Genomic DNA, 72089 nt, shown 5'->3' with positions numbered 1-72089 from the left:
ATTATTGTGCATATTATGCTTACGGTAATATATAATAAATTGAATTGGATTTTGTAGTATTTGAATTATATAAATTGCAATACTACAAAATCTAACTCCTTTTATTACATATTACCGTAAGCATAATATGCACAATAATTTTAAATTTGATTCCATATTATGTTTTTCTTTTGAGGAAAAATATTTACAATATTTTGAATTCAGGAAAATCAAATTTAGTTCTATATTAAATATGTCAAGTGATAAGTGTTCGTTTTGCACGATTTTTGCTTATCAAATCTTCGAGTTTTGGTCTTCGTTCGTCCGAGTTTCGGCTTTATTTGTGTATATTATTGCGTTTCTTGTTTTATTTCCTTTTTTAGGTTTTGTTAGCTTTTGTTGCCAAGTCGAAGGCATTTGGAAGCGAAACCGATTTTTCAAGCCGAGAAAGTGGTCATTAAGACCCAGATCGCGATCCAGGAAAGCCGGATCGCGATCTGGGGGCAAATTCCAGTAGTGTGCAAAGTTCAGACCCAGATCGCGATCCAGGAAAGTCGGATCGCGATCTGGTGACAAATTCCAGTGGCAGACTAGATTCAGACCCAGATCGCGATCCGCACTTCCTGGATCGCGATCTGGGAGGCGGTTCGCGTTTTTTTTAAAGAAGCCAGATCGCGATCTGGCTTTATTGGATCGCGATCTGGCGCGTTTTTCAAGGCTAGATATTTTAAATTGCAAAGCTTCTTGAGGAAGCTTTGCAATTTACTATAAATAGAAGCAAGCCCTCACTCTTCATTCTTCTTCGACTTTTTACGGTTTTCGACGGTTCTTCGCGGGAATCATCAACGGGGGTTCCGACTTGGGTTTTTCTTACGCAATTTCTTTACGTTTTGTTCTTCATTTCCTTTGTACATTCTTTTGATACTATGTTTGTTATGAACTAAGAACATTTTCTTCTAGGGTAATGAAGCCTTGTATATATTGATTTCGATCGTCATTTCTACTTTCTAATTGTCGTGTTTTGATTTCGTTTATGTTTTCCTGTATTAAATGCTTCTGATTGTGTTGATCAGCTCTCAGACTGATATTAAATAGGAATGAACTCGAGAGAGGATTTCTTGTTTGAAGTTAGGAAAACATAGCCCGGGGTGTGGAAACGGAGACGTGATGCACTTCGGGTAGCCCTTAAGGACTTGACCTAAATGCTCTCTTAATAGCAGGTTCTGAACGGAGACGTCGGACCTGTGGGTAGACTCTAGCTACACTGGAGACGGGGGTTAGAGTATATTAGCGTCTGGGTTAACGAATAGGAACGTGATTTTAGATGGTGGATTTGTCGATCGTTGTTGATTATACCTAGGTGGATTTGGCCCTAGAAGTCCCTTTTAAATCGAAGTCCCCCGCGTTGAGTTGTCGTTACTTTATTTTACGTACATTTTATATTTGCATGTTTACGTTCTTGCATGCTTTTAAATTAGGGTTTCTCACCAATCCACTTATTTACGATCGGCTAGATAATATAACGATAATATAATTACACTACTCAGCATTTGAATCTACAAGGTCCCTGTGGATCGATATCCGGAACCACTGTTCTGCAAAATGCGATACCGTATACTTGCGGTAATTTATACGTGAGGAAAACGCGTATCAAGTTTTTGGCGCCGTTGCCGGGGACCAATTTGATTTTATCTATGTTGATAGTGTTACCAATTATCTGAGTATTACTTTAGCCATTTACTTGTTTTATTTTCGATTTTTACCTTGATCTTAACCACTCACTTTGTTTATGCCCAGGCGTCGAAATTTGGAAATCATACCTTACGATCCCGAGATTGAAAGAACATTACGTAGACTAAGGGCCACGCGCAACCAACAAAGTGAACCAATGGCCGAAGATCAAGGAAATCCAGAGCACCTGGCCTTTGAGTACGATCAAGAGCCAGGACGAGATCACGAGCAGCCAAGACCGAACCTGCCACCCGAGCGAACAATGCGAGAATACCGAACTCCAGCTATGAATGAGAACTATTCGGGAATCAGGAAACCGACGATAGCCGCAAATAACTTCGAGCTGAAAACGGGGCTAATCAACATGGTCATGGCGAACCAATTCTCCGGAGCAGCCACTGCGGATCCGAATCTCCATCTTGCCAATTTCTTGGAAATTTGTGACACGATCAAAGTTAACGGCGTTTCTGATGATGCCATTCGGTTGAAGCTATTCTCATTTTCTGTCAGAGACAAAGCGAAGAGTTGGCTTCTGAGTCTCAATCCAGGATCACTCACCTGTTGGGAAGAATTATCACAAGCCTTTCTGGCACGATTCTTTCCACCTTCGAAGACCGCACAACTACGAAGAGATGTAGGCAACTTCAGACAGATGAGCCAAGAGCCGATGCACGAGTCTTGGGAGAGATTCAAGGACTTATTACGACAATGCCCTCAACACGGATTCAACCCGTGGGATCAAATGGAGTTATTCTACAATGGGCTCGATCAACCAGCCCGATCTCTAGTCGATGCTGCTTCAGGTGGATCATTACAAAACAAGACTCCCACAGACGCTCGAGACATTGTCGAGCGAATGTGTGAGAATGCGTACCATTGGCCGTCCGAACGGAGTGGTGTACAAAAGGTGGCCGGAGTCCATCAACTCGAACCTTTAGCCGCAGTTTCAGCACAATTAGCGATCCTATCAAATCAGGTCGCCCAAATTTCAGTTCGAGGGCCACAGACCGAACGAGTAGCAGCAGCAAGTACCTCACAAGCCACAAACGACGATTGGGAGCAGGCACACTTTATGAACCACCGATTCAACAATTTCCGAGGAACCAACAATCAGAACCAAAACCCTACTCATTACCACCCGGGAATTCGGAATCACGAGAACTTCTCCTATGCCAATCCGAAGAATGCTCTACAACCACCTCCCGATTTCAACCATCAAAGAGAGCAACGAGGGCCAACGTATGACGAGCGTCTTCACCGACAAGAACAGGAAATGGAGGGGCTGAAATCAACAATGAAGAACATGGAAAAGCAAATAGGGCAAATCGCCCAATCCATGTCCACAATGGCAAAAGGTGGATTCCCAAGCAATACCGAAGTCAATCCAAAAGAAAGCTGTCAAGCCATAACCACCCGAAGTGGTCTGCAAATGACCGATCCTCCTTATCCGACAGACGAATCACCAAGGCCAGCTGTACAACCGACCCCGGTCGAGCCGGAAATCACCGTTTCAGGGAGTAATACAAAAGAGGCTAGTAAGCCCAATAACATTTCTTTTCCTGATAATCCCCCTCTTTTGGTAACTCCTATTCCTTTTCCAGAAAGACAGAAGAAGAAGAAGTTCAAGGATCAATTGAAGAAGTTCATTGAAAAGATCAAGCAGATTCGAATCAACATCCCTTTTGCAGAAGCCTTGGAGGTAATGCCAAACTACACCAAGTTCATGAGGGAAGTCCTATCCAAGAAAATTCGAATCGAAGAAGACACACCAGTGACACTCACGGCAACTTGCAGTGCCATTCTTCAGTCGAATCTACCACCAAAAATGAAAGATCCAGGGAGTTACACTATTCCTTGTATTATTGGCAATTCCACTTTCGATAAAGCTTTATGTGATTTGGGGGCAAGTATTAATTTGATGCCTATGTCTGTGTTTCTAAAACTGGGCTTAGGAAATTTGAACCGCACTCGCATGACTTTACAGCTAGCTGATCGTTCATTGAAATATCCCGATGGGATTGTAGAAGATGTGCTAGTTAAAGTAGATAAATTCATTTTGCCTGTTGATTTTGTGGTACTTGAAATGCCTGAAGATGATGAAGCACCAATCATTTTAGGTCGTCCATTCTTAGCCACTGGTAAGGCGATGATTGATATGGAATTAGGATCTTTAATGCTTAGGGTAAATGGGGAAGAAGTTGTTTTTAATTTGACAGATGCATTTAAACACTCTGAGCATGTTGAGCATTGCAGTAGAATAGACGTGATCGAGGACTGTGTTTCCTCCTTTCTTGATTTGTATGAATTGTGTGATTCTATTGAGCACTGCATTGTTAATTCTATTGATTTGCATTCTGCCTCCCCCGAAACCCCTATTGAAAATGATGTGCTTGACTGCGTGTTGTTTCTTGAGTGTGCCGAGATTTTAGGCATAGACGAGGTAGGGATCGTCCCCGAGATACCAGTTAGTGTGAAAACGGCCCCCGTACTGGAATTGAAGCAATTACCGGATTATCTTTGTTATGCTTTTCTTGGAGCAGACAAGACTTATCCGGTGATTATTTCTTCTAGTTTGAGCGAGTCCGAAACAAACACACTGCTGGAGGTCCTTAGAGAATATAGGTCAGCTATAGGTTGGTCTATTGAGGATATTAAGGGAATTAGCCCGTCTATTGTTCAACACAAAATTCTAATGGAAGACGTCTATAAACCGAGAGTCCAACCTCAGAGGCGGTTAAACCCGTCAATGAAAGAGGTAGTCAAAAAAGAAGTCTTGAAATTGTTAGGCGCTGGTATGATTTATGCAATTTCTGACAGTCCGTGGGTCAGTCCGGTGCAGGTTGTGCCAAAAAGGGGTGGGATGACGGTTATTGTGAATGACAAAAATGAACTTATTCCGTCTAGAACAGTCACTGGGTGGCGTGTATGCTTCGATTACCGATTATTGAATGCAGCCACTAGAAAAGACCATTTCCCCCTTCCCTTTATCGATCAAATGCTAGACAGGCTAGGAGGTTTCGAGTATTACTGTTTTCTTGATGGTTATTCGGGGTACAATCAAATTTCAATCGCCCCGGAAGACCAAGAGAAAACTACTTTTACTTGCCCCTACGGTACTTTTGCATTTCGTAGGATGCCTTTCGGTTTGTGTAATGCGCCTGCTACCTTTCAACGTTGTATGATGTCTATATTTCACGATATGGTAGAAGAGTTTCTTGAGGTGTTTATGGATGATTTTTCTGTGTTTGGATCGTCTTTCGATCATTGTGTGCACAATCTAGAACTTGTTTTGAAAAGATGTACAGAAACGAACCTTGTTTTAAATTGGGAAAAATGTCATTTTATGGTTCGTGAAGGTATTGTTCTAGGCCACAAGGTCTCGAAAAAGGGTCTTGAGGTGGATAGGGCAAAAATCGAAACGATTGAAAAATTGCCTCCACCGAAGGATGTGAAGGGAGTTAGAAGTTTTTTAGGGCATGCTGGGTTTTACCGTAGATTCATTAAAGATTTTTCGAAAATAGTAAAACCATTATGTCATTTGCTTGAGAAGGAAGCTGTCTTTGATTTTGATTCTGCTTGTTTGCAGGCTTTCACGTTTCTCAAGGAGAAGCTAACCCAATCACCGATTATGATTACTCCCAATTGGGAGGAACCATTCGAGATCATGTGCGATGCGAGCGACTATGCTGTAGGTGCAGTATTGGGACAAAGGAGGGACAAAATCTTCAAAGCCATCTACTATTCGAGTCGTACACTTGACCAGGCACAGAAGAACTATTCAACGACCGAAAAGGAAATGCTTGCTGTCGTTTATGCTGTTGACAAGTTCAGACCGTATATTTTGGGGTCTCAGGTGATCATTTACACCGACCACGCAGCTATTCGTTACTTGTTCGCAAAGAAGGACGCCAAGCCCAGACTCATCAGATGGGTACTCCTACTCCAGGAGTTCGACTTGGAAATCAGAGACAAGAAGGGGAGCGAGAATGTGGTAGCAGATCATCTTTCCAGACTCATACTAGAAGAAGTTCCAGCTGAAGGAAATATTCAGGAATCCTTCCCAGACGAGCAACTGCTCGCCATTAGTACTCACACTCCGTGGTATGCTGATGTGGCCAACTTCTTGGCCAGTGGAATCATTCCTGACGATCTTTCGTATCACCAAAAGAAAAAATTCCTTCACGACAGTCGTTTCTATCTTTGGGACGAGCCATTGCTTTTCAGAACCGGCCCCGATCGTGTCATCCGAAGATGTGTTCCGGAAACAGAAGTACGTGAGATTCTCACACATTGCCACTCTTCACCTTGTGGCGGGCATCACGGGGAATCTCGCACTGCCGCCAAGGTTCTGCAGTCAGGCTTCTTTTGGCCAACCCTTTTCCGAGATAGTTACGAGTTCGTGAAACGGTGTGATCGATGCCAACGAACAGGGAACCTTTCCAACAAAAGCCAAATGCCTTTGAACAACATGCAAGAGGTGGAGCTTTTCGATGTTTGGGGCATAGACTTCATGGGACCATTCCCATCTTCGAACGGGAAGTTATACATTTTGCTTGCCGTGGACTACGTGTCCAAATGGGTCGAAGCGATTGCCACCACCACCAACGATGCTCGTACGGTCCTCAAATTCTTCCACAAGAACATCTTCTCGAGGTTTGGGACACCCAGGGCAATCATTAGCGATGAAGGATCTCACTTCTGCAACAAACTGCTCACTAATCTCACGAACAAGTTGGGAATCCGACACAAAATTGCGCTTGCCTATCATCCGCAGACAAATGGCCTTGCTGAGTTGTCAAACCGAGAAATCAAACAGATTCTGGAGAAGACCGTGAGCACGAACCGAAAAGATTGGGCATTGAAGCTCGATGATGCACTTTGGGCCTATCGAACCGCATTCAAAACACCGATTGGGATGTCTCCGTACAAACTCGTGTATGGGAAAGCGTGCCACCTGCCAGTGGAATTGGAGCACCGAGCTTATTGGGCAGTCAAAAAGCTCAATTTCGATCAAACAGCTACCGGCGATCGTCGATTGCTTCAACTCAACGAAATGGAGGAGTTCAGAAATGATGCTTACGAAAATGCCAAGATTTACAAAGAAAAGACGAAAAAGTGGCATGACAAAAGAATTACGAAGCGAGAGTTCCGGGCAGGTGACCAAGTCCTGCTATTCAATTCTCGGCTACGACTATTTCCGGGAAAGCTCAAGTCCCGTTGGTCGGGACCATTCGTAGTCCTGAGCGCCACCCCACAAGGAGTAATCGAAATACGAGGACGAGACGGTCCGTCGTTCAAAGTGAATGGGCAACGAGTTAAGCATTACTACCCGAATGGTGCTCCCGAGGAAGTGGAGCGTGTCGCACTAATTTTCTCCCAATAAATCCAAAAGAAGTCGAGCCGTCGACTGTAAAACAGGCGCTAAATGGGAGGCAACCCATTGTTGCTCATGTTCTGTCATTTTTCTTTTTTTTCTTGTTTTCGTTTTTATCTTTTTTAGCTTTTTCGTGCATTTTTATATTTTAGGGTTCAGCATCTCTATCTCACCCTCATTTAAAATTTTCGTTTTGGCAGGTTTTAGGCGTCCCAGATCGCGATCCAGGTAAGCCGGATCGCGATCTGGGGTGTTTTTCCAGTGGCAGCGAATTTTGGGCCCGGATCGCGATCCAGGTAAGTCGGATCGCGATCTGGGACGTTTTTCCAGAAGCTGAAATTTTAAGGGCCAGATCGCGATCCAGGTAAGCCGGATCGCGATCTGGGGCCTTTTTCCAGAAGCAGCAAGGTGAGCCTCCAGATCGCGATCCGGGTATTGTGGATCGCGATCTGGGGCCGAAAAACAGCTCAAAAGGCTGAACCCCCCCCCTTTCATTTTCTTATTTCCCCTTTTTCTAATTCCAAACCCTAACCCCTCCCCAATTTCAAAATCTTCAAATTTCTTTCATAAAAGTACATCAATCACACACTTGAACATCACAAATTCACGATTTGCACATTTACTCCAAGAATTTGTGGGTGAATCTTCAAGAAAAGGTAAATTTTCAATCTAATCTTCATTCCTTTCATTTTCTTCAATTCTTTCGAATTTCCCCAAAATTTCATGTTTTTTTCCCCTTGTTTGTTAATTGTGTATGCTAGTACGTGATTTTGTACTTGGTGTTGGGATTCAAAACATGAATTTGCGGGTGAACCAATGTTTAGATATAGGAATTGCCCTATTGTTCTTAATTTCGAACTAAAGGATAAAATAAAGATTTGAATGACTTGGGTTGATTATTTAGCTACCTATTGTTAATTGTGGTGGTAGATTCTCACTTGGGTGTTGTGATTGATGTAGGAGGGATAGGTACCGAACAACCGGTGGAAATCAAAAGGCTTACCAAGTTGGGCACGCCAAGTGTTCGACAAAATTCCCGAACCAACTTCCAAAGGTTTTCGACCCTCCATCTCGCACAAATTCGATCGAAATGACGTCGCCGGCCAAGAAACTCTTAAAGACGGGCGAAACCACCAAAAAAGCCCAACCCAAGGAGAAGGCACCGGCAAAGGGAAAAGCCGCACCGAAGAAAAAGGCGGCTTCTCGAGGTACGGGAAGCCAAGAAGGCACTTCGAGCGCACCACCACCATCTCAAGTGCCGGAGGAGCAACAAACCCCACGCACGGGAAACGTGCAACTTGAGATGGGATCCCGGGCTAATCAACACACCATCCTTGACCGCGTAGTCCTCGAACCGGGAGATGAGCTTTTGTACGTGAACGTCGAGGCAAAAAGGGAATTCATACGTCGCCACAGCCGACCGTTTGTTCCAGAAAGGGAATTAGATCTCGATGGCATGCCAAGAGAGTCGATCTTCGAAAACTTTGATCGCCGACAATGGAAGTACTTGGCCAAACGACCGGAGGACTACAACGAGAATCTAGTGAGGCTCTTCTATGCCAATGCCGGTTTTCACCCGGGGTCGGTGGTCGTTCTTCGAAACCAAGAGGTGCGCTATGACGCTGCTACAATCAACAAGTTTTTCCACCTACCCGAAGTCCCGACCGAGCCGTTTCAACAACTGAAGATGGCAACGACCTATGAGGAGCTGATTCAGACTCTTTGCCCGAGGGGTTCGAAGTGGGAAAAAGGAGAGCACTGGTTTCGTCGGGGAGAACTTTCAAGAGAAGCGAAGGTTTGGATGTACTTCGTCAGTAGCAGGCTAATGCCCACAAAATCGACGGCCAAGACCTATGCCCCACGTCTTACACTGATGTATGCCATAATGAAGAGGACACCTGTGAACGTGGGCGCGATCATACACTCTGAGATCCGACGATGCTTAGGTGATACCTCTCTAGGTCTGATGTTCCCTTCCCTCATCACTACACTGTGTGATCGTGCAGGGGTCCCCACATACGCTGATGACCGGCTCATCAGGTCACCACAGCCGATCTTCCCTTACCACAAGCTCCAGCCAGCGAGTGGACCCCTAGGCGAGGGCGACTCGGACTTACCAGATGCGGGTCCCTCAGGTGTTCATGCGGCTGGACCACAACCAAGGGCCAGAAGAGGCAGACAAGAAGCAGCACCACAGCTCCCGGAGTATGTCGGCCAATGGATGGATGTTATGGAGGAAAACGTGGGATGGTTCAAGAAAATGATAAAGGCCATGGCTGCAGCGCTTCAGTGCAGGACCGATGACATTGTCGAGCCACGGCCGTTCCCACCACGGCCTCGATATGATGGAGCATCAACCTCCGCCGCCGACGAACAAGCACAAGCGGCTGCCACTACACTGGTGACACAGGCCTGGGAGGAGTACGAGCGGGGACGACCGGAAGAGGAGGGAGGAGCCCACGAGGACGATCACGACAACTAGGGGACGTTGTGTTTTCTTTCCCTTTTATTTTTTATTCTGCTTTTGAGCATAGGGACTATGCTAGAATTTAAGTTTGAGGGTGGTGTGTGTTGAACCTGTTTGTTTTTAGTTCGTTTGTTTTGGGATGAGTCGTTGGATTGATATTTCGTTTACGATGTATCTTTGCTAGACTTTGTTTATTTTCTTTTTATTTTATTTATCTTATTTTGATTTGGTCTTTTGCATGCATATCATATAATTTAGTCTCGTTTATGTATTTCGATTTCCGTAATTGTGTTATGTTTGTCACATGCATCTCATTTAGGATCGAGTGTAATTTGCATTTCCGGGTTCTTTTGAAGCAAAGCAATTAATGAATTAGTAGATGGGCTAGTTGATTTTAAAATTGAAATTTTGGATCACCGGCTAATTATAGATGAACCTTCCGACTGCGTTTTTGCAACTTGTGTGGATAGCCTTTCGAATCCTTTCCGATTAAGCTTGAGCGCATTTTTCTGAGGGGTATAATAGCCTGAGGTTTGGGGGGCAGGTTAGAATTGAATTATGTGTTCACGATTTCGAGTTGTTGGCTAGAAGTTCTATCAATGGTCTTTACGTTTTTATTCGATATGCTAAAAAAAAAAAAAAAAAAAAAAAAAAAAAAAAAAAAAAAAAAAAAAAAAAAAAAAAAAAAAAAAAAAAAAAAAAAAAAAAAAAGAAAGTTGTGAGAAAAATCACAATTTATTGTTGTTGTCGTATCATATTGAATAAAAGGACCTACTTATGCCCAACTCGAGTTTTTGAATTTCAGAATCAAAACTTACTTTTCACCCACATTTCTACTCAAAACCCTCGATGATTGTGTTTATTGTTTAATTACGGATTCTTGAGTCTATCTTTCATTTTGGTGTAGAAACAACTAATTGCGTCGGTAGGAAAGTCGAATACCTTAAAGCCGGGGGCCACTCTGAGATTTTAGGTTATCTAGCTCGTTTTATCTTTCGAATTAATTGCAATGCTTTGACCAATCCGGCAACTTTGTGGGTGTGTTGTCTGAAAACCCTCACGAGACACAACTCGTCCTTTGGTGGTACCCAGGGGTTCAACGGCTTGTTGCATACGCTAAATGCAATCGTGTTTCCCTACGTTAGTGGCCTAGTTTAGTTTGTCGTTTTTATTTCATTTTTCGTTTTGATTTACTCGGGACGAGTAAAGATCTAAGTTTGAGGGTGTGATAAGTGTTCGTTTTGCACGATTTTTGCTTATCAAATCTTCGAGTTTTGGTCTTCGTTCGTCCGAGTTTCGGCTTTATTTGTGTATATTATTGCGTTTCTTGTTTTATTTCCTTTTTTAGGTTTTGTTAGCTTTTGTTGCCAAGTCGAAGGCATTTGGAAGCGAAACCGATTTTTCAAGCCGAGAAAGTGGTCATTAAGACCCAGATCGCGATCCAGGAAAGCCGGATCGCGATCTGGGGGCAAATTCCAGTAGTGTGCAAAGTTCAGACCCAGATCGCGATCCAGGAAAGTCGGATCGCGATCTGGTGACAAATTCCAGTGGCAGACTAGATTCAGACCCAGATCGCGATCCGCACTTCCTGGATCGCGATCTGGGAGGCGGTTCGCGTTTTTTTTAAAGAAGCCAGATCGCGATCTGGCTTTATTGGATCGCGATCTGGCGCGTTTTTCAAGGCTAGATATTTTAAATTGCAAAGCTTCTTGAGGAAGCTTTGCAATTTACTATAAATAGAAGCAAGCCCTCACTCTTCATTCTTCTTCGACTTTTTACGGTTTTCGACGGTTCTTCGCGGGAATCATCAACGGGGGTTCCGACTTGGGTTTTTCTTACGCAATTTCTTTACGTTTTGTTCTTCATTTCCTTTGTACATTCTTTTGATACTATGTTTGTTATGAACTAAGAACATTTTCTTCTAGGGTAATGAAGCCTTGTATATATTGATTTCGATCGTCATTTCTACTTTCTAATTGTCGTGTTTTGATTTCGTTTATGTTTTCCTGTATTAAATGCTTCTGATTGTGTTGATCAGCTCTCAGACTGATATTAAATAGGAATGAACTCGAGAGAGGATTTCTTGTTTGAAGTTAGGAAAACATAGCCCGGGGTGTGGAAACGGAGACGTGATGCACTTCGGGTAGCCCTTAAGGACTTGACCTAAATGCTCTCTTAATAGCAGGTTCTGAACGGAGACGTCGGACCTGTGGGTAGACTCTAGCTACACTGGAGACGGGGGTTAGAGTATATTAGCGTCTGGGTTAACGAATAGGAACGTGATTTTAGATGGTGGATTTGTCGATCGTTGTTGATTATACCTAGGTGGATTTGGCCCTAGAAGTCCCTTTTAAATCGAAGTCCCCCGCGTTGAGTTGTCGTTACTTTATTTTACGTACATTTTATATTTGCATGTTTACGTTCTTGCATGCTTTTAAATTAGGGTTTCTCACCAATCCACTTATTTACGATCGGCTAGATAATATAACGATAATATAATTACACTACTCAGCATTTGAATCTACAAGGTCCCTGTGGATCGATATCCGGAACCACTGTTCTGCAAAATGCGATACCGTATACTTGCGGTAATTTATACGTGAGGAAAACGCGTATCATCAAGCTGTCTTTTTTTTTTTGGTAGTGAAGGAACCCGGAGTCAACCATATAGGTGCACTTTCGTAAAATAACTTGCAAACCACAATAGGCTAACCATGTGTGACAAGCTCGACTTTGTAACCGTTGGCGAAAAAAAATGAACTTTGGGCCAATTAACACGAACTCACTTACTACAACCGCTATTTCATCCCTTGTAGGACCGTAAAGCTGTCGAGTTGACTGAGTGAATTGTATTAGACAGGATCCGTATTTATTGTGTAATAATTACAACATTTTGAATTCAAATATATTGAAAACACATAGATTTACTTACCATCTTCAAAAAATACCAGTACATATATATTATAAAGAGATAATCCGATGCCATTAATTAAAAAATCTACATACTCTGTACAATATTAATTTTCTTTTCATAATTAACAAAAAATTAACTATAAATAGATACAAACGTTGGCACTTGATATACACAAGAGTTATAAACATACAATTCAACAAATATATACCCTCTCTTTATCCTTTCATTTTCACTTATATATCCCTTAATTTTATTTTCTTCAAATTCAAAAATGAAATGGCGAATCTTGAATTGGTTCATGTTTTTGCCAACAAGCAAGAACACATAATAAAAATCGACACAAAACAAATTCTCAGTGCTTCGCTTCTAAAGAAAATCGATCAGGTGAGATATATATTTAAAAAACAATACAAGTCATTTTTGTTTAATTCGTCGAAAATGTTAAAGCTTTTAGCTTGTCAAGAGATCAATCCTTTAACAATTAATACATTTATTATTACTATTTTAAATGATATCCTATTCTTTAATATAAATTACTAGATTATTATTTCAATTTTCAACAGGGATATACACCATTGCATAAATTCATTCAACAACCTACTCCAATGCTCAGGTTTTTCGATACCGTGGATTCAACAAAAATGCTTGTAAGTAATTAGTAGGAAATTAAAAAAATATGAGAATTAGTATGCATGACTAGTACATCAATATTAAATAATGTATAAGTAATTAAATGTAACATTAAGAATATATATACACAGAAAAAAATCTTAGAAAAATATATACTAATAAGATTTTTTTTTCTTTCCTAGATTCCGAGAATCTCGGATCAACAAGATGGTAATAAGAGAACACCTATAACAGCAGTCCCTTTATCTTGGAGCCCACCTCAACAATCACAACCTATGAACAAAGAGGTAAATGATATATATATATATATATATATATATATATATATATATATATATATATATATATATATATATATATAACTAAAACTTTTTACTGTGGGTTCAGATTGTGGTACGACAAGGGGGGGTGGAAGCCGAGAAGGCGAGAATAACATCCCAACTTTCTTATCGAAAGAAAAAAAAAAATTGGATTATTCGTTGTTTGCCACGCTCAAAACCCAATCGATGGGATAAGGTAACAAATTTATAATTTTATTAATTTTGACTATTATATCAATTTATTAGATTACATAACTCCATTTTCTTGAATTTTTTAACACCATCCCCTAATTTTTTTGATAGTTAAAAGAGTTTATGCTAATAAAAATAACATATGATTTTTTTTTTATAATTATATAATTAATTAATGTTCAAATTTTATGATTTCAGTATTACGTCCATCTGAAGACGGACGTACAATTTTGATCTCTAATAGATGCACATACCTTCATAATTCATGGGATTATGCCTGAACGTCGAAAAGGCAAATTAATAAAGGAAGACGATGCGGATAACAACGATATGGTCATTAATCGAAGATTTCAATATTTTTTTTATCATTATTAATTAATTACTTCTTATTGTTATATTCACCACAGGTTAAAAATCCTCAACCTCATAAAGTCCGAGGAGACAAATTACTGAATCGAGTACCAGTCGGGTACTTCAATTTGACGAGACACGAGATTTTTCGTAATGAAATATCTCATAGCAATATTGGTAATTAAGAAAAAAAACTAAAATATATTTAATTCTTCGATTCTTTTAGGTAAATACATAAATTCTTATTTCGACCTATTTATTTTTTTTAGGCAATAAGAGAAAGAGAGAAGACGAAGCATCAAGTCAAGTCAACCAACAAGATCTTCTTTATACTCTCTACGATTTTGAGCCTATTGTTAATTAGTAAAATATGTATTTTATTTTTTGATTTAATGTATTTTTCTTCATTTTCGGTATTTTCGAAATTCAAAAACTTTGGAATTATATTTTTTTTAATTGAGAAAAACGCTCTTTTGTCCGAGTCAAATTGCTAAAAAGAGAAGTTTAAATAATTAAATATATATATATATATATATATATATATATATATATATATATATATATATATATATATATATATATATATATATATATATAGACACACACACACACACATGTAATTAACCTTCTCTATATATGAAAACCAGAAACCCTAATATAGTTGAATTGTTCGTATAATTGAATTATACATAACAATTTAAGAAATTACCCTCGAAAACTTAAATATAACTAAGTCTAATAATTAGGTCTTATATTTTGGGAATTTACATATAATTAGGTCTTACATTTATATATATATATATATATATAGGGCAAATGGCAAATAGGCCCATCACATGGGACTTAAATGCATTTTAGTCCACAAAAAAAACAGTCTCTCAATTAAGCCCATCCCCATGTCTTTAGTCTAAAATACCCTCAATAATATAATTCTTAACAATTCCACCCATTATGCTCTAACTTCCTTAATATTACACATTGACCCCGGATTTAAATAAATATATCACATTAACCCCCAAAACTTTTTTTTTTCAGAAAATAATTTTTTTTCTGAACTGTTTTTTTTCCGGCCAGATTCCGGCGTTGACCGCCGGTCTCCGGCGTTGACTTTTTTTTTTTTTTTTTTTTTTTTTTTTTTGAATTTTTTTTTCCTGCTTTTTTTTTCCGGCCGGTCAACCACCGTTGACCGCCGGTCTCCGGCGTTGACTTTTTTTTTTTTTTTTTTTTTTTTTTTTTTTGAATTGTTTTTTCTTAGAAAAAAAATATTTTAATTAATATTACTGTCTTGACTACTAAATTACTGTCTCAGACAGTAATATTACTGTTTGAGACAGTAATATTATGAATATTATTTTTCCGAACAGTAATATTATTAATATTATTATCTAAGACAGTTAAATTACTGTTGGAGACAGTAATTTAACATCTAAGACAGTAATATTAATTTAAATAAATTTTTTTTAAGGAAAAAAAAAAAAAAAAGTCAATTAACAGTTAAGTTACTGTCTCCGACAGTTAAATAACTGCTGGAGACAGTAATTTAGCAACGAATACAGTAATATTAATTAAAAATATTTTTTTTAAGAATAAAAAAGTCAATTAACAGTTAAATTACTGTCTCCGACAGTTAAATAACTGCTGGAGACAGTAATTTAGCAACGAATACAGTAATATTAATTAAAAATATTTTTTTTAAGAATAAAAAAGTCAATTAACAGTTAAATTACTGTCTCCGACAGTTAAATAACTGCTGGAGACAGTAATTTAGCAACGAATACAGTAATATTAATTAAAAATATTTTTTTAAGAATAAAAAAGTCAATTAACAGTTAAATTACTGTCTCCGACAGTTAAATAACTGCTGGAGACAGTAATTTAGCAACGAATACAGTAATATTAATTAAAATATTTTTGAAGAAACAAAAAAAAAAAAACAGTCGATTAACAGTTAAATTACTGTCTCCGACAGTTAAATAGCTGCCGGAGACAGTTTTTTAACAGCCAAGACAGTAAAATTAATTAAAATATTTTTTTTAAGAAAAAAAAAAAAAAAAAAAGTCAACGCCGGAAACCCGGCGGTCAACGGCCGTTGACCGACCGAAAAAAAATTTCAGGAAAACAAAATTCCAAAAAACAAAAAAAAAAAAAAAAAAAAAAAAGTCAACGCCGGAGACCGGCGGTCTCCGGCGGTCAACGCCGGAATTTGGCCGGAAAAAAAATATTTCAGAAAAAAAATTATTTTCTGAAAAAAAAAAGTTTTGGGGGTTAATGTGATATATTTGTTAAAATCCGGGGTCAATGTGTAATATTAAAGAAGTTAGAGCATAATCGGTGGAATTGATACGAATTAGGGTTAAAATTGGGGTCAAAATTGAAATTTGGGTTAAAATTGGTTAATTGATGAAATTGTGCTAAATTGGGGTGTAAATCATGAAATTGGAGTTAAATTGGGTTTCAAATGAATTGGGGGTAATTTTGGTATATATAAAGGGATTTTCCTTATTTGCAAATAAGTTTGAATGGGGTGGATTTAGGGTAAAATTCATTTTGCACCCCTGTACTATGATAAATGTATCGTTTACCCCCCTGAAGTATTGAAAACATCAAACACCCCCCTGCCGTTAGTTTTTTCTTCTAATTCCGTTAGTCAAACACTTTGACCGACTATTGCAAAGAAATGTTGGCTTTTTTTTAATGAAAATACCCCAAAAAATTTCTATATATAGGAAAACTAACGGCACAAAACCCACAAAAAATGAAAACTAAAAGCCCTGAAATCTATATATAGAAATTTTTTGGGGTATTTTCGTTAAAAAAAAGCCAACATTTCTTTGCAATAGTCGGTCAAAGGGTTTGACTAACGAAATTAGAAGAAAAAAACTAACGGCAGGGGGGTATTTGATGTTTTCAATACTTCAGGGGGGTAAACGATATATTTATCATAGTACAGGGGTGCAAAATGAATTTTACCCGTGGATTTATTTGAAAGACAAAAAAGTTGGATGTCCCTATTTTAATTAAGTGCCCTTGTCATGGGCCTATTTGCCATTACCCCATATATATATATATATATATATATATATATATATATATATATATATATATATATATATATATATATATATATATATCTTAAAGTCAAATTAAATATCAGATAAAATTAATACCCATGAACAATGAAGGTACATAAAGAAGAGATCTAAATTGCACACCCGCCTTCATATGGACCTAGTCCTTAACATCATATTTTTTTTAATATTAATTTTTAAAAAATAATATATATATATATATATATATATATATATATATATATATATATATATATATATATATATATATATATATATATATATATCAATTGCCTAATCCAGACACATTATTTGTAGGAAAATGAATATTAATTTACTATTTTTTTTTTTCAATTGATTTTAAGAATACCTAGAATGTAATCATGAATAAAAACGAAATTAAAGCTAATTAGGAGAAGAAAAAATTACTTACAGCTATGTTTTTCGGTCAGTCGGAAGCCATTAATGGATACAAATGCTTGAGCATCACACCTCGCCATTAATCAAATAGCTTAGGTCTTTTAACAAAACGAGAGAGTCGATCGGATCGGAAATGTGGAAAACTCACTTAGAGGTGGCGGCGGGTTGGTGTTTTGCGGTGAGTTTCACGACTAATTACGATTAGTTTTTTGGTAATGGTGAAAGAAAAAAGAGACAAGAGTACGATGAGAGAAGGAAAGAAAGAGGCAAAGAAGAGTATTTATAAAATTGGTATATATTGATAAATAATATTGGGTTGGCGGCGGAGAGTGATGTCGTCTAGGGTTTTTTTTTCTTCGCGGAGATGTGGTCTAGGGTTAGGTAAATAAATAAAGTTATAAAATTGATACCGAGAAAATAATGTATTTTGTAATAATAGGCTATTGGCGGCGGATCGGAAATGTCGTCTAGGGTTAGCGCAAATAGTAAAGTTGAAAAATATAATAATACTATCTAAAAAGAATATATTTTGTAGTAATTTGCTATAATTGTTTACGGGAAATAGTTATTGCTGGCGGATCGGAGATGTCGTCTAGGGTAAGCTAATAGAGTTATAAAATACTAACAAAAAAATATATTTTGTTATGACAAATAGGCTATAAAATTAGGCTACAAAGGGAGCAAATGTGGGTGAATTACAATTGTTTAAGGGATATATATATATATATATATATATATATATATATATATATATATATATATATATATATATATATATGTTCGGCCGAAATCACGGCCGTTGGATCGAGAAGGATCAGACGGTCCTTAAACGCTTGATTTGAACTGACGCGTTCAACCATCTGACAGGTCAAAGCGCGTCGTTAAAAACGACACGTTTTAAGGGCCGTCAGATCTTCTGATCAATCCCTAAACGTCCGATTAAGAGGACAAAATTGGAGAGCTGATCGTTGATCGTAGCTCAATCCGACGGTCCTTAAAGAGCGTCATTGCAATTGACGCTTTATTGCATTTATGAAATCCACCCGTAAAACCCCCCAATTTTCAAAAAAAAAAAAAAAGAACCTGAAAAATTGTTAAAAAAAAATGCCCCATTATATAGGTGACTCGAAGTTTGGAAATCTCGAATTCTGCCGATTTCGAACCAAAAATTCCAGATTTTGGAACAAGTTTTGTCATTCCAATTTCAAAAATTTGATTTATACGATTTTTTTGGATATAAAATTGGATTTTTTTTTTCCCGAAAGTCCAATTTCTAATTCGATCAGTCCGTCCGGTTTACTCCTCTAGTTCCATACTTCCATTGGTCCGTTTGTATGGATGTCCATTTCGCAATTGCCCAAACCCGGACCCAAGCCCAATTGAAATTGGGCCATAAATTTTCCTCTAGCTGAAGAAATTGGGGAGCCCAAACAGGTTAAACAAAATATTAACTTTTGCTCATGAATTAAGCAATCACAGCCGTCTACTATTGCTGAAAATGTAGTTGTGCGATCAGGATCTCTATCCACCCCTTTTTTTAGTGCCAACGAGATTTTCTAGCCGTCAGATTTCGCAAAGTGGGTGCACTCGCATGCACATGATCCGCGCCAAGAGATCGTCGTGGGCCGTAGGATTAGATACATCTCCAACCACGTGGACCGTTGAATTCGGCGGATTATGGCTTCTCTTGCTGATGGCTGATGTCGGCGTCCAACTCAGCGAGGACTGCATAAATCCAACTACATTTATTATAAGACAAAATGGACTTCACTCCCTTAAATTTCCATTTTGCACTTTCTCCTCCAAAAATTTAGAAAAGTAATGACTCCTCGAAATATTGTTTTGGTTGCACTTTGCCCCATAAACTAATTTTCAGTGGGCATCGTGCAACAAAAATAACATTTTAAAGGGGCAATGTATAGAAAAATAATATTTTTAAGGGGAAACGTGCAACACAAATAATATTTCAAGGGGCAACATGCAAAAAGAAACCCTCAATTCCGGTTAATAATCCATCGTTATTTTGCTATCAAATGTAACATTTCGAAGGAAGACATTCGCTTTTTAAAAATTCGAGGGGGTAAAGTGTGAAAATTGAAAAAATATAGGGGTTGACATGAAATTTGCCATTTATTATATATTACCGTAAACATAATATGCACAATAGACATAAATTTGATTCCATATTATGTTGTTTTTAAGGAAAAAAAATAATTAAAATGTTTTGACTCACGAAAATCAGCATCCTCAAAATTTTATTATGATACTAATAATGTATTGCATGTACTAGATAAGAACCTTATTTATTATGTAACAATAATTTGAAATTAAATTGAAAGCACATAGATTTACTTACCATCTTAAAAAAAAATCATTACAGATATGTTGTAAATTAATAATCTGACGTCATTAATTAAAAAATATGCATTACTCTATACAAAAACTACATTATAAATAGATACATACTGTGTATAGAACATACAATTCAACAAATACATTTTCTTTTATTCTCTGAGTATAGTTTCAAAATAAATAAATAACATGAAAAGATTAATTGTTGGTGGATCGATGAAATAATACATTTTGATGAATTTTATCAAAAAAAAAAAACATTTGAACTAATTAACTCCGTGATTCATAAAAACAATTTCATAAATATATCTCACCTGATCGATTTTCTTCATATACGAAGCACTGAAAATGTGTTTCTTATCGACGCTCACGACAAATTCTTGATCGTCACCGAAAACCGGAACCATTTCAAGATTCTGACTTTGTTGAGCTGCCATTTTTTATAAATGTATAAATTAATAAACTTAATTTAACTTCAATTTGACCCCAAATTTCACAAATTATTCAATTTTGACCCAAAACTTTTTTTTTCCGCCGATTTCCAAACAAAATAATAATATTGATGTGGTTGACAACAGTATTACTATAACAACAGTAATATTACCGTCAACCACAGTAATATTATTGTGTTTACAGTAATATTACAATAGACAATAATATTATTACGTTACTCGATGAATAACTCAAACAAAACAAAAAAAACCAAAAAAATAATAATATTGATGTTGTTGACAGTAATATTATTGTGTTTACAGTTATTTTACTGTCAACGACAGTAATATAATTACGTTGACTTGTCAACAATTAAAAAAAATAAAAAAAAAACAAAAAAAAATAAATAATAATATTACGTTAATTTACTGTCAACGGCAGAACAATTACATAAATGCATTGTCAACGGCAGTACAATTACGTTAATTAACTGTCATTGACAGTATAATTACCTTAATTTACTATCAGTGACAGCACAATTACGGTCAACGTTTAGCGGCGGACGTAAAAAAAAAAAAAAAAAAAAAAAACCTTAAAAAAAATACTAAAAAAAGTCAACGTCGGAAACCGGCGAAAAAATCCGAAAGAAAAAAAAAGAAAAAAAAAATCGACGCCGGAAACCGGCGAAAAAATCCGAAAGTAAGAAAAAGAAAAAAGAAAAAAATAATAATTGAAAAGTCAACGCCGGCGAAGTTGGAAAGACCGGCGAGGCCTTGGACGCAGCTCGGACCGCAGATGGTGAAGAGGAAATTGGGGCGGCCGGTGAGGTAGCTGTAGGCTGAGGCGGCGTAGATGTTTGTGGGTTCTTCTTATTGTCGGCATCCAGCATTGATATCGAAACAACTGTAGAATATTTGATTTTTTTTATAATTGCATTTTATTCGTTCAAATTGAAATTTTCTAATGTATTAATATCTAATATATATACATTTTTGCATTTGTTTGTTAAAATTACAATACTTTTCAATTTTATTTTTTATTGTATATATATTGATATGTCTAATTGAGCCAACCCAATGGACTTACAATTTATTTACCTTTTGGGCCACGAGCCCAATATTGAAAACCAATATCACCGAGGCCCAATCACCTTCAGATAAGGTTTGGGTCCAACGATCTCATCTAAGGTATAAATAACGATATAATTCATTTATTAAAGGGACGCCCTATTATTTGAGTAATACGATAATTTGTATTCTCTCAATTATTTTCTACTATCCCCACGTCTAACTTGAGCGTCGGAGGGGTTTCCGCCGGATCAACCCCCGGCCTAGTTCACGTGTTCTCTCTTCGCAGGTATCTCAGGGCCATCTAGCACGTGAGCAGTGATCCACTCTGCTCTCCCAGCTCAACTATCTAAGGTGATATATTTTTAGCATCATCATTTTGGCGTCGTCTGTGGGAAGACAGACATAATCACGTAGCGCGCATGATGGTCTTGAGACATTTGCTTAGGGGGAGTGTGACTGCTAACGACCTCCTACCTTGTGGAGGCTCTGGCTTACAACTTCCTCCTCCTCGTGCTCGGGATCCGCCACGAGACCTGCCTCGGAGGTCCCACTAGATCCTCAACAGGATTCACTTTTTCCCGCCCCTCAATCGGTTCAGACAACCGAGGAGGCCCTTCAACGCTCGCCAAGGGTTATCGACTCCCTGGGGCTTACCTCTACCCCCAAAATATTTCGTTTGCCAAGGGTACGTGATCGCCTCATCCTAAGTTGGGGGTTATTCCACCCCAAGGTTGGGCATCTCATCCCAAGGGTACGTGATCGCCTCATCCTAAGTTGGGGGTTATCCCACCCCAAGGTTGGGCATCTCATCCCAAGGGTTCGTGATCGCCTCATCCTAAGTTGGGGTTATCCCACTCCAAGGTTGGGCATCTCATCTCAAGGGTACGTGATCGCCTCATCCTAAGTTGGGGGTTATCCCACCCCAAGGTTGGGCATCTCATCCCAAGGGTACGTGATCGTCTCATCCTAAGTTGGGGGTTATCCTACCACAGATTGGGCATCTCATCCCAATGGTTGAACATCACCCTTACTTTTCAACCCCTAGCGGGTTCACATCCCATATCTCCATTCGGATTTACATCACTCTCGGATCCCTCTGATTCTTCACTATCACTCCTAAAATCTAAAATTGGGATCTAACACGTCTCCTACTAGTACCAACATCATCAATAATATTGGTAATTCCATTATTCGATGCCAAATTATGATCCGGAGAAGAAACAAGTTGACGCTCCGCGAAAACGGGCGAAAACGGGCGAAAAAGGGTCAATAACGCGCCCCGACGCGCGAATCAGCCCACCCTACCCACCCCCACCCACCCACCCACCCGCGCGTCGCGCGGGGTACCCACCCCACCCACCCCGTTCGCGCGGGGTACCCCCGCCCACCTGCCTACCCTAGCCCCTACCCCTTTCCCCCTCTCTCTCTCCTCTCACCCGTCACATCATTTAAACAAAAAAAAAAAGACTTAAAATAAAGAGAGCAGCACGTGATGGCTGCTCACCATCACATCACTCTCTCTCCGCCCATTACATGTCAACGCGCGGTCCCATGTGCGCGCGTTCTCCAATGCGCGCTACTCTCCTATCTTGGAGCGCGCGCGCCGCAACTATCTATACTTTCCACCAAATTGCGCGTAGATTTTGACTTGCTTCACCAAATCGCGCGAGAATTTCAACGCGCTCCACCAAATTGCGCACGCTATCCAACGCGCCTCACCTAATCGTGTGCACTCTCCAAGGGGTAAATAAAAATTATTTTTACACACCACGCCGCCAACGATAACGGAACACTACAACACAAGCATACCATCGACACGATCCGGTATCATTTTCGACTAGGCTCCCACATCGAATCGAGAGTGGGGGGCTTGCGAGACAAACCCACCGCGAGACAACTCCTACGAGGAGCAAACTCGCACGGTCATATAACCCGTTGCGAGGCAACTCCCACGAGTCCCACGAGGAGCCAACTCCCTCGGGTCTACAAAGCCACAGCGAGATAACTCCCACGAGGAGACCACTCGCTCCGTCCTACAACCCGCAGCGAGACAACTCCCACGAGGATCCAACTCCCTCGGGTCTACGAAACCATAGCGAGATAACTCCCACGAGGAGACCACTCGCTCCGTCCTAAAACCCATTGCGAGGTAACTCCCACGAGTAGCCAACTCCCTCGGGTCTCATAACCACAGCGAGATAACTCCCACGAGGAGACCACTCGCTCCGTCCCACAATTTGCAGCGAGACAACTCCCACGAGGAGACAACTCGCTTTGTCCTACTACACGCAGCGAGACAACTCCCACGAGGAGACAACTCACTCCGTCCTACAACCCACAGCGAGATTACTCCCACGAGGAGCCAACTCGCTCGGTAATACCAACCCGCAGCGAGACAACTCCCATGAGGAGCAAACTCGCTCGGTCCTACAAACCCGTTGCGAGACAACTCCCATGAGGAGCCAACTCCATCGGTATTAAGAACCCGCAGCGAGACAACTCCCACGAGGAGCCAATTCGCTCGAAACTACAACCCGTAGCGAGACAACTCCCACGAGGAGATAACTCGCTCAGTCATATAACCCGTTGCGAGGCAACTCCCACGAGGAGTCAACTCCCTCGGGTCTACGAACCCACAGCGAGATAACTCCTACGAGGAGACCACTCGCTCCATCCTACGACCCGCAGCGAGGCAACTCCCACGAGGAGCCAACTCGCTCGGTACTATGAACCTGCAGCGAGACAACTCCCTCGAGGAGCCAACTCGCTCGGTACCACAACCCGCATCGAGACAACTCCCACGAGGAGCCAACTCGCTCGATACTACAAATTCGTTGCAAGGCAACTCCCACGTGCAACCACCTCGCTCGATAATATTACTCACCGCGAGACAACTCCCATGAGGAGACAACTCGCCCGAAATTCACTATATAATCGCAAGCTCAAGTTAGCACAATTACAACCCTAGAAGCACTTAGAGATATTATGAGAATCTATATAGCCTGGCCAGCTTGATTACTCAAATTTATCTACTTGTTCTCGATGGGTCATTCATTAAAACGTGGCCACGGTCCAAACATACTTAAGACCCACGAGGTCTAACAAGGGGCACGACCCCCATAAAAAAATCTTGAGAGTCTGATCCACTCATCAAGTACATCACGCACAAGGCTATATGTAAACACATATAAGCAACGCGTCAAACCATTGACAACGTCAATAAATAAACAACTCCCACTCCCACGAGGAGATAACAACACCGACGACTCAAGTACTTACATGGCGACATTTTGGTCGCGCTACGCGCCAACGCACCTTTACTCCCCTCCGACACACGCTCTAACGCGTTTTCCCACACCATCATGTCATACGCCAACGAGCGACTACTACAATTTTTACTCTCGACACGATCTGTCACCCATTTCGACATGGCCCCCACATCGACTCGAGAGTGGGGGGCTTAATGATATGCCTAATTGAGCCAACCCAATGGACTTACAATTTATTTACCTACTGGGCCACGAGCCCAATATTGAAAACCAATATCACCGAGGCCCAATCACCTTCAGATAAGGTTTGGGTCCAACGATCTCATCTAAGGTATAAATAACGATATAATTCATTTATTAAAGGGACGCCCTATTATTTGAGTAATACGATAATTTGTATTCTCTCAATTATTTTCTACTATCCCCACGTCTAACTTGAGCGTCGGAGGGGTTTCCGCCGGATCAACCCCCGGCCTAGTTCACGTGTTCTCTCTTCGCAGGTATCTCAGGGCCATCTAGCACGTGAGCAGTGATCCACTCTGCTCTCCCAGCTCAACTATCTAAGGTGATATATTTTTAGCATCATATATATATATATATATATATATATATATATATATATATATATATATATATATATATATATATATATATATATATATATATATAATGCATTCTGTTTGTGAAAATTAAATATTATTCAATTTTTTTAAAACTTAATATTATAAAAAAATAATTACAAATAGTACTTTAAATTTATAATTGTTTTGTAGCCCCAAAACAATATTAAATTTCACTTTTACCCCTGAAATAGTGTTTTCTTTTAGTTTCTAACGCCCTTGTGACGGAGTGGACGAAAAATGTATAAAATGGAAACATGGAGGTGAACTTTGTTGACTTTGAAACAAGGGGGACCGAAAGTGGAATCGAGCCAAACATGAGAGACCAAAAGTGTAATTATCCCAATCAATTCATTTAAATATGGTAGCACTTTATAACTTTATTTGTTAATCCTAGACAACGTACACCTCCGATCCGCCGCCAATCACTATTTCTTTGTAAACGACCATAGTCAATTATTACGAAATGTAATTAATTGTCGGGTCTTCACGCGTATTTGCTAACCCTAGACGACATTTCCTAGACAACATACTGGGCCACGAGCCCAATATTGAAAACCAATATCACCGAGGCCCAATCCCATTTCCGATCAACTTGCTTGCATCGTTTAATTAGTTTTCATTTTGTTTGTGTGCATAATTTTTTCGTTATTTTTCAAGATCTATGCTATTCAATTAATTGCGAGGTGTGACGCTCAAGCACGTAATTTCTATCCAACGGTGGCCTCTGACGGACGCAAGCATTGTAATTGAATTTTCTTTTCCTTAGCTTTGAATTTTTTTATTCATGATTACATCTTCTATTGAAAAACACTAAATAATAATCTCATTTACATTTTTATTTATTTTTTACAAAATTTAGTAACTAAGATTTCCGAAAATATTTTACCTTAAGATAATATGCACAATATATTTGAATTTTATTTCATTTATGTTTTTATTTTTTAAGGTGAAAAAAATTATACGATGATGAGAAATGATAAATTATAAATAGATACAACGGCACATGGGCGCTTGATATATACAAGAGTTTAGAAAACATACAATTCAACGAGTACCCTCTCTTCGTCTTTTCATTTTCAACCATATATCCCGTTTTTCTTTTCTGCGATTTCATACACTTAAAAGAAACGGCAGTTGAGCAAAATCAATATCTTTAAATAGTTCATGTTTTTGTTGATGAGCAATAACTCATAACGAACATCGGCACTGAATATGTGTTTTGTGTCGATGCTCGTTCTAATTGTTCTTGCTCATCGGCAAAAACAGGAACCTATTCAAGATTTCGATTTTGTTCACGTGCCATTTTTTTTTAAGTGTATGAATTTGCAGAAAAGAAAGAAAGTTTACATAGTTATAAATGGAAGGATAATAAAGAGAGGGTATTTGTTGAATTATATATATATATATATATATATATATATATATATATATATATATATATATATATATATATATATATCAAGTGACATTGTATCTATTTATATATCTATATATTATAAATATGAAATATAATTGATATAACTCAAACTTTTTATATGGGGCGATTAGATTATTGTATGGCAAGAAGCACCGGAATCGGAGAAGGCAAGAACAACCCAACTTTCTTATATTGAGAGAAAAAATATTGGTTAATTCGTCGTTTGCCTCGCTCAAAAAATATATATAGAATTAAAGAAGTACAAAAACACCCTCACATTTCAGAGTTTATAATAACAATAGAAAATCAAAATACATATTTTCCTAAACTATATAAAAACGATACAAAAACACCCTAAACAATGGGCTCAAAATCATAAAGACTATAAACTAGATGGTTGACTTGGTTGACTTGACTTGGTGCTTCCTCCTCTCTCTTTCTATTCCCTATGAAACAACCCAATTTTTTTTTTCCAAATTAGTCGAAAAAAATCGTATTTAAAGCATTTATAAGATAAATGAATTAAAAATTAAATGATTATGTAAAATTTAAATTTTTTTCTTACCGTTGCCAATCGGAGTACTAGTATCACCTTCCACACAAGAGATTTCGTTTCAAAATATCTGGAATGTACTAAGATTGTAGTAACCGACTAGTACGCGCTTCAACAATTTGTCTCCTCTTACTTTGCGAGACGGAGAAGTCGTAGTCTGCGGTAATAATAATATATATAGGTTATTAATATTATTTATCACAAAGTACATAAACTATAAAAGATTTAGGTGAATTAATTAATTAAGTAGTTACCGTAGTGTTGTTGCGTTCGTCGTCTCCCTTTGTTTTGGCTTTATGGCCCCGGGTAAAATCGCATGAATAATGAAGATATGTGCGTCTATTAAGGATCGGAATTGTATGTCCGTCTTCAGATGGACGTAATACCAAAATCATAAAAAAATATATATTACAAATATTTCCTATGTGGTTTTTATTAGCATAAAACCCTATTAACTATTTTAAAAAAAAATTGGGGGGGGGGGGGGGGGGGGGGGGGGGGGGGGGGGGTTGTGAAAAAATCAAGAGAATGAGAAAATAGTCACGATTTTTTTCGATCTAATTAAATCGGTGATCATATAGTCAAATTAATTAAAATATTAAATTTGTTATTACCTTATACCATCGATTGGGTTTCGAGCGAGGCAAGCGACAAATAATCCAATTTTCCTTTCTGTCAATATAAGGAAGTTTGGTTCTTCTTACCCTATCCGATCCCGGTACTTCTTGCCATATAACCTAATCGCCCCATATAAATAGTTTGAATTATATCAATTATATTTCATATATATATATATATATATATATATATATATATATATATATATATATATATATATATATATATATATATATATATATATATATATATATATATATATATATATATATATATATATATATAAATAAACAAATAATTTTTTTTTACCTCATTGGGTGTGATATTCCAAGATAAGGGCACCGCATGTATGGGTGTTCCCTCTATACCATCTTGTTGGTCTTGTTTCACACTATCTGACATTCTTGGAATCTAGGACAAAAAGAAAAGAAATTATATATATATATATATATATATATATATATATATATATATATATATATATGCTAAGATTTTTTTTTTTTTGTGTAAATATATTCCAAATATAATGCTCTATATATATAATACTTGTAAATTATTTAATTGTAATGAAATATGTATTACTTACAAGCATTTTTCCTTTCGTGTTGGGATCCATCGTACCGAATGACTCGAGTGTCGGGCTGGGTCGTTGAACGAATTTATGCAACATTACATATTCCTGTTGGAAATTAAACAAACCCGAAGTTAAGAATTATAATTAAGTATAGTTTGAAAAATAAAATAATATAGAAAGATTAATTGTTGATGGATCGATGAAATAATACATTTTGATGAATTTTATCAAAAAAAAAAAAAACATTTGAACTAATTAACTCCGTCATTCATAAAAACAATTTCATAAATATATCGCTCACTTGGTCGATTTTCTTCATATACAAAGCACTGAAAATGTGCTTCTTATCGATGCTCACGACAAATTCTTGATCGTCACCAAAAACCGGAACCATTTCAAGATTCTGACTTTGTTGAGCTGCCATTTTTTATAAATGTATAAATTAATAAATTTGCAGAGAATAAAAGAAAATGTATTTGTTGAATTGTATGTTCTATACACAGTATGTATCTATTTATAATGTAGTTTTTGTATAGAGTAATGCAGATTTTTTAATTAATGACGTCAGATTATTAATTTACAACGTATCTGTACTGGTATCTTTTTAAGATGGCAAGTAAATCTATGTGCTTTCAATTTAATTTCAAATTATTGTTACATAATAAATAAGGTTCTTATCTAGTACAATACATTATTAGTATCATAATAAAATTTTGAGGATGCTGATTTTCGTGAGTCAAAACATTTTAATTGTTTTTTTCGTTAAAAAAAACATAATATGGAATCAAATTTATGTCTATTGTGCATATTATGTTTACACTTTACGGTAGTATATAATAAATGGCAAATTTCATGTCAACCCCTATATTTTTTTAATTTACACACTTTACCCCCTCAAAATTTTAAAAAGCGAATGTCTTCCTTCGAAATATTACATTTGATAGCAAAATAATGATGGATTATTAACCGGAATTGAGGGTTTCTTTTTGCATGTTGCCCCTTGAAATATAAATTTTGTTGCACGTTCCCCCTTAAAAATATTATTTTTCTATACATTGCCCCTTTAAAATGTTATTTTTGTTGCACGATGCCCACTGAAAATTACCTTATGGGGCAAAGTGCAACCAAAACAATATTTCGAGGAGTTATTACCTTTCTAAATTATTGGAGGGGAAAGTGCAAAATGGAAATTTAAGGGAGTGAAGTCCATTTTGTCCTATAATAAATGCAGTTGGATTTATGCAGTCCTCGCTGAGTTGGACGCTGACATCAACCATTAGCAAGAGAAGCCATAATCCGTCGAATCCAACGGTGCACGTGGCTGGAGATGTATCTAATCCTACGGCCCACGGCGATCTCTTGGTGCGGATCATGTGCATGCGAGTGCACCCACTTTGCGTAATCTGACGGCTAGAAAATCTCGTTGGCACTAAAAAAAGGGGTGGATAGAGATCTAGATCGCACAAACTATATTTTCAGCAATAATAGACGGTTGTAATTGCTTAATTCGTGAGCAATGTTTAACCCGTTTGGGCTCCCCAATTTCTTTAGCTAGGGGAAAATTTATGGCCCAATTTCAATTGGGCTTGGGTCCGGGGTTGGGCAATTGCGAAATGGACATCCGGACAAACGGACCAATGGAAGTATGGAACTAGAGGATCGAGTAAACCGGACGGGCTGATCGAATTAGAATAGGACTTTCGAAAAAAAAAATAAAAAAAAAAAATCCAATTTTGTATCCAAAAAAATCGTATAAATCATTTTTTTTAAATTGGAATGACAAAACTTGTTCTAAAATCTGGAATTTTTGGTTCGGAATCGGCAGAATTCGAGATTTCCAAACTTCGAGTCACCTATATAATGGGGTATTTTTTTTTTTTACAATTTTTCGGGTTATTTTTTTTTTTTAAATTGGGGTGTTTTTTAAATGTAATAAAGCGTCAATTGCAATGACGCTCTTTAAGGACCGTCGGATTGAGCTATCAACGGCCAGCTCTCCGATTTTGTCCTCTTAATCGGATGTTTAGGGATTGATCAGAAAATCTGACGGCCCTTAAAACGCGTCGTTTTGAACGACGCGCTTTGACCTGTCAGATGGTTGAACACGTCAGTTCAAATCGCGTGTTTAAGGATCGTTTGATCCTTCTCGATCCAACGGCCGTGATATATATATATATATATATATATATATATATATATATATATATATATATATATATATATATATATATATATATATATATATATATATATATATATATATCCCTTAAACAATTGTAATTCACCCACATTTGCTCCCTTTGCTTCTTTTGTAGCCTAATTTTATAACCTATTTGTCATAACGAAATATATTTTTTTGTTAGTATTTTATAACTCTATTAGCTAACCCTAGACGACATCTCCGATCCGCCAGCAATAACTATTACCCGTAAACAATTATAGCAAATTACTACAAAATATATTCTTTGGGTAGAATTATTATATTTTACAACTTCATTATTTGCGCTAACCTAGACGACATCTCCGATCCGCCGCCAATAGCCTATTATTACAAAATACATTATTTTCTCGGTAGCAATTTTACAACTTTATTAATTTACCTAACCCTAGACCACATCTCCGCTAAGAAAAAAAAAACCCTAAACGACATCACTCTCCGCCGCCAACCCAATATTATTTATCAATGTATACCAATATTATAAATACTCTTCTTTGCCTCTTTCTTTCCTTCTCTCATCGTACTCTTGTCTCTTTTTTCTTTCACCATTACCAAAAAACTAATCGTAATTAGTCGTAATTAGCCCGCCGCCACCTCTAGGTGATTTTACCACATTTCCGATCCGATCGACTCTCTCGTTTTTTTAAAAGATCTAAGCTATCTGATTAACGGTGAGGTTGATGCTCAAGCATTTGTATCCATTAATGGCTTCAGACAGACCAAAAAAGCATGGTTGTAAGTAATTTTTCCTTCTCCTTAATTTGCTTTAATTTCTTTTTTATTCATGATTACATTCTATGTATTCTTTTACAAAATCATTTGAAAATAATAATAAAAAATAGTATATTAATATTCATTTTTCCTACAAATAATGTGTCTGGATTAAGCGTACAAGATGGTAATGAAACTGCAATAGTGACGTGTCCCTTATCTTGCAGTGCACCTGAAGGATCACAACCCTAGCTTTGCATGAACAATATTTTATATATATATATGTGTGTGTGTGTGTGTGTGTAAATTCCCAAAATAGTATGTTAAAGCCTGAATATATTAGACTTAGTTATATTTATGTCCTAAATTGTTATATATAATTCGATTATATAATTTCCTATATTAGGGTTTCTGGTTTTCATATATAGAGAAAGTTAATTACATGTATATATATACATTTAATTATTTAAACTTCTCTTTTTAGCAATTTGAGTCGGACAAAAGAGCGTTTTTCTCAATAAAAGAAAATATAATTCCAAAGTTTTTGAATTCCCAAAATACCGAAAATGAAGAAAAATACATTAAATCAAAAAATAAAATACATATTTTACTAATTAACAATAGGCTCAAAATCGTAGAGAGTATAAAGCAGATCTTGTCGGTTGACTTGACTTGATGCTTCGTCTTCTCTCTTTCTCTTATTGCCTATAAACAATAAATAGGTCGAAATAAGAATTTATGTATTTACCTAAGAGAATCAAAGAATTAAATATATTTCAGTTTTATTTTTCTTACTTACCAATATTGCTATGAGATATTTCATTACGAAAAATCTCGTGTCTCGTCAAATTGAAGTACCCTACTGGTACTCGATTCAATAATTTGTCTCCTCTGACTTTACGAGGTTGAGGATTTTTAACCTGTGGTGATAATAACAATAAGAAGTAATTAATTAATAATGATAAAAAAATTATTAAAAAAAAATTAATTCTTCGATTAATTACCATATCGTTGTTATCCGCATCGTCGTCTGTTATTAATTTGCCTTTTCGACGTTCAGGCATAATCCCATGACTTATGAAGGTATGTGCATCTATTAGAGATCGAAATTGTACGTCCGTCTTTAGATGGACGTAATACTGAAATCATAAAATTTGAACATTAATTAATTATATAATTATAAAAAAATCATATGTTATTTTTATTAGCATAACTCTTTTAACTATCAAAAAAATAGGGGGATAGTGTTAAAATTCAAGAAAATGGAGTTATGTAATCTAATAAATTGATAATCATAGTCAAAATTAATAAAATTATAAATTTGTTACCTTATCCCATCGATTGGGTTTTGAGCGTGGCAAACAACGAATAATCCAATTTTCTTTTCTTTCGATATAAGAAAGTTGGGATGTTATTCTCGCCTTCTCGGCTTCCACCCCTCCTTGCCATACCACAATCTGAACCCACAATAAAAAAATTTAGTTATACATATATATATATATATATATATATATATATATATATATATATATATATATATATATATATATATATATATATATATATATATATATATATATATATTTCTTTTACCTCTTTGTTCATAGGTTGTGATTGTTGAGGTGGGCTCCAAGATAAAGGGACTGCTGGTATAGGTGTTCCCTTATTACCATCTTGTTGATCCGAGATTCTCGGAATCTAGGAAAGAAAAAAAAATCTTATTAGTATATATTTTTCTAAGATTATTTTTTTGTGTGTATATATTCTTAGTGTTACATTTAATTACTTATACATTATTTAATTTTGATGTAGTAGTCATGTATACTAATTCACATTTTTTTATTTTACTAATAATTACTTACAAGCATTTTTGTTGAATCCACGGTATCGAAAAACCCGAGCGTTGGAGTAGGTTGTTGAATGAATTTATGCAATGGTGTATATCCCTGTTGAAAATTGAATAAAAAAACCCGTGAAGTTAAGAATAATAATCAAGTAGTTTATCTTAAAGTATATGATATCATTTAAAATAATAATAATAAACGGATTAATTGTTAATAGATCGATCTCTTGACAAGCTAAAAACTTTAACATTTTCGACGAATTAAACAAAAATGACTTGTATTTTTTTTCAAATATATATCTCACCTGATCGATTTGCTTTAGAAGCGAAGCACTGAGAATTTGTTTTGTGTCGATTTTTATTACGTGTTCTTGCTCGTTGGCAAAAACATGAACCAATTCAAGATTCGCCATTTCTTTTTTGAATTTGAAGAAAATAAAATTAAGGGATATATAAGTGAAAATGAAAGGATAAAGAGAGGGTCTATATATTTGTTGAATGGTATGTTTATAACTCTTGTGTATATCAAGTGCCAACATTTGTATCTATTTATAGTTAATTTTTTGTTAATTATGAAAAGAAAATTAATATTGTACCGAGTATGTAGATTTTTTAATTAATGGCATCGGATTAACTCTTTATAATATATATGTAATGGCATTTTTTGAAGATGGTAAGTAAATCTATATGTTTTCAACAAATTTGAATTCAAAATTTTGTAATTATTACACAATAAATACGGATCCTATCTAATATAGTTTACTCAGTCAACTCGACAGCTTTACGGTTCCACAAGGATGAAATAGCGATTGTAGCAAGTGAGTTCGTGGTAATTGACCCAAAGTTCAAATTTTTTCGCCAACGGTTGCAAAGTGGAGCTTGTCACACATGGTTAGCCTATTGTGGTTTGCAAGTTATTTTACGAAAGTGCACCTATACGGTTGACTCCGGGTTCTTTCGTTACTAAAAAAAAAAGACAGCTTCACAGATTTAATATAGAACTAAATTTAATTTTCCTGAATTCAAAATATTGTAAATATTTTTCCTCAAAAGAAAAACATAATATGAAATCAAATTTAAAATTATTGTGCATATTATGCTTACGATAAATATAATAAATGGAGTTAGATTTTGTAGTATTGTAATTAATATAATTCAAATCATTCAACAAATACCCCTTTTCATATTTAAAATATAGGATTTTTTTTACCTTTGACTTATTAACAATCACATACATACATATAAATTGATGTGTGAAACATATTTATGAATCTATAGACGTATGATAGAGTATAATTAGATGAAGTTTACCGTGTGTAGAATGAAAAAAAAAAAAACTCTTCGGATATTGATATTTTAATTTGTCAGGTTTGAGAGAAACGATCGTACATTTTTTTTCAACATACAAACTTATATATGTAAATATCTAAGTGAATATTATTTTCTTATTTTTTTTCAACATACAAACAAAAAAGAATTACATTTTTTTTATACAAGCCAAAAAAAAAAAACAATATAATTCATTTCAATATATTTTTATTAATTTGAATTTTGAAATTATAATTTCTTTTAGCCAAAGCAACAATTATAAGTGTAGTAAAATAAAAAATAATTGAGAATTTAGCTTCGAGAATATTTTTGAAATAAAAAAAGTTTAATCATTTCTACTAATTTTCTGCTTATTGAAATTTCAAAATTCAAACCAAACATTGTAGAATCCTTTCAACATCTCTAATTATATTACAAGTTTATTTCTTTTTATTTTTTTTTTCTTTAAATTTTTGCTTTATTAATTGCTTCATTTCTTTAAGAACCGATTTCATTTTATAAAAATTAAGTTTATATATTTTTTTTGCGGGGTGAGTTTGAATCAACAAATTTGTAGAAATACTGTAATTTAAATATCACTAGTACTAGTAAGCTTTATTACAAGAACGTGATATTTTCTTATTAATTATAATTGTTATTGTCTTGTATTTAAATTAACCCTAGACAGCATCGACATTTCTGCTCCGATCACTATTTATTGCAAACATCTCTATAGGAAATTATTAAAAAATATATTTTTATGGTAGCATTTTATAACTTTATTTGTTAACCCTAGACAACGTATGTTACGTACACCTCCGATCCGCCGCCAATCACATTTAATTCTTTGTAAACGACCATAGCTAATTATTATAAAATATAATTTGTCGGTTATTTCTTCACGGGTATTTGCTAACCCTAGACGACATTTCCTAGAGAACATATCCGTCGCCAATCGTTATTTCTTCGTGAAAATTATAGCCAACTTTATTGCAAAATAATTGTTTTGGTATTACTCGGTATATCGTTGTATTTGTTAACCCTAGACGATACCTTCGATCCGCCGTCAATCACTATTTCGTTGTCAACAATACATCCTATTATTACAAAATAATTTTTTTTGGGTAATATTTTATTTATTTAATTAGCTAAACCTAAACGACATCTTCGCTCAGAGAAAAAAACCCTAGACGACATCTCCGCCGCTAACCAATATTATTTATCAAAACCAATGATTGTTATAAATACTCTTCTTTGTGATAGTATTTTCCAGCAAATTAAAATATTTCCTCCTCTCTTCATACAAAATAAATTAGCTAACCCTAGACGACATCTTCGTTCAGACAAAAAAACCCTAGACGACATCTCTCCGCCGCCAACCAATAATATTTATCAATACCAATAATAGTTATAAATACTCTTCTTTGGCATAGTATTTTTCAATGAATTAAACTCTTTCCTCCTCTCTTCATACTCTTATCTTTTCTTTTTTCACATTAACAAAAAAATTATTGTTAGTCGTAAAACTCACCGCAACACAACCAATCCGCCGCCACCGCTAGGTAATTTACCACATAAATCTTCCAAACTTAATCCTATTTCCAATCAACTCATGATCACTCATTTCGTTTAATTAGTTTTCTTTTTGTTTATGTGCATATTTTTTTTTCTGTTATTTTTCAAGATCTATGCTATTTAATTAATGGCGAGGTGTGACACTCAAGCGTAATTTCTATCCAACGGCCTCTGACGGACGCAAGCAAACACTTGTTAGTGAATTTTCTTTTCTCAGCTTTGAATTTTTTTATTTATGATTACATCCTCTATTTAAAAACACCAAATAATAAGCAATTTTACATTTTTATTTATTTTTTTACAAAATTTAGTAACTAAGATTTCCGAAAATATATTACCGTAAGATAATATGCACAATACTTATAAATCTAAATGCATTTACTATATATTACTGTAAGATAATATGCACAACATATTTGAATTTTATTTCATATTATGTTTTTTAGGTGAAAAAAAAAAGTACACAACGATGAGAAATCATAAATTATAAATAGATATGACGGCATATTGGCGCTTGATATATACAAGAGTCTAGGGAACAGACAATTCAACGAGTACCCTCTCTTCGTCTTTTCATTTTCAACCATATAACCCTAGACGACATCTCCGATCCGCCGCCCTATTATTACAAAATACATTATTTTATCGATAGCAATTTTACAACTTTATTTATTTACCTAACCCTAGACCACATCTCCGTTAAGAAAAACAAACCCTAGACGACATCTCTCTCCGCCGCCAACCCAATATTAATATTTATCAATACCAATATTATAAATACTCTTCTTTGCCTCTTTCTTTCCTTCTCTCATCATACTATTGTCTCTTTTTTCTTTTAAGATCTAAACTATTTGATTAATGGCGAGGTGCGATGCTTAATTATTTGTATTCAATGGCTTCTGACAGACCGAAAAACATGGTTGTATGTTATTTTTTCTTCTCCTTAGCTTTAATTTCTTTTTTATTCATGATTACATTCTATGTATTCTTTTACAAAATCATTTGAAAATAAAAATAAAAAAAATAGTATATTAATATTCATTTTCCCGACAAATAATGTGTCTCAATTAGGCATACAAGATGGTAATGAAAATTGCAATAGTGACGTGTCCCTTATCTTGCAGTGCATCTGAAGGATCACAACCCTAGGTTTGCATGAACAATATTTTTTATATATATTATCATTTTCAAAAAAAAAAAACTATAAATATTATATTTTTAAAAATTAATCTAAAAAAAACAATTTTTATGATGTTAAGTACTGCGTCCATGTGAAGGCGGGTGTGCAATTTAGATCTCTTCTTTAAGTACCTTCATTGTTCATGGGTATTAATTTTATCTGATATTTAATTACACTTTAGGGTATATATATATATATATATATATATATATATATATATATATAAGACCTAATTATTTGTAAATTCCCAAAATAGTATGTTAAAGCCTGAATATATTAGACTTAGTTATATTTAAGTTTTCGAGGGTAATTTCCTAAATTTTTATGTATAATTTAATGGGTTAACTGCAAAAAATCCCCTAAACTTTGGACGTTTTTGCACTTTACCCCCTGAACGGAAAAAAGTTGCACGAGCATACCTCAACTTAATAAATTGTAGCACCGAAGCTGAAATTGTCCATTTTTGGCAAATAAATGGCCGGAAGGCATAACACGTGAGAAGCACATGATTTTAAGCTGGGTAAATTGGTCTTTTCCTCTTACATCTATTTTTCTTTCTTTTTTTCATTAATATTAACAAATCTTAAAAAGAAAAAGGAAAAAAGTGGATATAATATTCAAATCGTTTTTTTTTAATTATCATATGATTTCTCGCTATGTATTTAAAAATTTTGTAATATTTCAGAAACTTTTTTAACGTTATTTTATTTTATTCCAATAAATTTTAGTTCATTTTTAACAAAACAATATACAAATATATATATATATATTATATATTACATATATATATATAAATACAAATAATTATAAAATCAGAAAACTAAAAAGAAAAAAGAAAAAGTGATCTTCTTCTCTCTACCCAACCACCCCCATCTCCACCACCTCCGCCGCCACCTCCACTCCGGCGTAGTCTATTTCTCCCAACTTTTTTGGTCACCGCCCCACCTCATTTTTCCTTTTTCTCAGCCATTGTCACCGCGACCTCCGCCGCCCGACCTCGTTTGTGAATTGCAGCCTTGTGTTCCACCTCAAACGAATTTCGTTTTCCCAGCCCTTTGTTACCACTTTGCAACGAAATTCAAGCAGAAAAATCGTCGGAGTTGCGGCTGCCGACTACGGCCAAACAAAATTCACAAGCCGGAAGCCGCCCCCTAATTTCCAACCCCCTTCATCCACAACAATAGAGCGGCGACCTAACCGAAATCAACGCCGTCGTTCCGCGCCCATGCTTCTCAAAGTGGTCATTAATCTCACTCCGTCAATATTTTCCATTGGGTCTGATTTTCCCTACAACAGCATCTGGCTGATTTTTGGTGGGTCTTCGCCCAAGTTTTGAGCTTGAAGAATAATGAAAGAAAAAAGCTTAAAGCTTAATTGGAAGGTGGGCTGTTGGTTGGAGAAGATGAAGAGGATGGCGGAGCAGAGATGATGGTGGTAGTGGTATTTGGGAGATGGGGTTGTGAAGATGAAGAGGATGGCGGAGCAGAGATGGTGGTGGTAGTGGTGTTTGGGAGATGGGGTTGTGGGTTTTCTTTTTTCTTTTTCTTTTTTTCTTTTCTTTTTTTTCCAAAATCCTGTGAGGTGGCGAATTTGCCCCTCCATTTACACGTGGGAGTTGTACGTGTGTAATTCCGGGAACAATTAGGCTAAAAATGGACAATTTTGGTTTCGGTGCTACAATTTAGTAAGTTGAGGTATGCCCGTGCAACTTTTTTCCGTTCAGGGGATAAAGTGCAAAAACGTCCAAAGTTTAGGGGATTTTTTGCAGTTAACTCTAATTTAATTATACGAACAATTCAACTATTAGGATTTCTGGTTTTCATATATAGAGAAAGTTAATTACATGTATATATATACATTCAATTATTTTTAAACTTCTCTTTTAATTTTAGCAATTTGAGTCGGACAAAAGAGCGTTTTTCATAATAAATATATATATATATATATATATATATATATATATATATATATATATATATATATATATATATATATATATATATATATATATATATATATATATATATATCTCCAATTTTTTTGAATTTGCAAAATACCGAAAATGAAGAAAAAATACATTAAATCAAAAAATAAAATTCATATTTTACTAATTAACAATAGGCTCAAAATCATAGGGAGTATAAAGAAGATGTTGTTGGTTGACTTGACTTGATGCTTCGTCTAAATAAGTCGAAATAAGCATTTATGTAATTACCTAAGAGAATCGAAGAATTAAAAATATTTCATTTTTTTCTTAATTACCAATATTGCTATGAAATATTTCATTACGAAAAACCTCGTGTCTCGTCAAATTGAAGTACCCGACTGGTACTCGATTCAGTAATTTGTCTCCTCTGACTTTATGAGGTTGAGGATTTTTAACCTGTGGTGATGATAACAATAAGATGTAATTAATTAATAACGATAAAAAAAATATATTAAGAAATATATTGAATTCTTCGATTAATTACCATGTCGTTGTTATCCGCATCGTCTTCCTTAATTAATTTGCCTTTTCGACGTTCAGGCATAATCCCATGAATTATGAAGGTATGTACATCTATTAGAGATCGGAATTGTACGTCCATCTTTAGATGGACGTAATACTGAAATCATAAATTTGAACATTAATTAATTAATTATATAATTAAAAAAATCATATATTATTTTTATTAGTATAAACCTCTTTTAACTATCAAAAAAATAGTAGGATGGCGTTAAAAAAATTCAAGAAAATGGAGTTATGTAATCTAATAAATCGATAATCATACTCAAAACCCAATCGATGGGATAAGGTAACAAATTTATAATTTCATTAATTTTGACTATGATTATCGATTTATTGGATTACATAACTCCATTTTCTTGAATTTTTTTTAACACCATCCCACTATTTTTTTGATAGTTAAAAGAGGTTTATGCAAATAAAAATAACATATGATTTTCTTTGTATAATTATATGATTAATTAATTAATGTTCAAATTTTATGATTTCAGTATTACGTCCATCTAAAGACGGACGTACAATTCCGATCTCTAATAGATGTACATACCTTTATAATTCATGGGATTTTGCCTGAACTTCGAAAAGGCAAATTAATTAAGAAAGACGATGCGGATAACAACGACATGGTAATTAATCGAGGAATTCAATATATTTCTTAATATATTTTTTTTATCGTTATTAATTAATTACATCTTATTGTTATTATCACCACAGGTTAAAATCCTCAACCTCGTAAAGTCAGAGGAGACAAATTACTGAATCGAGTACCAGTCGTGTACTTCAATTTGACGAAACACGAGGTTTTTCGTAATGAAATATCTCATAGCAATATTGGTAATTAAGAAAAAAATGAAATATTTTTAATTCTTCGGTTCTCGTAGGTAATTACATAAATGCTTATTTCGACTTATTTATATTTATAGGCAATAAGAGAAAGAGAGATGACGAAGCATCAAGTCAAGTCAACCAACCAGATCTTCTTTATACTCTCTACGATTTTGAGCCTATTGTTAATTAGTATAATATGTATTTTATTTTTTGATTTAATGTATTTTTCGGTATTTTGGAAATTCATAAACTTTGGAATTATATATATATTTTTTGTGAAAAACGCTCTTTTGTCCGACTCAAATTGCTAAAAAAAGAAGATTAAATAATTAAATGTATATATATACATGTAATTAACTTTCTCTCTATATGAAAACCAGAAACCCTAATTGATATACCTAATTAGGCCGACCCAATGGGCTCCCAATTTATTTAATAACGGGGCCCACTACACGAAAGCTCAAGCACCTTCAAAATAAGGCTTGGGCCCAACAAAGTAAACCCAACCCAATCAACGACATATAAATAGATGTTTTTACTTATTAAGGTACGTTCTATTATTCACAAGTAATCTATAGTGCATATTCTCTCTACCATCTCCAAAATCCGTACATCTGACTTGAGCGTCGGAGGGGTTTCCGCCGGATCAACCCCTGGCTTAGTTCACGTGTGTTTATTTCGCAGGGACCTTAGGATCATCAATTTGCTAAGCTACGGATCCGCTTTGCTCTCCTAGCTCGTTTTCTACACTACCCCAAGTGATCTAAGTAATTAGCATCATCACTAATATAGTTGAATTGTTCGCATAATTGAATTATACATAACAATTTAGGAAATTACCCTCGAAAACTTAAATATAACTAAGTCTAATATATTCAGGCTTTAACATACTATTTTGGGAATTTACATATACTTAGGTCTTATATATATATATATCCTAAAGTCAAATTAAATATCAGATAAAATTAAGGGGTAATATGCCTCACACCCCTCAAGCCAAACCTAATTAGATATGAGTGACAACTTTAAATAAAATATTTTAGCTACATCCCTATTTCAAAATAAAAATTGATACACATCATTTATGTTTTATTTAACCCCAAAATACCCTTACAATCCCTAATAAAAGTCACTCTTTCTCTTTCTTCCCCTCCCCCTCTATCTCACGCCGCCCAACACCTCACCTTCTGACTTTCTCCTTTTCTCCCCCACCCACTCCCTCTCTCTCTTCTCTCTCTCATATGTCGTACCCAACACCCTCTTCTGACTTTCTCCTTTTCTCCCCCACCCACCCACTCCCTCTCTCTCTCTTCTCTCTCTCTCATATGCCTTGCCCAACCTCCTCCTCCTTTTTTCTTTTTTTTTTTCCTTTTTATTTATGTTTTTACATATTTGTATTCAATAAATGATTAAATTCAATTATAGTGGAATAGTTATGGAGGCTATGACAGTGGTTATGGTAGGTGTCGACGGTTATGGTAGCGGTGGTTATGGTAAGTGGCGACGACTATGGTGGCCACGACATGGGATTGTGCAGTGGGGGTTGTGGTTATGGTTGGAATGTTATTGAAATCATATTTTGAATAATTAATTGCATCTGATTAATTTCTTTTAAATTTTTTTGCTTAGTTTGGGTTGTTGTGGGCTGCGGTGGTCGGCGGTGGTCGGCGGTGGTCGGCGGTGTTGGGGGCTGCGGTGGTCGGCGGTGTTGGGGGGCTGCGGTGGTCGGCTGTGTTGGGGGGCTGTGGTGGTCGGCGGTGTTGGCTCCTAGGGTTTGACGGCTGCTGTGTTTACGACTAGGGTTGGTGAGATTGGGTGTTGTTGGCTGATAGGGTTTGGTAGTACACCGTAGTAGACTTTATTATAGTACACTGTAGTATACTATAGTCTACATGGTATACTACACTTTACTATAGTACACTGTAGAGTATACCATAGTCTACATGGTATACTACAATATTGACAACAAATAAATTAATATATATATATATATATATATATATATATATATATATATATATATATATATATATATATATATATATATATATATATATATATATATATATATATATATGTAGCTTGAATTAACAAAAACGAAAAATAATTTTTTTTTCGTAATTTTCAATATCATGTAGGATTTGTTTTTTAATAATAGTGTAAAAATTATAGTACACCATAGTATACCATAGTGCACCATAGTATTTTTAAAATTTGCTGAATTATTTAACAATTTTTTTTTCCCGTAATTTCCAATAAAATATAAAAAATAAGGAAAAAAAATGTTTATAATAATGTAGAAAATGTTAGAGTGAAAATTGAAAAAATAAAGATGAGTGAAAGGGCATTTTCGGAATAAATTTTATAAAGGATGTGTATCAAATGTTTAGTTGAGCTTGTCATTTAGTTCTAATTAGTTTTATCACTAGGGACCTATATCTTAAGACCCCTAAAATTAATACCCATGAACAATGAAGGTACGTAGAATATACTTATATACATATGTTACAATTATTTCGAGCAAATTAATTATATATTTGTGTCGGATGGATCCCAGATTTAGTGTTAGTTACTGTTTGACTGTTTTTCGAAGAGTTGCAACAGTTAATAAAACAGTAATAAAAAGACACAAATTTTAAAGTGGTTCGGATACAATTGTACCCTACATCCACGGGGACCTGCAAATGAAATTTACTAATTTTTAGTTTTACGAATACAATAATAGGACTTTATCGAAATACAAAGACTCCCTCTTTGTCGACGCCGTTCTTGTATACTACGCTGAATTGTCAATCTTCACTTTGCAACACGTCCCTTGTTCCGCACGGTTGAAATTCCTTCAACGTTGAGTCCCTCAATCGGCGGATCGACCTCCTCTCGAGATCTTTTGAGTTCTCCTCCCGAAGAACCGATCTTCTTTTCACGTGAAAGAAGCAAATCTTTGAATATATTTTTCTTCTCGAATAAGATCAAATACCAGGAGCAGCAACGTAAAGAGCAGAAAATTATTTCTCTCTCACATAACATGGACGGCGCTGCAACACGTTGATACTCCTGTAATTATACTTCCTTAGTTTGAATAGAAGAGCCCTACAAAAGATTGAAGCCCATTAGGTTAGTGTGAATCTTACGTAAGGAAACAAAATTGTGTAGTAAGGAAAGTCTTTGTCAAAAAAATTCCTTGTTAACACATGACTTATACCATTAAATAAATTAATGACAAAATAAGAGTTTAAAGCATTAAGGAAACTTCCCTAACTTTAGATATACGTTTTTCACACACGTGCTGAAAACCAAAATCAAAATCCTCTCGGATTCTAACAACATACATCAAGAAGAGATCTAAATTGCACACCCGCCTTCATATATATATATATATATATATATATATATATATATATATATATATATATATATATATATATATATATATATATATATATATATATATATATATATATATATATATAAATAAGACGACTAACTAGTTATAATTCTTTGGTTATTTGTAGTTTACTTCGGGGTAATTATCAGGGTTTCTCGTTCTCGTAGGGAGAGATGATAAATTGAGAAAATAAAATGTTAAGAGCGTTTATAATAATTATATAAAATAAATTATATAAATCTCCAAAATACCAAAAATGAAGGAAGAAATACAAAAAATACCCTCACATTTCATAGTTAAACAATAACAATAAAATATCAAAATACATATTTTTCTAAATTATATTAGAAAAGATACAAAAACACCCTAAACAATGGGCTCAAAATCATAAAGACTATAAACTAGATGGTTGACTTGGTTGACCTGACTTGGTGCTTCCTCCTCTCTCTTTCTTTTCCCTACAAAACAGCCCGAATTTTCTTTTATAAATAAGTCGAAAATTTTCATATTTAAAGCAGTTATAAGAGAAATTAATTAAAAAATAAATGATTATATATATTTCATACCGTTGCCAATCGGAGTATCACCTTCCACACAAGAGATTTCGTTTCGAAATATCTGGTGTGTACAAAGATTGTAGTAACCGACTAGTACACGCTTCAACAATTTGTCTCCTCTGACTTTGCGAGATGGAGGAGTCGTAGTCTGTGGTAATAATAATAATGTATAGGTAATTAATATTTATCACAAAGTACATAAACTATAAAAGATTTAGGTGAATTAAGTAGTTACCATAGTGTTGTTGCGTTCGTCGTCTCCCTTTGTTTTGGCTTTCCGACGCTCGGGTAAAATCCCATGAATAATGAAGGTATGTGCATCTATAAGGGATCGGAATTGGATATCCGTCTTCAGATGGACGTAATACTGAAATCATACAAAAATATTAAAAATATTTCTTATGTAATTTTTATTAGCATAAAACACTTTTAACTATTTAAAAAAAATGGGGGAGGGCGTGTGAAAAAAATCAAGAGAATGAAAAAATAGTCACGATCTTTTTCGATCTAATTAAATCGATTATCATAGCCAAGTTAATTAAAATATAAATGTGTTATTACCGTATCCCATCGATTGGGTTTCGAGCGAGGCAAACGACGAATAATCCAATTTTTTTTTCTTTCATTATAAAGAAGTTGGGTTCTTCTTACCCTCTCTAATCCATGTACTTCTTGCCATATGACAACCTAATTGCCCCATATAAACAGTTTCAATTAAATCAATTATATTTCATATTTAAAAAATTTATATATATATATATATATATATATATATATATATATATATATATATATATATATATATATATTATTTTATTTACATCATCGGGTGTGCTCCAAGATAATGGCACTGCATGTATGGGTGTTCCCTCATTACCATCTTGTTTCACACTATCTGTCACAACATGCATTCTTGGAATCTAGGACCAAAAAGAAAATTAAAAAAATATTAATATATATATATATATATATATATATATATATATATATATATATATATATATATATATATATATATATATATATATATATATATATATATATATATTTTCAGATTTTTTCTGTGTAAATATATTCCAAATTTTATATATATAATACTTGTAAATCATTTAATTATGATGTATTAGCTAATCATGCATACATATTAAAAAAAAATGTATTACTTACGAGCATTTTCCCAGTCGTTTTGGGATCCATTGTACCGAATGACCCGAGTGTCGGACTCGGCCGTTGAACAAATTTGTGCAACATTACACATTCCTGTTGCAAAATAAACAAACCCGGAGTTAAGAATAATAATTAATTAAAGTTTGAAAATAAATAAATAATATAAAAAGATTAATTGTTGATGAATCGATGAAATAATACATTTCGAAGAATTTTATCAAAAAAACAAAAAAAAAATATTTGGACTAATTAACTCCGTCATTCATAAAAAAAAATTATAAATATATCTCACATGATCGAATTTCTTCATATACGAAGCACTGAATATGTGCTTCTTATCGATGCTCACGACAAATTCTTGATCGTCACCGAAAACCGGAACCATTTCAAGATTCTGACTTTGTTGAGCTGCCATTTTTATAAATGTTTAAATTAATAAATTTGTAGAGAATAAAAGAAAATGTACTTGTTGAATTGTATGTTCTATACACGGTATGTATCTATTTATAATGTAGTTTTTGTATAGAGTAATGCAGATTTTTTTAATTAATGACGTCAGATTATTAATTTACTGCATATCTGTGATGGTATTTTTTGAAGATGGTAAGTAAATCTATGTGCTTTCAATTTAATTTCAAATTATTGTTACATAATAAATAAGGTTCTTATCTAGTACGATACATTTTTAGTATCATAATAAAATTTTGAGGATGCTGATTTTCGTGAAGTCAAAACATTTTAATTATTTTTTTCCTTAAAAAAACAGTATGTATCTATTTATAATGTAGTTTTTGTATAGAGTAATGCTGATTTTTTAATTAATGACGTCAGATTATTAATTCACTATATATTTGTAATGGTATTTTTTGAAGATGGTAAGTAAATCTATGTACTTTCAATTTAATTTCAAATTATGTTACATAATAAATAAGGTTCTTATCTAGTACGATACATTTATACTATCATAATAAAATTTTGAGATTGCTCATTTTCGTGAAGTCAAAACATTTTAATGATTTGTTTCCTTAAAAAAATGGTATGTATCTATTTATAATATAGTTTTTGCATAGAGTAATGCAGATTTTTTAATTAATGACGTCGGATTATTAATTTACTACATATCTGTAATGGTATTTTTTTTGAAGATAGTAAGTAAATCTATGTGCTTTCAATTTCATTTCAAATTATTGTTACATAATAAATAAGGTTCTTATCAAGTACGGTACATTTTTAGTATCATAATAAAATTTTGAGGATGCTGACTTTCGTGAAGTCAAAACATTTTAATTATATTTTTCCTTAAAAATACGGTATGTATCTATTTATAATGTAGTTTTTGTATAAAGTAATGCATATTTTTTAATTAATGACGTCAGATTATTAATTCACTACATATTTGTAATGGTATTTTTTGAAGATGGAAAGTAAATCTATGTAATTTCAATTTAATTTCAAATTATTGTTACATAATAAATAAGGTTCTTATCTAGTACGATACATTTATAGTATCATAATAAAATTTTGAGGATGTAGATTTTCGTGAAGTACTCAAAACATTTAAATTATTTTTTTCCTTAAAAAAACGGTATGTATCTATTTATAATGTAGTTTTTGTATGGAGTAATGCAGATTTTTTAATTAATGACGTCAGATTATTAATTCACTACATATTTGTAATGGTATTTTTTGAAGATGGTAAGTAAATCTATGTGCTTTCAATTTAATTTCAAATTATTGTTACATAATAAATAAAGTTCTTATCTAGTACGATACATTTGTAGTATCGTAATAAAATTTTGAGGATGCTGATTTTGGTGAAGTCAAAACATTTTAATTAGTTTTTTCCTTAAAAAAACGGTATGTATCTATTTATAATGTAGTTTTTGTATAGAGTAGTGCAGATTTTTTAATTTATGACGCCAGATTATTAATTCAATACATATTTGTAATGGTATTTTTTGAAGATGGTAAGTAAATCTATGTGCTTTCAATTTAATTTCAAGTTATTGTTACATAATAAATACGGTTCTTATCTAGTACGATAAATTTGTATTATCATAATAAAATTTTGAGGATGCTGATTTTCGTGAAGTCAAAATATTTTACTTATTTATTTCCTTAAAAAAACGGTATGTATCTATTTATAATGTAGTTTTTGTATAGAGTAATGCGGATTTTTTAATTAATGACGTCAGATTAATAATTTACTGCATATCTGTGATGGTATTTTTTGAAGATGGTAAGTAAATCTATGTGCTTTCAATTTAATTTCAAATTATTGTTACATAATAAATAAGGTTCTTATCTAGTACGATACATTTTTGGTATCATAATAAAATTTTGAGAATGCTGATTTTCGTGAAGTTAAAACATTTTAATTATTTGTTTCCTAAAAAAACGGTATGTATCTATTTATAATGTAGTTTTTGCATAGAGTAATGCACATTTTTTTAATTAACGACGTCAGATTATTAATTTACTACATATCTGTAATGGTATTTTTTTTGAAGATAGTAACTAAATCTATGTGCTTTCAATTTAATTTTAAATTATTGTTACATAATAAATAAGGTTCTTATCTAGTATGATACATTTCTAGTATCGTAATAAAATTTTGAGGATGCTGATTTTCGTGAAGTCAAAACATTTTAATTATTTTTTTCCTTACAAAAATGGGATGTATCTATTTATAATCTAGTTTTTGTATAGAGTAATGCAGATTTTTTAATTAATGACGTCAGATTATTAGTTCACTACATATTTGTAATTGTATTTTTTGAAGATGGTAAGTAAATCTATGTGCTTTCAATTTAATTTCAAATTATTAATACATAATAAATAAGGTTCTTATCTAGTACAATACATTTATAGTATCGTAATAAAATTTTAAGGATGCTGATTTTCGTGAAGTCAAAACATTTTAATTATTTGTTATCTAAAAAAACGGTATGTATCTATTTATAATGTAGTTTTTGTATAGAGTAATGCAGATTTTTTTTATTAATAACGTCAGATTATTAATTCACTGCATATCTGTAATGGTATTTATTTGAAGATAGTAAGTAAATCTACGTGCTTTCAATTTAATTTCAAGTTATTGTTACATAATAAATAAGGTTCTTATCTAGTCCGATACATTTGTAGTATCATAATAAAATTTTGAGGATGCTGATTTTCGTGAAGTCAAAACATTTTAATTATTTTTTTCCTTAAAAAAACGGTATGTATCTATTTATAATGTAGTTTTTGTATGGAGTAATGCAGATTTTTTAATTAATGACGTCAGATTATTAATTCACTACATATTTGTAATGGTATTTTTTGAAGATGGTAAGTAAATCTATGTGCTTTCAATTTAATTTCAACTTATTGTTACATAATAAATAAGGTTCTTATCTAGTACGATACATTTTTAGTATCATAATAAAATTTTGAGGATGCTGATTTTCGTGAAGTCAAAACATTTTAATAATGTTTTCCTTAAAAAAACGGTATGTATCTATTTATAATCTAGTTTTTGTATAGAGTAATGCAGATTTTTTAATTAATGACGTCAGATTATTAATTCACTACATATTTGTAATGGTATTTTTTGAAGATGGTGAGTAAATCTATGTGCTTTCAATTTAATTTCAAGTTATTGTTACATAATAAATACGGTTCTTATCTTGTACGATACATTTGTATTATCATTATAAAATTTTGAGGATGCTAATTTTTTGTGAAGTCAAAATATTTTAATTATTTATTTCCTTAAAAAAATGGTATGTATCTATTTATGATGTAGTTTTTTTATAGGGTAATGCAGATTTTTTAATTAATGACGTCAGATTATTAATTCACTACATATTTGTAATGGTATTTTTTTGAAGATAGTAAGTAAATCTATGTGTTTTCAATTTAATATCAAATTATTGTTACATAATAAATAAGGTTCTTATCTAGTACGATACATTTTTGGTATCATAATAAAATTTTGAGGATGCTGATTTTCGTGAAGTCAAAATATTTTAATTATTTGTTTCCTTAAAAAAACAGTATGTATCTATTTATAATGTAGTTTTTGCATAGAGTAATGCAGATTTTTTAATTAATGACGTCAGATTATTAATTTACTACATATCTGTAATAGTATTTTTTTGAAGATAGTAAGTAAATCTATGTGCTTTCAATTTAATTTCAAATTATTGTTACATAATAAATAAGGTTCTTATCTAGTACGATACATTTGTAGTATCGTAATATAATTTTAAGGATGCTGATTTTTGTGAAGTCAAAACATTTTAGTTATTTTTTTTCTTAAAAAAACGGTATGTATCTATTTATAATGTAGTTTTTGTATAGAGTAATGCAGATTTTTTAATAAATGACGTCAGATTATTAATTCACTACATATTTGTAATGATATTTTTTGAAGATGGTAAGTAAATCAACGTGATTTTAATTTAATTTCAAATTATTGTTACATAATAAATAAGGTTCTTATCTAGTACGATACATTTATAGTATCGTAATAAAATTTTGAGGATGCTGATTTTCGTGAAGTCAAAACATTTTAATTATTTGTTTCCTTAAAAAAACGGTATGTATCTATTTATAATGTAGTTTTTGTATAAAGTAATGCATATTTTTTAATTAATGACGTCAGATTATTTATTTACTACATATCTGTAATGGTATTTTTCGAAAATAGTAAGTAAATCTAAGTGCTTTTAATTTAATTTGAAATTATTGTTACATAATAATTAAGGTTCTTATCTAGTACGATACATTTGTAGTATCATAATAAAATTTTGAGGATGCTGATTTTCGTGAATTCAAAACATTTTAATTATTTTTTTCCTATAAAAAACTGTATGTATCTATTTATAATGTTGTTTTTGTATAGAGTAATGCAGGTTTTTTAATTAATAACGTCAGATTATTAATTTACTACATATTTGTAATGATATTGTTTGAAGATGGTAAGTAAATCTATGTGCTTTCAATTTCATTTCAAATTATTGTTACATAATAAATAAGGTTATTATCTACCACAATACATTATTAGTATCATAATAAAATTTTGAGGATGTTGATTTTCGTGAAGCCAAAATATTTTAATTATTTGTTTCCTTAAAAAACATATTATGGAATCAAATTTAAATCTATTGTGCATATTATGTTTACGGTAATATATAATAAATGCCAAACATATTATCACACTTTACCCTCTCAAAATTTTAAAAAGTGAATGTCCACCTTCGAAATATTACATTAGTTGCACATTTCCCCAATAGGAAAATAACGGTAGATTATTAATCGGAATTGAGGGTTTCTTTTTCTAAATGTTATTTTTGTTGCACGTTCCCCCTTAAAATATTGTTTTTCTACACTTTGCCCCTTTAAAATATTAAATTTGTTGCATCGTTCCAAGTTAGCTTATGGAGGCAAAGTGCAACCAAAACAATATTTCGAGGGATTATCTCTTTTCTAAATTATTAGGGGGGGAAAGTGCATAATGAAAAATTTACAGGGGGTGAACTGTGAAGTCCATTTTGTCCTATAACTTTATGGAGTCCTCGCTGACTTGGACGCTGACATCAACCATCAGCAAGAGAAGCCATAATCCGCACATTCGAACAGCCCACAGTGGCTGGTGATGTATCTACTCGTACGGCTCACGATGATCGATCTCTTGACGCGGATCATGTGCATGCGAGTGCACCCACTTCGCGAAGTCGGACAGCTGGAAATCTAGTTGGCACTGCAAAATGGGCTGGATAGAGATCTGGATCGCACGAACAACATTTTTCAGCAGTAATGTACGATTGTGATTGCTTAATTCGAGCACAAAGTCAATATTTTGTTTAACCCGATTGGGTTGCCCAATTTCTTCAGCTAGGGGAAAATTTATGGCCCAACTCCAATTGGGCTCGGGTCCGGGTTTGGGCAATAGTGAAATGTACATCCATAATAAAGCCTAATTGGATGAATCGAATCAGAAATAGGACTTTCGAAAAAAAAATTCTAATTTTGTATTAAAGAAGTCTAATAAATCAAATTTTTGGGAACTCGAACGAGAAAACTTGTTCCAAAATATGGAATTTTTGGTCCGGAATGGGCAGAATTTGGGATTTCCAAACGTTGAGTCACCTATAATATAAATACATATCAATAATCTTAATAATATAAGTTTAATTTTGAAAAAAAAAAGGATTTTTCTGAAATTAAAATTGGAATGTAATATGTATTCTAATTTCCTTATAAAAAAAATCAGAAATCGAAATTTTTAAACTCGGATGAATTTTTTTTTTTTCAAAATTGAAAATAATCGGATTGGAACAACGGAATTTGGAAATTCTATATACATTACAATTCCAACACAAAACAAAAATGGGAAAAATCAGAAGTTGCGTGTGATAAAGTTGCATAACTTCACTATTCATCGATTTGTGAAATCATAATAAATAACTCGTTCAATTTCCGTAGTTGCTTCATATTTCTACATGTTTTTATTAGTTTCGTACATAAATTATATTATAAAACACATATTATTAACTTTTAATTACATCTGCACAACATTAAACATTCGAATATTTGCACAATATGGATTCCCTCGGCTTGTAAATGACTCGGGCAAGAGTGTAAATATATTGTACCCATGTGACAGAAAAGTTTATAAATTCTTAAGGGTGAATAACGAGTATCATGATATATCAATTGAAAATTATCAAAAAATAGCAAAATAATAGTTATGTTATTTATCATTAATATTTGGTACCTTAACAATATAATATTTTCAATATTGTTGGAATATTTAAGCTATATATAATAAAATAAATAATTACCATGTGTAATAAAATAAATAGTTAACTATTTTATTCTAATTTCACATAGAAAAAAATGTAATATATTCAAGGGTAAATTACAACCACCCATGAGGTATGATTAATTTACGAAAAAACCCCTCTTGGTTGGATAATTACATCTACCCCTCAACTATTATTTTTTCTTACATCTCCACCCTTATGGTGTCAAATTCAACATAATCATCTAGATTTCGTTGAATACGCTCTAGTTTGTACTCGTTCTGTATTAAAATACAGCTTCTGATGCACCACAATCTGATATATATATATATACAAACCAAAAAAACACACATTATGATTTCTGATCATCTTGCTTCAAAATGTAGAGTTCAAATGAGATAAAATGGGTACAAAGATAATATTCCATATAATCTCGAAGATTCTACTAAATTTGAAACCGCAATGGTGAATGTGTAATAAGATTTATAGTTGAGGGGTGGATGTAATTACTCAAACAAGAGGGAGTTTTCGTAATTTGACCATACCTCAGGTCTGGTGTTTGTAATTTACTCTCTATTCAATTGTAGACCAATCATCTCAACTTTGAAAAAGGAATAGATGTAAGCAATGGACGGTCAGAGATGCGACACACCATTCTTCCAGTACACACAGCCGCAGCAGATCAAAATTCTTCAAAAAGCATCTCTATCCTTTTTTCCCTCCATTTTCTCTCTCTATACTGCAAATAGTATAGAGAGAGAAACCAGTCGATACACACACTTAATGTACACCCCCTTTGCGTGTGAGCTGAGAAATCACTCTATCTACCCTGAAAACACACACACACACACACACACACTGTGTGTGTATTTTCTGTGTTTTTTTTTCCATTTGCTTAGAAATTCTCAGATACTAAGGTGAGTTTAATTTTTCCTCTCATTATCTCTCGATCTTCAAGCATTGTGGTTTTTCCCCCTTCCATTTTCTTCTTTGCAAATAAATTAATTTTTACAGGCGTATATGTAAACATTTAACGTAGATTTCGTGTGTATGTATATATTGTGTGTGTATGTGCATACACGCATACGTTTTATGTGAAATGTATATTGTATGTATATATTGTGTGTATACATTGCATTTTTCCTGTTAAGTGGTGATTTTTTTTTCCTCTATATTTTTAGGGTTTTGTAATTTTGGAAACTTTTGTGTAGTTTGGTTGCTGGAAGTTGATGAATATTTGCTGATTTGCTGTTCATTGATTCTCTGGAGTTTTTTTTAGGGATTTATTTATTACTTTTTTTTTTCTTGTGCCTATTTCTGTTTATTGAAATGCATAATTCTTTGATCAGATTAAAAAACAGAGATGGAAGAAAATGGCAGCACAGAGCATTGTTCTCCATCTGTACAAGTAAACCTGCCAAAGAGATCTACAATTACACGGCCCGGATTCGGAAATTCTGGCCAGCGCATCTCGTTGCTCGCAAATTATTTCAAAGTTTCTATCGAAAATCCAGACACAACTTTTTACAAATACAGCGTAAGTGTAGTAGCACCCTTCTCTATTTGTTCAACTGCACTTATACAACTCAACATCTAAAAGAGAAATCCATTTTTATTGTAGGTTGTTATTACGTCCGAGGATAATACAGCGGTCGACATGAATGTGTTAGGGAGGGAAGCCATTAATGAACTTCTCCAAACGTACACTTCCGATCTTGCTGAGAAGAGATTCGCCTATGATGGTGAAGCGAGTGTGTATACTGTGGGGCCCTTACCGCAGAACAACTTCGAATTCGTTGTGGTTCTTGAGGAATCTATTCCGAAACGGTAACTTTTTATGATTGAAAACTAATGTCTTCTTTATTGTCCTTTTCATTGCATTTATTTATTGTTTCCGATATCTGATTGAATCGTCGACATTGTTTTAGCCGAAATCCTTCTGAAGATGGAATCGAAAACGAGCCTTACAAAAGGTCTAAGAGCTCTCTACAGTCAAAAACATTTAAGGTGGAGATTAGTTATGTTGCCAAAGTAGCGTTGAATTCCATATCCGAACCGGAAAAAAATCAAGATGCTCTGAGGGTTTTAGACATCGTTTTACGACAAGAAGCAGATAAACGGTATACCAATGCAACCCTTTTGTCTTTATATAATGTACATATATACGTATATATATATGTATATAATGTTGTTAGCGTGTAAGTAAATATTAAGCGCTTGATACAGAGGCATGTTCTTGGAAATTGGAGAGGGTTTGATGGGAGTGAGAGCTTTCGATTCCAACTTTTGTCAAACTCTAGGGGGCTTGTGTCTTAACATGGGTATTATGCTCTTCTTGCCTTTTTCCTTTTTCTTCCGAAGCTGTTCATATTGGACAAAACAATGATACTAAAGTATATTTTGTTAGATGTATCGACAAACGTCATATTTGAACCGGGACCGATGGTTGACTTTCTTCTTGCTAACCAGAAAGTCAACGAAACTAGTCATATTGACTGGGGAAAGGTATATGGATTTTCAACTGCATATTTGTAGCCTTTTCTTTTTAACCTTTTTCGAGATTTGCTTGTTAACGACACTGAGACTGAAGGACAGGCCAAAAAGATGCTCAAGAATATGAGGATTATGGCGAGTCATAGTCGTGTTGAATTCAAAGTTATCGGTTTAAGTGAGAAACCTTGTAATCAACAGCTGTAAGTAACACAGTTTTTTCTATCTTACTTTTCTTTTTCCTACTCTTTGCTAAAAGATCTCTGATGTTGATTTATATATTCAGTTTTAGTCCGGGAGATGACGAAGAGAGTGTCGAGATTACGGTTTATGACTATTTTGTTAAACGTCGTAATATAAAACTTGTGTATTCATCAAACATGCCATGCATTGATGTTGGAAAACCAACGAGACCGAATTACCTGCCTATAGAGGTGAATAGTTTTTTTTGTTTCTTATTTTTCTTTATCTCTCATTCAAGGAATTTAATTCTGGCTTCTTTTGAATTTCAGCTCTGTCTAGTCTCTGTTCAGCGATACACGAAAGCATTGTCGATAAACCAAAGAGCATCTCTAGTTGAAAAATCGAAGCAGAACCCTCCTGATATAATTCAAGTAATTGTTTTTACACACTTTTTTATTTTCCGTCTTTACTTTACTGCATAATTGTTTCGTTAATTGAATTATTTTTCAGGCTATGAAGTGTAACTACGTTGAAGATCATATCCTCTTTGATTGTGGAATTTCAATAGAAAAAAATCTTACTCAAATAAACGGACGAATTCTCGACACACCTAAGGTAGTTATACTGTCACTACATTGATTTTTTTTTCCATCATGTTGATTTTTTCGGCTGTGATGCTCCTCCATTTCCAGTTAAAGGTTGGTAATAATGAAGATTGTATACCCAAGAATGGCCGATGGAATTTTAATAACAAGGTATTCGGTTTTACTTCATTTATTTTTTGCCTAAAATACACGAGAACAATAGTTTTAACATTCGATTCATTTCTTTACTTTCTGAAGAAACTTCTGAAACCAAGCCAGATAAATCTTTGGGCAGTTGTCAATTTCTCCGAGCGTTCTGATTGTAGCCAAATTGCACGGGAGCTCATCAAATGTGGGAGGGAAAAAGGAATTGTATGCTTTACTCTAATTCTCCTTCTCTACTATTATTATTATATTATTATTATTATTATCCTCTTTGACGTGTGCATGTTTAAGATTCTTCGTTTTCTTGATTTAGAATCTTGAGCTCCCACATACAATATTTGAGGAAGATCCCAAATGTCGAAGAGCTACTAGCCCTGTAAAACGCGTGGAAATGATGTTTAAACAAATTATAGATGAGCTATCTAACCGCCCTGATTTTTTGCTGTGTGTTTTGCCGGAAAAAGAGTGCGATATCTATGGTAGTGTATATATATATTTATCTATTGACAAGCTTTTCTAGTTTGTATATCTAATATTGCAATTAATTTTTTATGTCACATGTAGGACCTTGGAAGAAAAAGTGTCTATGTGGCTTGGGTATTGTCACGCAATGCATTTCTTCTACGAAGATCGACGACCAATACTTGACAAATGTACTTCTCAAAATCAATTCCAAGGTAACAAGAGTATATATATAAGTTATAAACCTTAAAAAAAATGTAATTTGCTCGATTGTTGTTTTATGATTATTTTGTATTTCCTTTTGTAGTTAGGTGGCATAAACTCATTGTTGGAAATTGAGCACTCTCGTCAAATTCCACTCGTTTCGGATAAGCCAACTATGATCTTGGGAATGGATGTATTGCATAGTGGATCCAACATTCCGTCTATTGCTGCAGTAATTCTGTCGCCCATCGAACTTTTATAAATTACAGTAACGTGTCTGAATAATTTTGGTGTTTTAGTGATTTATTTTTTTATAACTATTACTATTATTAAGGTTGTTGGATCTCGGAGTTGGCCAATGATATCGAGGTATAGAGCAGCTGTACGATCACAATCTTCAAAAGTGGAGATGATCGAATCTTTGTTCAAGCCATTAGCAAATGGGGAGGATGGCGGTATTATGAGGTAAATGATTTTTCAGTTTTTTAGTCCATAATTATTGTTAAGTACTTAATTAATGGCTCTGCATAATATATAATGCTGAAGAAAATACCTCGATTATTTTGCTTCAGGGAACTGCTTCTGGATTTCTACGAAACAGCCAATGAAAGAAAACCAACTCAAATTATCGTTTTCAGGTAACAATACACGGAGACAGTACTTTGTGCGTAAACTGTTTCGCTTTTCCGAATTCTCTACTTTTTTTTGCTTTCATATATTTACTATTTACTACTAAACTTCCTCTCAGGGGTGGCGTGAGCGAATCACAGTTTTCTCAAGTCTTAGATATCGAACTCGATCAAATTATTAAGGTAGCTTTTCCATTTGGCTGTTATTTTCGATGATGCGTCGAGATTTACAAAAAAATCGTGAAGCATCATATTTCATGAATTTGTTTGCTACACTGCAGGCTTATAAGCATCTTGGTAGATCTCATGAAATTCCAAAATTTACGGTGATAGTGGCTGGGAAGAATCACCACACCAAACTATTCCAAGATTCTGATGCTGAAAATATACCATGCGGTTCGTTTCTTTTAATCGATACGTTCAAATATAATAAAACAAAAAATAAAAAATAAAAAGTATGCAACACCCTCTTGCCTGCAGGTACTGTAGTGGACACAAACATTGTTCATCCTACAAATTACGATTTCTATATGTGCTCTCAGGCAGATACGGTGGTACGTTTTCTAAAAACTATTTTTCGATCAATTTTGGTGGATTTTGAAACCAACTTTATTTGGACTTATTTAAATTCCTTTTCGTCCGATTTTTAATCAGCAGGGAAATTCTGAACCTGTACATTATCATGTCTTGCTCGATGAGATCGGTTTCTCACCAAACGATCTCCAGAATCTCGTCCATTCCCTATGCTATGTGTAAGACTACATTTCCGAGCTTTTTAATATTTTGAAAAAAATGCTTTTGTTATGTATCTGCCATTTATATTTTTTACTCTTTCCATTCTCCAGAAACCAGAGAAGTACAACGTGTACAACCACCGGTATTTATCGACCTCCTTTCTCCTCATAACTTCTAAATTATAATCAACTATTTCGATCTTCGACCAAGTTTATTCAAATACAGAATTTGTTTTTTTTTCTTCCAAATGCAGTTGCACCTGTATTTTATGCTCGTCTTGCAGCCGAACAAATGAGTGAGCTAACGAATTTTGAAGAATATTCCTCCGAAACTTCGTCTGGAGAGAAAAGCGTAAATGTTGCAGAGCTGCCTAGGCTCCATAAAGACGTTGCTGGTTCCATGTTTTTTTGTTGATGCTTGAGATATATATATATATATATATATATGTTGTTCTTTTGCAGAGTGTATATAATCACTTAACTAATTTAATCAATTGTAGGCGGTGTTAGCGAAAGCTTTTAGAAATATATTCTGAATTTTCCTTTTGTGTGCTCATAATCAATTTTCTACCGCTTTGCAAAATCAGGTTTTGTTTTTGCTTTTGTTACTCTTAAAATAAGCTAATTTAAACTATAATTTAAAAATCACTATAAAATCTATTTTTTTTCCTGTTTAAGTTGATTTTCCAACTTATTTGCTCACAAACATCCAACATTTTAGGAATACACACTTAATACTAAATTTATTCACAATCACTAATTTTTATTTTTTTGCAAACACCACCTCAGCCGCCAGTAATATTAATACTATAAGTCCTGTAAGAAATGATCTAGCGGTTGGAGCAAGTGAATCTGTGTTAATTTATCCAGGTTTGAATTCCCATGCAAAACGGTCGTTAAGTGAAGTTTGTCACACATAATTAGCCTAGTGTGGTCTCTCGTGTGGTTTGCAAGCTATTTTACTGAGAATATAGGTTAACCGAGTGCCCTATTTAGTTATCCCTCGTCTGGTTTGCTAGATATAATACGTGAGTGTAAGTTTACTTAATGCACCTATTTGGTTCGCTGCGAGTTCCTTCATTGTCGAAAGAAAGTATTGATACTATAAGATCAATTTTCGTAAACAAATTTGAATTTTTTGAAAATATTTCCAGAAATTAAAATTGAAACTTCAGAATTCAAATGAAAATATTATTTCTAAATTGATTTTTTTTTTTGAATTAAAATTGACGAAATTCATGTTAGCGAATCGACGGTCAGAGATGCAATAGACCATTCTTCCTCTACACACAGCCACAGAAGAACAAAATTCCCAAAAGCAGTCTCCCTTTCGTTTCCCTCCATTTTCTCTCTCTAGGATCACTCAGTGCAGAGAGAGAGAGAGAGAGAATTCGCTCTCTGCACTTTGTACACACACTCTGCGCGAGATAAACCACTCATATACTCTCTGCATCAAGGTGAATTTTATTTTATTTTTCAATTGTGAATCTTCTTCTGTCGTCGGAGGGTTTTGCCCTGTTTTTTTTCGCTAATAAATTGATCTTTACTGGCATTTATATGCGTATGCCTACATACATGTGCATGTATGTATTTTATGTGCTTTTATTGGAATTAATGTTGCTACATTTGAATTTTTTGTTGTTCAACAATTGATGATTTTCTATATTCGCGAGTTTTAAAAAAAAAAAATTAAAAAAAATTCCCCTCTTTTAGGTTCAGCACCGCCGCCATTAGCAGCCCATGTAATAATAGTTCTCCGTCTTAATTGTTATTGTGTTTTCAGCACTTGAGCTCATTTTGTTCACCATGTTTTGGTTGTTTTTGGTTATACTTTTATTTTGGTTTATGCAAATTTCCCTATTTTTAGTGAGCTGCTGTTCATAATTATTAGTGCTCCGCTTCGACATCGATATTTTGAGTTGTGCTTAATAAAATCGAGAAATACTATTTTGTTGCTGGAATTTTGTCAATTTGGTTTCACTGAATGTTTTAGTGAAATTTGGTTTCACTGTATGTCAAAAACATGTTCTATCTAGTTATTGCTCATCAGATCCTCATTTAGCAGCATCATAAGAGTCCGTAATCTTTCCGTTTTGCTGCTTTAATAGCAACTGATCTGTTAAAAGTCGATAGGGTATTTGCTATTAATGATTTCGGTGGATTTCTTTTGATGGATGTATTCGTTTTCCGGGATAAGGTAATTATTTCAATGTCGTTGTTTCTTGGCCTATTAATTGAATTACAATACCCAAAAAAAAAAAAACACGAAAAAATAATTCGGAGAAACAGTAGGCTGTTTTGTTGATTTATCCATTCAGTTTCTTCATCGGGCCTTTTAGGTATTAATTCCTTTATCATACCCAAGAAATATTTCAATATTTCTGCATAAAATCTATGTTATTGTGTTCTATAATTCATTCAGTTGCTTCATTGCTCTCTTGGTATTAATTCAATCACTATAGCCGACATATATGTATATATATATATAATCCGTGGAACAATTTGGTAATTCTGCCGTGTTATTCATTCAGTTGCTTCATTGGTCCTACCTCTTTTGTTGACATGCATAGATTGAATTCTATAATTTCTTGCTCAGGTAAACTAGATTTTCTGTCTCTCAACCGGGTTCAGTGTTTCCGTAATCATATCTTTTATTTATTACATGGATGAAGCTTCGTCTTATCATTGTGCTAAACTCTTTTAGGTTAATCATTGAAAAATAGAGATGGGAACAGATGGTGGGGCAGACCATACTTCTCCATCTTTGGACCTACCACCACCAACTATACCACCAAATGTAAAGGTAGTACGAGAAGACCTGCCTAAGAGATCTATAATTACACGGCCTGGATTCGGGACTTCTGGGAAGCGCATCTCTTTGCTCTCTAATCATTTCAAAGTTTCGATCACAAATCCAGACGAAACTTTTTACCAGTACAGCGTAAAATACAAAACCTTCTCTTTTTTTTTTTCAAGTTTTTTATACTATACGAAACACATAAGAAAACCCATTTTGTTTGTAGGTTGCTATTAGTTTTGAGGATAATAAAGCGGTTGAGAGCAAGGTACTAGGGAGGAAAGTTATCGATAAACTTTACCAAACATACTCTTCTGAACTTGCTGGGAAGAGATTTGCTTATGATGGGGATGCGAGTTTGTACACTGTGGGGCCCTTACCGCAGAACAACTTCGAATATACAGTGGTTCTTGAAGAATCTATTGCCAAGTGGTAACTTCTATGATAGAAACTGATACTTTACTTTTGTCCTTTTCTTTCTACATTTATTGTTGTTGCCTGAAGTCCGACATAATCCTCCAATGTGTAGCAGTGGGAATCCTTCTGATAACGGAACCCAAATCGAGTCTTACAAAAGATCTAAGAGCTCTCTACACTCAAAAACTTTCAAGGTAGAGATCCGTTATGCTGCAAAAGTACCATTGAATTCCATATCTCATGCCCTTCAAAAAGCTGATCCAGAAAAGGCTCAAGATGCTCTGAGGGTTTTAGACGTCGTACTAAGGCAAGATGCAGCTACAAGGTAAACCAATGACATCTTATGTATATATATATATATATATATATAGTTGTTATATTGTACCTAAGTGGTAAATGCTGAATACAGAGGGTGCCTTTTGGTTGGTCAATCATTCTTTCATGATGACTCGCGGACGTTCACTGATGTTGGAGGGGGGGTGACAGGTGTGAGAGGTTTCCACTCCAGCTTTCGTCCAACTCTGGGTGGTTTGTCTCTGAATATGGGTATACTCTTCTTTCCTTTTCTCTCGTTACAGTTTCATTTTGGCATACCTTTCATCTTGTAGAAATAATAATAATTAAAATTTCTTCTTTCAGATGCATCGACAACCTTGATCTTGACGCCTGGACCAGTCGTGGACTTCCTGCTTGTTAATCAGAATGTGAAGGAAACTCGGTATATTGACTGGGCAAAGGTATACGACTTTCAACTGCATGCGTAGCATTTTTTTTTACCCTCTTTTAGTTCTGCTAGTTCATGTTACTGAGACTGAAGGACAGGCCAAAAAGATGCTCAAGAATATGAGGGTTAAGGCGAGGCACAATAATCTGGAATTCAAAATTACAGGTTTGAGCGAGAAACCTTGCAATCAGCAGTTGTAAGTAAACAGTTTCTTAGCTTGCTTTTTTTCTTTCCCCCTTTTAATCCGCCTTTGCTGAATGACTTCTGAGGTTGATTTATATTTTCAGATTTTCGATAAAAGTTAATAGTGGTGGTAGTCCCGGAGGTGATGGAGAAACCGTGGAGATTACTGTTTACGACTATTTTGTTAAACACCGTAACATAGAACTTATATCTTCATCATATATGCCATGCATTGATGTTGGAAAACCGAAAAGACCGATCTATCTGCCTATAGAGGTGCATATTTTATCTCGTGTTGCCTGTGAACCTAAAGCTTCTTATTCACGAATTTTAATTCTGTATCCTTTTGGAATTTCAGCTCTGTTCTCTAGTCTCTCTTCAGAGATACACAAAAGCACTGTCGGTAACACAAAGAGCATCCTTGGTTGAAAAATCAAGGCAGAAGCCTCCTGAGAAAATTCGAGTTGTAACCGATGTAAATTGTTCTTACCGTTGCTCGATTTTTAATCTTTTCTTTTCTTGCATAGTGGTTTCACTTTTTCTTCGATTCTTCCCAGGCTATAAAAAACTCTCACTATGATGAGAATCCTGTCCTTGTCGCTTGTGGTATTTCAGTTGAAAAGCATCTTAGTCAATTAGATGGACGGGTTCTTGATGCACCAAAGGTAGTGTTATAATCTCTCTTAATGATTGATACATATTTTTCATCAGATGTTAACAATTACACTGATTTTTCCTCCACTTCCAGTTAAAGGTTGGCAACGGTGAAGACTGTTTACCCCAAAATGGCCGGTGGAACTTCAATAACAAGGTATTGTAAATTGGATTTTTTTTTTTTTTTTGTTCAATCTCAGAATTTTGTTTCCTGAAAAATACATAAGAACAATGATTCTAACATTGAATTTATTTTCTGTTTTTGATCTTCTGAAGAAACTTCTGAACCCCAGCCAGATAGATCATTGGGCACTTGTCAATTTCTCCGCACGTGCAGATTGTAGCCATCTTTCGAGGGAGCTAATCAACTGTGGGAGGAACAAGGGCATTGTATGTTCTATTATATTCAGTCTCCATTGTTTCTGTCGGTATATTATGTTTACATTTCTTCCTTTCTCTTCATGTAGCATATTGAACGCCCATATGCAATATTCGAGGAAGATCCACAATATAGAAAAGCTAGTCCCGTGACACGTGTAGAAAAGATGGTTGAACATATTACAGCTACACTACCTGGTCCTCCCGAGTTTTTGCTTTGTGTTTTGCCCGAACGAAAAAATTGTGATCTTTATGGTAATAAAATCTGTTGCATTACCACCCTTTCTAGTTTACAAAGTCATTTACCGAGTAATCATCTGATCTATTGTATTTTACGACGTTTATGTCACATGTAGGACCTTGGAAGAGAAAATGTCTATGTAACTTGGGTGTCGTCACCCAATGCGTCTCTCCTATTAAAATCAATGACCAGTACCTGACAAATGTTCTTCTCAAAATGAATTCTAAGGTAACAAGAGTGATAAAACCTTGTAGTGATTAAACTTTGCTTGCCGTTTTCTGTATCCTCTAACCTTTTTTTTTTAGTTAGGAGGGATCAACTCATTGTTGGCAATAGAGAATTCCCGTCGAATTCCACTCATTACGGATAAGCCAACCATGATCTTGGGAATGGATGTATCGCATGGTTCTCCTGGTCGATCTGATATCCCTTCAATTGCTGCGGTGAGTGATTCTGCTGCCTATCGAACTTCTTACAGTAAAGTTCCCTACATGTTTAATTTATGTAAATGTTTCGTTGATTTCTATTGTGTTAAGGTTGTTGGATCGCGGAGTTGGCCATTGATATCAAGGTATAGAGCAGCTGTACGAACCCAATCTTCAAGGGTGGAGATGATTGAAAGTTTGTTCAAGCCTCTAGCAAATGGGGAGGATGACGGCATTATGAGGTGATTCACATCAACTTTCAATTTATAATCAATGATTAGTTTTTTTGTAAAGAAAAATTGGCCATTTATGTTTAAAAAAAACCCCGACTTCTCCTAACACAGGAGAAGACAAAACCATTAGGCTAAAGCCTTAACGCGTAGTCCAGAATTATGGCTATTTATATAATTAATGGTTCTGTGAAATGCTCAAGAAAATACCTCGACTATTTTGCTTCAGGGAACTGCTTAAGGATTTCTACGAAACCAGTAATGGACGCAAACCAACTCAGATTATTATTTTCAGGTTAGATTATCGAACTCTTTCACTAATTACACATATGTCTGTCAAACTATGCACATGCATTATGTGTCCTTGCATTTGCTAGTTTAATGATCGTATTTCCGGAATCCTTTATTTAGCTGTTCTTTGAATTCGGTTCTTCTTTGATTGTGTGATTTACTTGAATGGAGCTCATTTCTTGCTTAACGATTATACTTTTATATAGAACTAGTGAACAATCTGTGTATTGCAAATAACACAAATTTTAATCATAAAAATATATAATACTACACTATTTAAGTGATAATTGTTATTATTGAATTTTAATTTTCAAATTTAAGTGTTCTTTGAACGAACTTCTCCTATTCCCAAAACAATTAATGAAATATATCGCTAAAACTATACATTATCTATAATCTGACGAAACCAAATTTGTCAGAAATATATAAAGTTTCTATTTACTTCCTCTCAGGGATGGTGTGAGTGAATCCCAGTTTACACAAGTCATCGACATTGAACTCAATCAAATTATCAAGGTAGCTTTTCTTTCCACGAAGCTATGAATTTTATCTCCTTTTAAACATCAGTGTAACTTTCGGTACGAAATTGGAATTAATGGAATTTTTGGCCAGTGCAGGCTTATCAGCATCTAGGTGAGACCGAGATTCCAAAATTCACAGTGATAGTGGCCCAGAAGAATCACCATACGAGACTTTTCCAAGCTTCAGCTTCTGAAAATGTTCCACCCGGTTTGTTTCTTTTGATTAATAATGTGTTCTATTTCTAATATATGCTAATGACAATACAATAAACGCAACACCGTCTCGCATGCAGGTACTGTAGTGGACACAAACATTGTTCATCCTACAAATTACGATTTCTATATGTGCTCTCAGGCAGGGAAAATAGTACGTTATTAGTTCCTCCCCTCTTATTTGTTATTACGAAATTACCCATATGATGCTATTCGGCGATTCTTTGAACTATTTTTCGAGTCATATTTGAAATTCAGTTTAGTTGGAATCAATCTCAAATCATTGCCTCAAATTCAAATCCTTTATGCCATGTTTTGCTCGAATTGTTCGTTGATGTACAATTCTAAATGACAGGGAACTTCTCGACCTGCACATTATCATGTATTGCTCGACGAGATTGGTTTCTCCCCAGACGATATGCAGAATCTCATCCATTCCCTATCATATGTGTAAGATTTCAATATTTTCCGCATCTCTTATTTGAATCAAATTTATAGCTGAATTGGTACTTAACAAAAATCGTTCCAATTCTCCAGATATCAGAGGAGCACTACTGCCATCTCCATCGGTATTCACTCTCTTTCAATTATGTTAACTGTTCCAAATTTCTAAGTGAATTCAGAAAAAAGAAAATGGTATACATCAATTAATTTTTTTATTTTATTTTCAAATTGCAGTTGCACCTGTATGTTATGCTCATCTTGCAGCCCAACAAATGAGTCAGTTTATAAAATTTGAAGACTCGTCCGAACAAAAAAATACGACAACAGGAGGAAGCATACCTTTTCCAGAGCTGCCTAGGCTCCACAAAAACGTCGCTGGATCGATGTTCTTTTGTTGAAGTGGGCGATAAGTTTTACCAACTTAGGCTGTCGACAAATTAGAAAACTGTGAATAGAGCTATTTAGTTCTTTTGTCTATAATCGTACCCATGATTTTAGGTAAGTTTTTGATAGAGAATATGGCTGAAGCTATTTCCGAGTGGTGCTTCGTTTTTTCTTTTGAAATGTTTTGATGCTGCATCAGCCTTTTTGCCTCTTCCCTCTACTTTGTCTAGAGAAATTCATGTATTAGCTACAACTTACATGCATTCATCATTAGTAAAGCAGTCTTTTGTGGTTACAATTTCATTCTTGCGTTTTTTTCTTTTAATTTTCGATTCGGTATTTGGCATGTGCCCGAATTTTCGGTTCGGTTTGGTTTGGTCAGTTTACCGGCCAAGTGAACAGCCCTTCAGGCTACAGTATATACCAAAGAATATCTAAGTAGTGCTTTCGCCTTATCCTGTACGATGTACGTGTATCGTTAGTATTCGATACAATTTTGGTGTTGTATTCTTATTACCATGATGATATAGTATCATGTTATATACTCCAATACCATAATGTACTTTTGTTATTTATTTAGTTTTACCAAATTATTTATTCTAGATTTCTACCAAATTGTTTTTTCTTTTTTGCAATTGAGCCCTTCTATTATGTATATTGGAATATCAACCCCAACAATTATTTGAAATTCTTACTTACTGCAATATTATATTGTCCCATAGAAAATGTCCTTATTACGAAGGTTTTGAGCTTTATCGTTACATGCAATATGACACTGAAAAGCTTTATTTATTTGGTTTAATTAGATTTTTTTAGGATAGTTAATTTCAACGGAATAATTATATAATTTTTCAAAATAAGAGGGTTATTTTGGTAATTTAGGTCTGTCTTTGATTGATTAAATTCAAGGACTTGATCGTCATTTTACGTTGGTCAACTGCCCCACCGAAAACAATGAAGAACAGTTATTGTGAGCATGGGCAAATATATGCATGTGTGCATATATTAGCTATATTTAATGCTTCATCTAAAATGGAGGTGATATATATATTTATATAATTATGTATTTATATCCAGCAAGTTACAGTGAGTGAGACAATATTATCGGTTTAGCCGCTAATTACGGTCACCTCTGAGGTAAGATCGAATTAAGAAAATTCCTTTTCTATTTAAGTAATTACTATTATCTCCCTCAATTATGTATTGTCTTATACGTTCATCCTTACACTGTCAAATTCGCGTATTGTAGGAGGAGGGTTTTGGTAAGACATTACATATTTGAGGGGTGGTTGTAATTACCCAAACAAGAAGAGTTTTTTCGTAATTTGATCTTATATCAGGGGTAACCGTAATTTGCACTTATTTAAGAAACACATTAGCCACACTTTAACTTGGTTTTACTAAGATTATAATAATACAATTTTAGAAAATTCCCAACTGAAATTGAAACTGAACTGAACCGAAATTGTAATTGAAACTGATCCGAAACTGAAACTCGAAAAACCTCAAACTGAAATTGAACCGAAATTGAAACCCAAAAAAATACAAGTAATAATTCGTAAATCACACATGCACCATCAACCACTTACAATCGAACATATCTTCCAAATAATCACCCGAAAAAAAAAAAAACCCGAATATACGCGCTAAAATAAAAGTACAAAATTATTCTTGAAAATATATGTAAAAATAATATAAGTATTCACAAGAATTCGTGCAAGCTATGCTTCATGAAGTAGTCAGAAATAATCTGACTAGTTTTCTGAGTTGGATGAAAAGAATCCCAGAAAACATATTTACTTGCATCTGAACAAGTGAATGGATTCAACACATCGCATAAGTATCCCATCTCAAACATTCCTGATGCACAACATGCTACTGATGCCACTTCAAATCCTGTCATTTATTTAATTTTTATTATTATTCTTATATATATATATATAATATTTCAGTTAATATTAATGAAAAAAATAAAAATAAAAATTAAACATTACTCAAATCAAACCCTTTTACTCGGTTTACCGTTTGGGAAAAAAAAATACACTTTTTGCTCCTACATCAATTTCACATTTGGTTTCTCTTGTGCAGAAAAAAAATAGATTTAGACCGACATGTTTCAATAATTTAAATTTTTTGGTCATTTATGTCAATTTTCCGATAGTACTAACGGAATCAAGCATGTGTCCATCGCTGTATTAACTCACGGACTAACGATAAATTGATGAAAACGACCAAATATGTTAAATTGTTGAAACATCAGGGACTAAATCTGTTTTTTTGCGAACTATAGGAACCAATATGAAATGTGGTAAACTTGAGGAACGGAAAATGTATTTTTCGATCCCGTTAAAATATCAAATAAGCCGAACGATACTTACTTAACCATAGACGTGTATCTTTTACACACGTTCACTCGCCTAGCACGACTTAAATGACCATTTTACCCCCGACGTCGAAACACACAAAAAAAATAAAAATGCAAGAAAATAAAAGTAATTGACTTACCAAAACTAGAAGGCTTCTTAATGATTTGCATGAAAACACCATAAGGGTTTGAGAAAACAACCCTAATCCCTTTCATCTCCTTATTCATCTTCTCAACCAATCCACTCAATTTCGCATTAAAGTGCAACGCGACAACGTTGTACCCATCCATGCATCCGTCGCCGTTCCCGTTGAAGAAATTCGTGCTCCGTTCCAACGGGAGGCACCCCATCGGAGGGAGGCCCGTTAGAGATATCTTGCGGGCCCCGAGCCCGTATATTTCCTTCACGAAACTCTCGACGAGCCCGATCAGAAAGTCTTGGAATTGGTCGACCGTGTACTTGGATCGCGTGCTTGGGATGGTGTAGTAGTTCTCGAGGAAATCGTTCGTGCCTAAGCTTATTAGGTAGAGAGCTTCGTTGATTATCGACTTGGCTTTCGAGTCGCCGACGTAGGATTTTAGTTTGGTTTGGTAGTCTTTGTAGTACTCCACTTCTTTCCAAAGTGGTATCACATTCTGCAAATTGATTGCAAATTTTGTAAAGTAAGAACATTTTAATTTTTGGTGAATTGAATTATTTTAATTAAGTAATTGGATTTTTCTTGTCACACAAAAGATAATTTTCATTTTTACGGAAATTAAACGGCGATACGTGAAAACGGCATGTTCTGAAAATGGGGATACGGGAACTTGAGGAAACGTGTAAATATTAAAAGTATATATTTATAAATATTCTATATAAACATATATATATATATATATATATATATATATATATATATATATATATATATATATATAAGTTTTTATTTGTATATATATTTGTATACAAACATATTCAAAATAAATTTGCAATTATCACTAAATCATATAAATAATTTAGGAAACAATAAAAATATTTGAAATTTAGCTATTCAAACTTTTTAAAATTGCAAAATGACCCGAAATATGTCCAACATGTGTCTTTGAGTTTTCAAAACAAAAATTTTCTGAAACGCTCAAACGTTAAGAAGTTAAAGTTTTCGTGCTACATAGCTTTTATTTAATATTTTAAAATGTAACTAATATAATATGTTAAATATATATATATATATATATATATATATATATATATATATATATATATATATATATATATATATATATAGAGAGAGAGAGAGAGAGAGAGAGAGAGAACATACAAGAACATTAGAGGTGGCATTATCAAAACCGGTGCCGGCGGAAGCAAAGCAAACCCCGCCGGCGAAGTCCGATATATTATACGCCGGATCCAAGTACGCCGGAACAAACGGCCGGAGCCCAAAACCCTCCGATATGAAATCCGGCGGTATACGCCCGTTCGAGAACCTCCCCGTCGGCCGTCCGCCGAAGAAGTCACGGCCGTACGGCCGGAAATTGCTCTTCAGCATCGTGGACAACTGGTTGTTGTTGCCGGCGTCGACGGAGGAGTCCCCGAACACGATCACCGCCGGAACTTTCGCTGTGGCGGCTCCGCCGCCGATGATGAATAAAAGAAGCAGAAGCAGACATGCCGGTGCAAAAAGGGAAGCGGCCATATATATATTTTTTATTTTTTTAAGAAATATTTATTTGGTTTGGTTATATTGTGGAATGAATAATATATATATACACACACACATATATATATATAGATAGATATAGATATAGATATATATACATATGGAAATGGGAAAGTTTGTTGGGAGTAATTAAATCGGCATTAATGAGAAGCTCGGCGTAGAGTTGATGAGGTTGGTGTGTGAGTTGGCAGGGATGATGAATTGCACCTGATACTGGTGGTGCAGTTTTTAAGGTTTTTTTTTTTTTTTTTTTTTATTATTTAATTAATTAGTATAATTTAATTTACCAGATGGCTAATTAATTATTTAATTAGTATTTTTTTTAGTTTGTATTTTTTATTGAGTATATATAATATAATTTATCACAAATAATAATTATTTTGGTCTTAAAAATCTAAATTGACAGTTAAAAAGAAACGGAAGGAGTAAAATGGTATTGTTTTTTAATTTTATCTATAAAAATTTCTTATTTAATAAAATTAAGATATTATTTGACCAATAAAATTGTCAATTCGTTTTTTTAGTTGTCACTTACAAAGTAAATTGTATCGATGAGGATGCTACTAATTTAATAAAATAATATAATTTAGTTGCGGAAACTTCATATTCAAACATGATTTTGATCATTGCTCTTCAGTTTTAAATATCATTTCGATTTCAAATGTGATTTTGAGTATTGTTTAGTTCGAATTTAGCAAATCTCTAAATACGAAATTAATTTGTAGTTGTTAGAATTTATTTCGTGCAGATATAAATTATTTGTGTCAGATTCAGTTTTTCGTTACTGTTGCGTGAAGTGTTGCAACAGTTCGTGAAGCAGTTCGTAAAAACAGAAATAAACGAGACACAAATTTTAATGTGGTTCGGATACAACTGTACCCTACATCCACGGGGACCTGCAAATAAAATTTACTAATTTTTAGTTTTACGAATACAATAATAGGACTTAATCAAAATACAAAGACTCCCTCTTTGTTGACGCCGTTCTTGTATACTACGCTGAATTATAAATCTTCAATTTGCAGCACGTCCCTTGCTCCGCACGGTTGAACTCCCTTCAACGCTGATTTCTTCAGTCGGCGGATCGATCTCCTCCCGAGATCTGTTTAAGCCCCTCTCCCGAAGAACCGGTCTTCTTTTTGTATAGAAGAAGCAAACTTGTGATACTCGTTGAATCTTGGTGTCTTCACCACAAAGCCTTGAAGCCGATATATTTTCTATGAAAATCACGTATCACGATGGAGCAATAAAAACGAGAGGAAAAAAATATTTCTCTGAAATCTTCTCTCGATAGAAAAACTCCGGAAGAGCAACAAAGAAAAGAGAATTATTTTTCTCTCCAAAAAGCCGCGCACAATCACGTTCTGATGTCTTCCTTTTTATACGTGATTGAATCTTCCTATACAAGAAATAAAGAAACCCATTAGGTTTTATTGTTAGACGTACAAAGAAGAGTTTTTAATAGAAAAGAAATATTAGCCCACTACTAATGAATACTTAATTCCCATAAAATATAAAATACCAATGAAATAAAATCCATTAGGTTAGGGATTCTTATTCACGTAAGGAAAAGGATTTGTATAACAAAGGAAGGTCTTAGTCATAGAAATTCCTTGTTAACACATCACTTTATGTAATTAAATAAATTAATGACAAAATAAGAGTTTAAAGCATTAAGGAAACTTCCCTAGCTTTAGACACACGTTTTTCACACACGTGCTGAAAAACCGAAATTAGAATCCTCTCGGATTCTAACAATCTCCCCCTTTGTCATCTATTTATTATAATCAAGTCCTCCCCTTAATCAAATACCTGAGAAAATAAAACAATCAGATGATAGACGGAAGCAATAAAACAAAGATCATTATCAACTCTTTCTACAACAAGAGTGGCATCAACTGCTGCAATAGTAAGTGCCACAGTTTCAGCAACTGTTCCCACAGTAGTGGCTTCGGCAGGTGGTTCACAACGGAGTCAGCTCCCCCTGCATGTGTATCTTACTCTGTGAATGATCTTTAGGCAGCTCCTCTTGTAAATGCATTCATTCTTCCCCTTTGCTTACTCGGCTTGATACACTTGGAAGGCGGTGGATGACAACGTGGTAAATTATCCACGTGATAAAAAAAAAAACTCAGCAAATAATGTCTGCATTAGCACCCCCTTTTATATTCTTGTGAAGACCTAAACCAATTAATGACAATAAACATCTCTATAGGTTTCCACTTGGTGTTGTGGACTTAGAATCCCA

The 72089-nt window shown here is 34.2% G+C and overlaps 4 protein-coding genes across 9 annotated transcripts; 3 read left to right on the top strand and 1 right to left on the bottom strand.

Annotated features, from left to right (window-relative positions):
• Positions 1-408: 408 nt before the first annotated feature.
• On the top strand, positions 409-3088 carry LOC105952505 (uncharacterized; the record flags this gene model as incomplete). The annotated part of the gene is made up of 1 exon (XM_088811784.1): positions 409-3088. A coding segment is annotated over exon 1 (1320 nt), but the record flags the coding sequence as incomplete, so codon positions are not given.
• A 50069-nt stretch (positions 3089-53157) lies between these two features.
• Positions 53158-58389, top strand: LOC105951980 (protein argonaute 16). 3 transcript variants are annotated; one of them, XM_088811688.1, is made up of 23 exons: positions 53158-53340; positions 53773-53960; positions 54045-54250; positions 54352-54543; positions 54650-54744; positions 54831-54928; positions 55019-55116; positions 55200-55347; positions 55426-55527; positions 55607-55711; positions 55789-55851; positions 55939-56052; positions 56159-56324; positions 56410-56522; positions 56615-56743; positions 56846-56976; positions 57084-57149; positions 57260-57323; positions 57422-57536; positions 57621-57694; positions 57798-57892; positions 57986-58017; positions 58129-58389. In XM_088811688.1, the coding sequence occupies exons 2-23, from the start codon at positions 53787-53789 to the stop codon at positions 58287-58289; spliced, it is 2541 nt and encodes an 846-aa protein (XP_088667814.1). In that variant the 5' UTR covers positions 53158-53340; positions 53773-53786; the 3' UTR covers positions 58290-58389. The 3 variants fall into 3 exon arrangements, with proteins under 3 accessions (XP_088667814.1, XP_088667812.1, XP_088667813.1); XM_088811686.1 differs by having other exon boundaries at positions 53198-53340; positions 57795-57892; XM_088811687.1 differs by lacking the exon at positions 53158-53340 and adding an exon at positions 53369-53445 and having other exon boundaries at positions 57795-57892.
• A 736-nt stretch (positions 58390-59125) lies between these two features.
• On the top strand, positions 59126-66074 carry LOC105951979 (protein argonaute 16). 4 transcript variants are annotated; one of them, XM_012975475.2, is made up of 23 exons: positions 59126-59331; positions 60579-60815; positions 60898-61103; positions 61204-61413; positions 61498-61634; positions 61728-61825; positions 61911-62008; positions 62100-62271; positions 62354-62470; positions 62553-62660; positions 62744-62806; positions 62926-63039; positions 63117-63282; positions 63384-63496; positions 63574-63711; positions 63805-63935; positions 64153-64218; positions 64667-64730; positions 64832-64943; positions 65029-65102; positions 65304-65398; positions 65486-65517; positions 65627-66074. In XM_012975475.2, exons 2-23 carry the CDS (start codon positions 60600-60602, stop codon positions 65788-65790), a joined length of 2694 nt encoding a protein of 897 aa, XP_012830929.2. In that variant the 5' UTR covers positions 59126-59331; positions 60579-60599; the 3' UTR covers positions 65791-66074. The 4 variants fall into 4 exon arrangements, with proteins under 4 accessions (XP_012830929.2, XP_012830927.2, XP_088667702.1 ...); XM_012975473.2 differs by having other exon boundaries at positions 61201-61413; XM_088811576.1 differs by lacking the exon at positions 59126-59331 and adding an exon at positions 59515-59616 and having other exon boundaries at positions 61201-61413.
• Positions 66075-67265: 1191 nt separating this feature from the next.
• Positions 67266-69911, bottom strand: LOC105970662 (GDSL esterase/lipase At4g26790). Its single transcript, XM_088811815.1, has 3 exons — positions 69443-69911; positions 68282-68777; positions 67266-67672 (listed from the first exon to the last, which is right to left on the bottom strand). Exons 1-3 carry the CDS (start codon positions 69815-69817, stop codon positions 67479-67481), a joined length of 1065 nt encoding a protein of 354 aa, XP_088667941.1. The 5' UTR covers positions 69818-69911; the 3' UTR covers positions 67266-67478.
• Between the last annotated feature and the right edge of the window lie 2178 nt (positions 69912-72089).

Source organism: Erythranthe guttata, chromosome 13 (genome assembly GCF_056151865.1).
Source record: "Erythranthe guttata isolate IM_541 chromosome 13, IM_541, whole genome shotgun sequence".
NCBI classification, from domain to species: Eukaryota; Viridiplantae; Streptophyta; class Magnoliopsida; order Lamiales; family Phrymaceae; genus Erythranthe; species Erythranthe guttata.
The sequence above is the reverse complement of the archived record's forward strand: the minus strand, read 5'-3'. Positions and strand labels throughout refer to the sequence as shown.

Excerpts from the sequence above, each read along its gene's own strand:
- LOC105951979 (XM_012975473.2), top strand. The coding sequence starts at position 60,600 with ATGGGAACAGATGGTGGGGCAGACCATACTTCTCCATCTTTGGACCTA. Across the intron at positions 62,009-62,099 it reads AAACCTTGCAATCAGCAGTT|ATTTTCGATAAAAGTTAATA; the intron begins GTAAGTAAACAG and ends TTATATTTTCAG. Across the intron at positions 63,712-63,804 it reads ATATCCCTTCAATTGCTGCG|GTTGTTGGATCGCGGAGTTG; the intron begins GTGAGTGATTCT and ends TATTGTGTTAAG.
- LOC105951980 (XM_088811686.1), top strand. The coding sequence starts at position 53,787 with ATGGAAGAAAATGGCAGCACAGAGCATTGTTCTCCATCTGTACAAGTA. Across the intron at positions 55,852-55,938 it reads GATGGAATTTTAATAACAAG|AAACTTCTGAAACCAAGCCA; the intron begins GTATTCGGTTTT and ends TACTTTCTGAAG. Across the intron at positions 56,325-56,409 it reads AAAAGAGTGCGATATCTATG|GACCTTGGAAGAAAAAGTGT; the intron begins GTAGTGTATATA and ends TGTCACATGTAG.
- LOC105970662 (XM_088811815.1), bottom strand. The coding sequence starts at position 69,817 with ATGGCCGCTTCCCTTTTTGCACCGGCATGTCTGCTTCTGCTTCTTTTA. Across the intron at positions 68,778-69,442 it reads ATGCCACCTCTAATGTTCTT|AATGTGATACCACTTTGGAA; the intron begins GTATGTTCTCTC and ends ATCAATTTGCAG. Across the intron at positions 67,673-68,281 it reads TAAGAAGCCTTCTAGTTTTG|GATTTGAAGTGGCATCAGTA; the intron begins GTAAGTCAATTA and ends AATAAATGACAG.